Source organism: Borostomias antarcticus (assembly GCF_949987555.1).
Source record: "Borostomias antarcticus genome assembly, contig: scaffold_155, whole genome shotgun sequence".
Classification (NCBI taxonomy): Eukaryota; Metazoa; Chordata; class Actinopteri; order Stomiiformes; family Stomiidae; genus Borostomias; species Borostomias antarcticus.
The window spans coordinates 186538-249197 of record NW_028176542.1 but is presented as its reverse complement, the minus strand read 5'-3'; the positions used below and the strand labels follow the sequence as shown (position 1 = coordinate 249197).

Genomic DNA, 62660 nt, shown 5'->3' with positions numbered 1-62660 from the left:
TCTGATATGGTCTGTTTCAGTGCTAACAGGGGGGCCAGTTGTCTCGATAAGCATATTACAGGACAGGGCAAAAGATGATTGAGAGTGCATCATCAACACACACACACACACACACACACACACACACACACACACACACACATGCACAAACTTCAGTTTAAAAGGGTTTAAGAGCAGAAAAACATCCCATTAGGGACATCATATTATAAACTCCACTCCATAGTGAGTACAGAAGCCCACTAGGGACAATCCATCTCACACACACGCACGCACACACACACACATGTCTCAGACACTTTCTCTATCCGCCCCTTCGACATACACACACGCACTCCTCACTCCAGACCCAGACAGAGGTCACCGATTGTCACGAGACAAGACAGCCACATGGCCTCTGGTGTGCGTCTAGAGGACGTCTTCCAGCGTCTCCCGTCCAGACGGCAGACAGCCCAGCAGACGTCTAACATGGCCTGCAGCCTGCGAGACGTCTTCCAAATGTCCCCTTCACGCAACCAGAGACTGCTGACAATGCTGCATTGTGGGAATCCATACAGGGACAGATAAGTGGTTGCTCATACAGGGCGGATAAACGTGTGTGCGTGTGTGTGTGTGTGTGTGTGTGTGTGTGTGTGTGTGTTACTCCCCACCCTATTCAGTGAAGGCTGTAATCTCCGCCCCCCTGCTGAGGCGCCGCCTTTCTGCTTGACAGTAATCCCCCCCCTGCCCTGACGCCCCGCCGAGATATTAATTCAAACACTCGCGCGCACACACACACACACACACACACACACACACACACTCTCTCTGTCTACACGGCCTGTGCCACGGGGTACGCAGTTATGGCGGCGCTCGGTGCATCCTTTCCCACGGGCGCAGCTGTTTCCGAGGGGCGTGGCTTCGCCTACTGCCCGTGCCCCCCCCCCCCTCCCACCCCCCCGCCCAAAAAACACCAACAGGACCTCCGAACCCCCCTGGGTTTCCCGTGCGCTTTCCCCGTGACAGGCGGGTGATGACGCCATGCGAGCCGGCGCCATCGGACATCTGCCGGGGCGACTCGTCGCTAATTGGGAGGAGCGGAGGAGAGCGCCTCGCGTCCGGGTGGCGGGGGGAACGGGTGGCGGGACCTGGCGCTTCCCCCGGAGCCCGGAATGTTCCGTGCGCAAACTGTTGCTCCCCCCACAGCTGTCCCAACTATCCACATCTGGCCAAGCACGCAGCCAGGAACGCGCACGCACACACACACACACACACACACACGAGCACGCACACATCCTGAACGTGTGAGAGCGTGGAATGGGATGCCACCATGGGGAAGCACAGCTGGACCCAAGCGAACACATCTGGTCGGCACAGTCTGACTTGACAGGCAGTCTGAACGGCCAATAAGAGAGGGAGGGGGGCGGGGCCTTGCTCAAATACCCCGCTCCCCCCGGTGACAATCCCGATTGTGTGTCCCTCCTCCGCCTCGGCCCCGACCGCTCAGTCAGACGAGGACATCTGACCCGCGGGTGAACCGAGCCACGAGACCGCCTCATCAGCTGATTGGACGGCAGAGCAGCGGGGTGGCGAGCGCCAGGGAAACGGCGTTCCCTCGCGGTTCAGGGCGGGACTGTGGATTCACCCCCCCACCCCCACCTAGGTGTGTGGATTCACCCCCCCACCCCCACGCTGGTGCCTCCCTTCAGTGTTCCTACCGCCCAAATACCCCCTCCACTCTCATATGCTCACTATCTGTCTGGCACACACACACACACATACACACAAGCACGCGCACACACACCCTTTCACTCACACACACATACACACAAGCACGCACACACACATACATACCCTCTCTCACTCACACACACACACACACACATACACACAAGCACGTACACACACATACATACCCTCTCTCACTCACACACACACACAAGCACGTACACACACATACATACCCTCTCTCACTCACACACACACACACACACACACACACATACACACAAGCACGCACACACACATACATACCCTCTCTCACTCACACACACACACACACATACACACACAAGCACGCACACACACATACATACCCTCTCTCACTCACACACAAACACACACACACACAATATGCACAAAGATAAACTAATATTCTCGCCCTCACACACACACACACATTTCTTCGGCCCCGGCACCTTCATAGAGGGCCTCCTGGCCCGCGTGTCGCCAGATGGGCGATGTTTCCTAAACGAGCCGTTCCCCGTTCCCCGTCCTCCCCGGGGTTCGTTAGCTCGGCCCGGGCAGCGCCGCCCCCCTCGCTCCCCCGACCGCGTCTGGCACAATGGGCCCACGGGAGCCAGCCAATGGGGGGGGGGGGCGCGGGGTGGGCGAGCGAGGGGGGGGGTCTCCATCCAAACCCCCCCCCCCCCCCCCCGTCCCAATGTGCACCAATTAGGCGAAGGGACAGAGGAATTGCTTAATTGGAGGAAAATAGCTCGTTATCCCGGCCTCTCTGCCCGGTCCCCCAGGGCCCCGAGAGCCTTTGGCTTGGCCCCCGAGAAGCGCTGAAGCTCTGAAGCTCATATCGCATAGGAATAGGCCAAGATCACGCCGGTGAGCCTACGGTAATGAGAATGAAGAAGTCTTAGTTCTTATGTGGAGCCTTGCCTATGTCACATTCGTGCTGGGAGAGAAAGCGCCTGAGGGCTGTGAGGTCTGTGTGCGTGTCGAGCTGCAGGGAACGGCTTTGCAGGAGGACTGTGGCTGACTTTGAACAAGAATAGGCTACAGAACATTAGCTGCTCTTGTAGCCTTTCAGCCTGAATCCCAGATCTCTCCATATTATCAGACATAGGCTACATTCATCAAGATAGCAATCTGATTTACATACAACGACAACAGCCATGCCATTTCTGAAACGGTCAGAAGGATTTGAAACTTGACAGTTAGAGAAACAGTCGTTACGGATCGGGGGAAATGACACGGTGTCTGCGTGAACGCTGGAGCACGTACGCCACGGCGTGAATATGACAGCCGAGGTCCAAGTCTGGGACCGGCGGGGGCCAGTGAGGGCGCACCGGACTAAATAGGTCAGTCTTCACTGTCCTGGTTGAACCCGGGGCCCCAGATCTCACTGACGTCCACGGACACCCCGGGAGCGCGTTAACCACAGATCAAAACAGGATCTGCCAAATGATGTAACGCCTACATGTCATGAGTGAAACCCGACACACACCCGGGTGAGAGGGAGAGGGATATGGGAGATCTCGGCTCGGGCTTACCTTCGGAGAAATGCCGTGGATATGGCCGAGATGTCTCCCACTTATTCCGTCTTCGGGAAACTTTCCGCTCACTCTTTTAGTGCGTAAAACCCAAGATGACAGCTGGATCTGGAGATTTACGCGTTGTCTTCGGTTGGAAAGGCAAAACGGAGCTAATAAAGGCGTCTTGATCAGATATTAGGCTGTGTCGAGGGAGGTGGTCGCTCCCCAGACCATTGTCGGTATGAATTCTAAACACATGAAAATGAAAACATGAACTTATGCAAATTGCCTTTTTTAAAGAATCCCCTTATGAGGAATAGTCGAGATAAAATAGTGTTGATGTTAGTTCCCGGGGAATGAGATCATTCCACCACCAGAAACCCGTTAAAAAGTGTAAACACCCCAAACTGGATCCGCAGTCTTCTCTACTTCGATGTTGATTCTTAAGACCGCTGGTTGTGTCAAAATAAACACTCAAATTGTTTTCTCTGATTCAAAGTGCATCGCTTAATGGCAACGCTGGTCAAGTGCGGTTTCCAATGGGTGGTCGTCCTGCAGGGTAGGAGGGGAGCGCCGGGCAGAGCAGGGAGATGGGGGGTCTCCTTCTCCGCTCCTTTTCCAGATGCAGACTCCCCGCGGTGACAGACAGCGGTGTTGTCCTCTCCTTCTCTTCACTGACTCTCTCTCGCCCGTGAGCCGTCAAGGAGACGTGAGTGGTACGGTGGTCTCTCCCCGCGTCCGTCTGAGAGAGAGCAGCCAGCACACCCGGACCCGAGCCAGCCCGTGTCTCCCTCTCCTTGCGCGCAGCGGACTAGACTCTGCCAGCTCAGCGCATGCTTGCTGCTCCGCCCCTAGCATACTACACCATGGGCAGTCCTCTCTCCTCCAAACAAGCCTACTCTCACACTCGGGAGAAGTCTTAGAAATATTAATATGCTTAATACTATTGTACTTGCGTTTTACTGTAAGCCCGGTCTCATAAAAGGCGCAACAATTGCGCAATTACTCCAGCATTAGAAAGATTACCCCCATGCGCACTCAACTTGAACATGACAGAAATGGTTTGAGTCATTTGCAGGAACTTCGTCCACTCAGGCCCTCGTAGGCCACCATAGACAGGGAAGAGAAAAGGCTAAATCCCAAATCATCAGGTATCCTAGCTGTTGATTGAAATACAGCCTATAGACTATAGCCTACGTATTGCCTCTTAACGTTTTCTATCATCTGGATTGAATATCTGGTATGAATCATCTTTTTTTTCACCAAGTCAATATAATTGATGGCCTGGGGGGAGGGGGGGGGCAGCCAGAGACAGTCAGCCAGCTAAGCATTGTACCATGTGTTTCATCATACCACCACTAGAGGGCGTTTAGGGCAGACATTGGCAATCCCTATGCAAGGAGCCTATTCTATACAGGCATGTATACTAGCTTCTCCCTCTTCTATACAGGCATGTATACTAGCTTCTCCCTCTTCTATACAGGCATGTATACTAGCTTCTCCCTCTTCTATACAGGCATGTATACTAGCTTCTCCCTCTTCTATACAGGCATGTATACTAGCTTCTCCCTCTTCTATACAGGTATGTATACTAGCTTCTCCCTCTTCTATACAGGTATGTATACTAGCTTCTCCCTCTTCTATACAGGCATGTATACTAGCTTCTCCCTCTTCTATACAGGTATGTATACTAGCTTCTCCCTCTTCTATACAGGCATGTATACTAGCTTATCCCTCTTCTATACAGGCATGTATACTAGCTTCTCCCTCTTCTATACAGGCATGTATACTAGCTTCTCCCTCTTCTATACAGGTATGTATACTAGCTTCTCCCTCTTCTATACAGGCATGTATACTAGCTTCTCCCTCTTCTATACAGGTATGTATACTAGCTTCTCCCTCTTCTATACAGGCATGTATACTAGCTTCTCCCTCTTCTATACAGGTATGTATACTAGCTTCTCCCTGTTCTATACAGGCATGTATACTAGCTTCTCCCTCTTCTATACAGGTATGTATACTAGCTTCTCCCTGTTCTATACAGGCATGTATACTAGCTTCTCCCTCTTCTATACAGGCATGTATACTAGCTTCTCCCTCTTCTATACAGGCATGTATACTAGCTTCTCCCTCTTCTATACAGGCATGTATACTAGCTTCTCCCTCTTCTATACAGGCATGTATACTAGCTTCTCCCTCTTCTATACAGGCATGTATACTAGCTTCTCCCTCTTCTATACAGGCATGTATACTAGCTTCTCCCTCTTCTATACAGGCATGTATACTAGCTTCTCCCTCTTCTATACAGGCATGTATACTAGCTTCTCCCTCTTCTTTACAGGTATGTATACTAGCTTCTCCCTCTTCTATACAGGCATGTATACTAGCTTCTCCCTCTTCTATACAGGCATGTATACTAGCTTCTCCCTCTTCTATACAGGCATGTATACTAGCTTCTCCCTCTTCTATACAGGCATGTAAACTAGCTTCTCCCTCTTCTATACAGGCATGTATACTAGCTTCTCCCTCTTCTATACAGGCATGTATACTAGCTTCTCCCTCTTCTATACAGGTATGTATACTAGCTTCTCCCTCTTCTATACAGGCATGTATACTAGCTTCTCCCTCTACCCATAATGCTCTGCTCGGGCCCCGCCTCACGGTCAAGGGCGTAACTTGAATAGTTCAATAGATTATTAAAAGCTAATCTGCATCTAAATCTGTGTTTGATTTCCATTACGCCTCCTACAGGTTGCCTTAGCGCCCATATCACTCGTCTGAGTGACCACCTGTAGCTGCTCTCTCCTGGTAGGTCTCTCTCTCTCTCTGGGTCTGTATAGCTCCTCTCTCCCGGCAGGTCTCTCTCTCTCTGAGTCTGTATAGCTGCTCTCTCCCGGCAGGTCTCTCTCTCTCTCTGGGTCTGTATAGCTGCTCTCTCCCGGCAGGTCTCTCTCTCTCTGGGTCTGTACAGCTGCTCTCTCCCGGCAGGTCTCTCTCTCTCTGGGTCTGTATAGCTCCTCTCTCCCGGCAGGTCTCTCTCTCTCTGGGTCTGTATAGCTCCTCTCTCCCGGCAGGTCTCTCTCTCTCTGGGTCTGTATAGCTCCTCTCTCCCTGCAGGGTCTCTCTCTCTCTGGGTCTGTATAGCTCCTCTCTCCCGGCAGGTCTCTCTCTCTGGGTCTGTATAGCTCCTCTCTCCCGGCAGGTCTCTCTCTCTCTGGGTCTGTATAGCTCCTCTCTCCCGGCAGGTCTCTCTCTCTCTGGGTCTGTATAGCTCCTCTCTCCCGGCAGGTCTCTCTCTCTCTGGGTCTGTATAGCTGCTCTCTCCCGGCAGGTCTCTCTCTCTATGGGTCTGTATAGCTGAGGTGATCGTGGTTTATGGGTTGGTTTGCGTTTCCACTGCGTAAACCTCGGCTAGGTTTGGTTGTGGTTGTAAACCTGGCCGGGAGGGGTCTTACTTTAGGGGGAAAAGAAAGCCAATAACATGATAGGAAATCAATGGCCATTTATTATCATGGTATGTTTGGGTGGGGGGGGGGGCATATGAACCTGTGCTAGTCACTGAGGGTACCCCCCCCCCCCCCTCTGGTAATGTAGGCCCTTGGTTGTCCCCAATCCTGACCCTGAAGAATGATCAAACACATTTTAGCACAGCGCCACCAGCTTCAAGTGAACTCACGTTGATATTAGTCATCAAACAGGCTAATTGTACCTGTGCCCCGTTCAGAACAAAAATATGACAATAACAATTACAATTCATGTGATGTGGATCATGTAGACAATTACAGGAATGTTTAGGCAAAGATGAGGTGCAAAAAAATAGATTAAAAAATTAAATTGTATATAGGCTAGCCTTTATATATATATATATATATATATATATATATATATATATATATATATTAATATAGCCTATTATGTAGGCAGAGTTGAGGTGCATAAAATAGATTATCTATATACCCAGATAGAACTGACGAGTTTTGTTTGCTGGTGCGAGGTGCACACACACACACACACACACACACACACACACACACACACACACACACACACACATATATATATATGTTCATGACTAAACGCTCGAGGGCAGTCATTTCCGGATAGGCAGAGCCTCGAGGCAAGACTGCACTGTTGCCATAGAGATGTTAACAGACTGTCTCGCTCCAGACTGACTGGTCTCTAATGAGCTCATTGAACCAGCCCGCTAGTCTACATCTGTCTCTCTACAGACTGACTGGTCTCTGAGCTCATAGAAACAGACCCGCTAGTCTACATCAGTCTCTCTACAGACTGACTGGTCTCTAATGAGCTCATAGAAACAGACCCGCTAGTCTACATCTGTCTCGCTACTGACTGACTGGTCACTAATGAGCCCGCTAGTCTACATCTGTCTCTCTACAGACTGACTGGTCTCTAATGAGCTCATAGAAACAGACCCGCTAGTCTACATCTGTCTCGCTACTGACTGACTGGTCACTAATGAGCCCGCTAGTCTACATCTGTCTCTCTACAGACTGACTGGTCTCTAATGAGCTCATAGAAACAGCCCGCTAGTCTACATCTGTCTCGCTACTGACTGACTGGTCACTAATGAGCCCGCTAGTCTACATCTGTCTCTCTCCAGACTGACTGGTCTCTAATGAGCTCATAGAAACAGACCCGCTAGTCTACATCTGTCTCTCTCCAGACTGACTGGTCTCTAATGAGCTCATAGAAACAGACCCGCTAGTCTACATCTGTCTCTCTACAGACTGACTGGTCTCTAATGAGCTCATAGAACCAGCCCGCTAGTCTACATCTGTCTCTCTCCAGACTGACTGGTCTCTAATGAGCTCATAGAAACAGACCCGCTAGTCTACATCTGTCTCGCTACAGACTGACTGGTCTCTAATGAGCTCATAGAACCAGACCCGCTAGTCTACATCTGTCTCTCTACAGACTGACTGGTCTCTAATGAGCTCATAGAACCAGCCCGCTAGTCTACATCTGTCTCGCTACTGACTGACTGGTCTCTAATGAGCTCATAGAAACAGACCCGCTAGTCTACATCTGTCTCTCTACAGACTGACTGGTCTCTAATGAGCTCATAGAAACAGACCCGCTAGTCTACATCTGTCTCTCTCCAGACTGACTGGTCTCTAATGAGCTCATAGAACCAGACCCGCTAGTCTACATCTGTCTCGCTACAGACTGACTGGTCTCTAATGAGCTCATAGAAACAGACCCGCTAGTCTACATCTGTCTCTCTACAGACTGACTGGTCTCTAATGAGCTCATAGAACCAGACCCGCTAGTCTACATCTGTCTCGCTCCAGACTGACTGGTCTCTAATGAGCTCATAGAAACAGACCTGCTAGTCTACATCTGTCTCTCTCCAGACTGACTGGTCTCTAATGAGCTCATAGAACCAGCCCGCTAGTCTACATCTGTCTCTCTACAGACTGACTGGTCTCTAATGAGCTCATAGAACCAGACCCGCTAGTCTACATCTGTCTCTCTACAGACTGACTGGTCTCTAATGAGCTCATAGAACCAGCCCGCTAGTCTACATCTGTCTCGCTACTGACTGACTGGTCACTAATGAGCCCGCTAGTCTACATCTGTCTCTCTCCAGACTGACTGGTCTCTAATGAGCTCATAGAAACAGACCCGCTAGTCTACATCTGTCTCTCTACAGACTGACTGGTCTCTAATGAGCTCATAGAAACAGACCCGCTTGTCTACATCTGTCTCTCTCCAGACTGACTGGTCTCTAATGAGCTCATAGAACCAGACCCGCTAGTCTACATCTGTCTCGCTACAGACTGACTGGTCTCTAATGAGCTCATAGAAACAGACCCGCTAGTCTACATCTGTCTCTCTACAGACTGACTGGTCTCTAATGAGCTCATAGAACCAGACCCGCTAGTCTACATCTGTCTCGCTCCAGACTGACTGGTCTCTAATGAGCTCATAGAAACAGACCTGCTAGTCTACATCTGTCTCTCTCCAGACTGACTGGTCTCTAATGAGCTCATAGAACCAGCCCGCTAGTCTACATCTGTCTCTCTACAGACTGACTGGTCTCTAATGAGCTCATAGAACCAGACCCGCTAGTCTACATCTGTCTCTCTACAGACTGACTGGTCTCTAATGAGCTCATAGAACCAGCCCGCTAGTCTACATCTGTCTCGCTACTGACTGACTGGTCTCTAATGAGCTCATAGAAACAGACCCGCTAGTCTACATCTGTCTCTCTCCAGACTGACTGGTCTCTAATGAGCTCATAGAAACAGACCCGCTAGTCTACATCTGTCTCTCTACAGACTGACTGGTCTCTAATGAGCTCATAGAAACAGACCCGCTAGTCTACATCTGTCTCTCTCCAGACTGACTGGTCTCTAATGAGCTCATAGAACCAGACCCGCTAGTCTACATCTGTCTCGCTACAGACTGACTGGTCTCTAATGAGCTCATAGAAACAGACCCGCTAGTCTACATCTGTCTCGCTCCAGACTGACTGGTCTCTAATGAGCTCATAGAACCAGACCCGCTAGTCTACATCTGTCTCTCTCCAGACTGACTGGTCTCTAATGAGCTCATAGAACCAGACCCGCTAGTCTACATCTGTCTCTCTCCAGACTGACTGGTCTCTAATGAGCTCATAGAACCAGACCCGCTAGTCTACATCTGTCTCCCTCCAGACTGACTGGTCTCTAATGAGCTCATAGAAACAGACCCGCTAGTCTACATCTGTCTCTCTCCAGACTGACTGGTCTCTAATGAGCTCATAGAACCAGCCCGCTAGTCTACATCTGTCTCTCTCCAGACTGACTGGTCTCTAATGAGCTCATTGAACCAGACCCGCTAGTCTACATCTGTCTCTCTACTGACTGACTGGTCTCTAATGAGCTCATAGAACCAGCCCGCTAGTCTACATCTGTCTCTCTACTGACTGACTGGTCTCTAATGAGCTCATAGAGATGTTAACAGACTGTCTCGCTCCAGACTGACTGGTCTCTAATGAGCTCATAGAGATGTTAACAGACTGTCTCGCTGCAGACTGACTGGTCTCTAATGAGCTCATAGAGATGTTAACAGACTGTCTCGCTGCAGACTGACTGGTCTCTAATGAGCTCATAGAGATGTTAACAGACTGTCTCTCTACAGACTGACTGGTCTCTAATGAGCTCATATAGATGTTAACAGACTGTCTCTCTACAGACTGACTGGTCTCTAATGAGCTCATAGAGATGTTAACAGACTGTCTCTCTACAGACTGACTGGTCTCTAATGAGCTCATAGAGATGTTAACAGACTGTCTCGCTCCAGACTGACTGGTCACTAATGAGCTCATAGAGATGTTAACAGACTGTCTCTCTACAGACTGACTGGTCTCTAATGAGCTCATAGAGATGTTAACAGACTGTCTCGCTCCAGACTGACTGGTCACTAATGAGCTCATAGAGATGTTAACAGACTGTCTCTCTACAGACTGACTGGTCTCTAATGAGCTCATAGAGATGTTAACAGACTGTCTCGCTCCAGACTGACTGGTCACTAATGAGCTCATAGAGATGTTAACAGACTGTCTCGCTCCAGACTGACTGGTCACTAATGAGCTCATAGAGATGTTAACAGACTGTCTCTCTACAGACTGACTGGTCTCTAATGAGCTCATAGAGATGTTAACAGACTGTCTCGCTCCAGACTGACTGGTCACTAATGAGCTCATAGAGATGTTAACAGACTGTCTCGCTCCAGACTGACTGGTCTCTAATGAGCTCATAGAGATGTTAACAGACTGTCTCGCTCCAGACTGACTGGTCACTAATGAGCTCATAGAGATGTTAACAGACTGTCTCGCTCCAGACTGACTGGTCACTAATGAGCTCATAGAGATGTTAACAGACTGTCTCGCTCCAGACTGACTGGTCACTAATGAGCTCATAGAGATGTTAACAGACTGTCTCTCTACAGACTGACTGGTCTCTAATGAGCTCATAGAGATGTTAACAGACTGTCTCTCTCCAGACTGACTGGTCACTAATGAGCTCATTGAGATGTTAACAGACTGTCTCGCTCCAGACTGACTGGTCTCTAATGAGCTCATTGAGATGTTAACAGACTGTCTCGCTGCAGACTGACTGGTCACTAATGAGCTCATAGAGATGTTAACAGACTGTCTCGCTCCAGACTGACTGGTCTCTAATGAGCTCATAGAGATGTTAACAGACTGTCTCGCTCCAGACTGACTGGTCTCTAATGAGCTCATAGAGATGTTAACAGACTGTCTCGCTACAGACTGACTGGTCACTAATGAGCTCATAGAGATGTTAACAGACTGTCTCTCTACAGACTGACTGGTCTCTAATGAGCTCATAGAGATGTTAACAGACTGTCTCGCTACAGACTGACTGGTCACTAATGAGCTCATAGAGATGTTAACAGACTGTCTCGCTCCAGACTGACTGGTCTCTAATGAGCTCATAGAGATGTTAACAGACTGTCTCGCTACAGACTGACTGGTCACTAATGAGCTCATAGAGATGTTAACAGACTGTCTCTCTACAGACTGACTGGTCTATAATGAGCTCATAGAGATGTTAACAGACTGTCTCTCTACAGACTGACTGGTCTCTAATGAGCTCATAGAGATGTTAACAGACTGTCTCGCTACAGACTGACTGGTCACTAATGAGCTCATAGAGATGTTAACAGACTGTCTCTCTACAGACTGACTGGTCTCTAATGAGCTCATAGAGATGTTAACAGACTGTCTCTCTACAGACTGACTGGTCTCTAATGAGCTCATAGAGATGTTAACAGACTGTCTCTCTACAGACTGACTGGTCTCTAATGAGCTCGCTAGTCTACATCTGTCTCGCGACCATATGTTTGCACGCTCATTTCCGGGCGCACGAGGCAGTAGCGCCGCTCCCATTTTGTGGCTCGTGCTCCTCGGCTGCTCGCACCAACAAGGCAGGGGTGGGATTAGGTAACTCCTCCTCCTCCTCCTCCTCCCTCTCCCGAGCACACACCAACCCAAAATGGTGAACACGTTCAGTTGTTCCAACGTTAGACCGCCTCGATCATTTGCTCCCCGCACCACCACCACCCTCCTCCTCCTCCTCCTCCTCCTCCTCCTCCTCCTCCTCCTCCTCCTCCTCCTCCTCCTCCTCCTCCTCCTCCTCCTCCTCCTCCTCCTCCTCCTCCTCCTCCTCCTCCTCCTCCTCCTCCTCTGTTGTTGTAAGCCGTGCCAACCCGTCAGCTGATCCCTCTCGAGAGGAGAGCACGCCCCACACAGACGGACACACGTCTCGAGCATGATTTATTAATGATTTATTAATGATTTATTAATGCGATATACACGATATAAACAACTAATTACTACTTCTGTTATATCAAAGCCTTTTCTTCAGCAAAGAAAAATAGCATAGCCTAGGCTATCATTGTCAGTAAATGTCATCATTTGTAATCAAGGTTTTTGTTATAAATAGACTAGGTCAATGTTATAGATATTTGAGACTATTATTAAATGCACGGCTCGCGCCCGGTTCCTTTATGTGTGCATGTTGAAATAGTCCTTTATGTGTGCATGTTGAAATAGTCCTTTATGTGTGCATGTTGAAATAGTCCTTTATGTGTGCATGTTGAAATAGTCCTTTATGTGTGCATGTTGAAATAGTCCTTTATGTGTGCATGTTGAAATAGTCCTTTGTTTACATGCAGTCCCTCTCCCCGCGGAAGGAGGCTCTGGGTAGTGATGTGTGATTCCTACCAGCTGTTTCCCGCCTTGAAACACATCCGATCAGCTGCAAATACACACATACACGTCCATGCAGAAGAGAGGGAGGGAGAGAGAGAGAGAGAGAGACACACACACACACACAACCAGGGAACCCCGTCAGCTGGAAGTGGAGTAACATTACAACTCTGAGCACAGAGACACACACACCAGGAAGCTTTTTTATTTTTTAATCATGAAAATATAGCACCGTTTGATTCAAGGGATTTTTTTCAGAACTGTACCCGATTTCTTCTTTATTATAACGAGGAATCGGGGATCTCAAGTGGAGGGAAGCATGGAGTATTTCATGGTTCCAGCACAGAAGGTGCCCTCCTTGCAACATTTTAGGAAAACGGAGAAAGAAGTGATTGGTGGTCTGTGTAGGTGTGTATGCACTTTTCCCCCCTTTCTCTATCCTAATGGCTCGGTTACGCACTTAGTGTTTGATTTGATGTGTGGGTCTGTTATTGTGCACAGGACTGAGTCCCAGCAGCCCGTTATCGTGAAGGCACGTTTTATATTACAAATCGCACGGAGACTATTGAGTGAAAACTAGCTTTATTCCTTCAATACTTTTTCTATTTCTTAGTAAAATCGAGCGTATTTGCACCCAGCAAACACAAACCACGTGGTTCTGCGCGCACCACGCTGCTGCTCCAAGAACAGATGGTCGTGTTTGGTTGTTTCGCAAATTATTACGGTATTTCTAAAGTTAAGTGATAAAACAGCAGCAGGGAAGCTATTGTGTGCATGTTTAAGGAAAGCACATGAGTTTAAAATGACGGGATCAAACCCTGGAGGGCAGATTGCTCGGTTTCCAGAGAGAGCGGGTGAAGTTATTGTGGGCAGTGCGGCCATGCTTGCTTCTGCTCATGTGAAGGGGTCTGGCGTCGTCCTGCCCGTAGCACCACATATCCTATTCAATTCTGCTCACAAAGTCGGTTTTGTTCGTTCAGTCGTCGCCATTCGACAAAGTCGCAGGTTATTTTTTGACAAATATCGATGTGCAACTTTGCCGTGAACACTGCGTCTTTTCTCCGCCGCTGTGCCGCGCTGCCGCATGGAGACGCGGAGGGGACGGAAAGTACATTGTTGTAATGGCGGAGTGTGTGTTTGAGAGTGCGGTCCGTGTGGGGGGTGGTTGAATGTGTAGAACCAGGTAGAACCAGGTAGAACTGACGAGTTTTGTTTGCTGGTGCGAGGTTTTCCGCAATGGAATTGAGAAATGAGTGTTTTTAATAAGGGGGTGTGTATGCCGCCGAAGGCCTGTCAATGCGTCTTTAATATTTTCTGGAGAGGGAGGCGGAGGTATCCTTGCGCGGGTAGAGTGGGAAATGTAGTTCTTTTTTTCGTACAGCGTAAAAACCATGTGGGTGCCCTAACTGGTCACATGATGCAAAATAATAATTACAGTAGACACATTCATAATAATTTTTTGCAATTATTATTATTGTTATAATTATTTTATTATTATTTTTATTTATTATCCATGTGACTCCAAAGTTAAACTCGTTTGCTAGTCGACCTGGTTTTTTAAATTAAATTTACTTTATTTTAATTTTTATATATTTGACTGAAATTTTTTAATTTGAGTATTTTGTGTTGAATGAATTGAAAGTCATTGGAAGCAGTCATACTGTCACCTCCCCTGACTCAGTCTGTCACGCGTCGGTCGTTGTGTGTGTGGCTGCTGTAGTGGGTCCCGGGCGTGATTTGGCAGTAGCTGCGTGTGTTGGAAGGTGCTGTGGATGTGAAGAAGCAGCCGACACGCAGCCCAGCTCTTCTGCCCGGCTCTTCTGCCCGGCTCTTCTGCCCAGCTCTCCTGCCCAGCTCTCCTGCCCAGCTCTTCTGCCCAGCTCTTCTGCCCAGCCGTGTCTGACCGCACAATAGCTCCCTGTGTTTGATCTGAGTCAGGGCTGATAAGAGCCTCCCAGAGAGCTTAGAGATGCCCTGATAGATGCATGGTAGGATGTTATAGGGGTCCCCATAGTAGGATGTTATAGGGGTCCCCCATGGTAGGATGTTATAGGGGCCCCCCATGGTAGGATGTTATAGGGGCCCCCATGGTAGGATGTTATAGGGGCCCCCATGGTAGGATGTTATAGGGGTCCCCATGGTAGGATGTTATAGGGGTCCCCCATGGTAGGATGTTATAGGGGTCCCCCATGGTAGGATGTTATAGGGGTCCCCCATGGTAGGATGTTATAGGGGTCCCCATGGTAGGATGTTATAGGGGTCCCCCATGGTAGGATGTTATAGCTGAGGGCCCCCCATGGTAGGATGTTATAGGGGTCCCCCATGGTAGGATGTTATAGCTGAGGGTCCCCCATGGTAGGATGTTATAGCTGAGGGTCCACCGCCCCCCCCCCCCCCCTTACAGGACCAGGGCTACCCTTTGGGAACCAGAATGGAGGGCTCCTCTGACCTCTCTCTCCGTGCCCGTCTGCCCCCCCCCAGTCTTGCGAACATCCCGCTGACCCCCGAGACGGCGCGCGACCAGGAGCGGCGGATCCGGCGGGAGATCGCCAACAGCAACGAGCGGCGGCGCATGCAGAGCATCAACGCCGGCTTCCTGTCCCTGAAGACGCTCATCCCCCACAGCGACGGAGAGAAGCTGAGCAAGGTGGGTCGGGCGGAGGTAGAGGCCGCCTAACACGGGTCCACCGGGCCGGAACCAGAACCACCAGAACCAGTAGCGACGTCCTATCCTCTCGCCTCGGGCTCGTTCTCCATCTTAGATCTGTTTAGTTTCACCACCAGTGGTCGTGGTCGGCCCCAGGGTCTGGTTGCGCATTTGGGATGGGAAGCTAGAACGCCCCCCTCTCATCTAAACGTCTGTTCTTCTAGAGCTAGAACGCCCCCCCCTCATCTAAACGTCTGTTCTTCTAGAGCTAGAACGCCCCCCTCTCATCTAAACGTCTGTTCTTCTAGAGCTAGAACGCCCCCCTCTCATCTAAACGTCTATTCTTCTAGAGCTAGAACGCCCCCCTCTCATCTAAACGTCTGTTCTTCTAGAGCTAGAACGCCCCCCTCTCATCTAAACGTCTGTTCTTCTAGAACGCCCCCCTGTCATCTAAACGTCTGTTCTTCTAGAGCTAGAACGCCCCCCTCTCATCTAAACGTCTGTTCTTCTAGAGCTAGAACGCCCCCCTCTCATCTAAACCTCTATTCTTCTAGAGCTAGAACGCCCCCCTCTCATCTAAACGTCTGTTCTAGAGCTAGAACGCCCCCCTCTCATCTAAACCTCTATTCTTCTAGAACGCCCCCCTCTCATCTAAACCTCTATTCTTCTAGAGCTAGAACGCCCCCCTCTCATCTAAACCTCTATTCTTCTAGAGCTAGAACGCCCCCCTCTCATCTAAACGTCTGTTCTTCTAGGGCTAGAACGCCCCCCTCTCATCTAAACCTCTATTCTTCTAGAGCTAGAACGCCCCCCTCTCATCTAAACGTCTGTTCTTCTAGAGCTAGAACGCCCCCCTCTCATCTAAACCTCTATTCTTCTAGACGCCCCCCTCTCATCTAAACCTCTATTCTTCTAGAACGCCCCCCTCTCATCTAAACCTCTATTCTTCTAGAGCTAGAACGCCCCCCTCTCATCTAAACGTCTGTTCTTCTAGAGCTAGAACGCCCCCCTCTCATCTAAACATCTATTCTTCTAGAGCTAGAACGCCCCCCTCTCATCTAAACCTCTGTTCTTCTAGAGCTAGAACGCCCCCCTCTCATCTAAACCTCTATTCTTCTAGACGCCCCCCTCTCATCTAAACATCTATTCTTCTAGAACGCCCCCCTCTCATCTAAACCTCTATTCTTCTAGAGCTAGAACGCCCCCCTCTCATCTAAACCTCTATTCTTCTAGAACGCCCCCCTCTCATCTAAACCTCTATTCTTCTAGAGCTAGAACGCCCCCCTCTCATCTAAACCTCTATTCTTCTAGAACGCCCCCTCTCATCTAAGCCTCTATTCTTCTAGAGCTAGAACGCCCCCCTCTCATCTAAACCTCTATTCTTCTAGAGCTAGAACGCCCCCCTCTCATCTAAACATATGTTCTTCTAGAACGCCCTCCTTCTCATCTAAACGTCTGTTCTTCTAGAGCTAGAACGCCCCCCTCTCATCTAAACCTCTATTCTTCTAGAGCTAAAACGCCCCCCTCTCATCTAAACCTCTATTCTTCTAGAGCTAGAACGCCCCCCTCTCAGCTAAACGTCTATTCTTCTAGAGCTAAAACGCCCCCCTCTCATCTAAACCTCTATTCTTCTAGAGCTAGAACGCCCCCCTCTCATCTAAACCTCTATTCTTCTAGAGCTAGAACGCCCCCCTCTCATCTAAACATCTATTCTTCTAGAACGCCCCCCTCTCATCTAAAACTCTATTCTTCTAGAGCTAGAACGCCCCCCTCTCATCTAAACCTCTATTCTTCTAGAGCTAGAACGCCCCCCTCTCATCTAAACCTCTATTCTTCTAGAGCTAGAACGCCCCCCTCTCATCTAAACCTCTATTCTTCTAGAGCTAGAACGCCCCCCTCTCATCTAAACCTCTATTCTTCTAGAACGCCCCCCTCTCATCTAAACCTCTATTCTTCTAGAGCTAGAACGCCCCCCTCTCATCTAAGCCTCTATTCTTCTAGAGCTAGAACGCCCCCCTCTCATCTAAACGTCTGTTCTTCTAGAGCTAGAACGCCCCCCTCTCATCTAAACATATGTTCTTCTAGAACGCCCTCCCTCTCATCTAAACGTCTATTCTTCTAGAGCTAGAACGCCCCCCTCTCATCTAAACCTCTATTCTTCTAGAGCTAGAACGCCCCCCTCTCATCTAAACCTCTATTCTTCTAGAGCTAGAACGCCCCCCTCTCATCTAAACCTCTATTCTTCTAGAGCTAGAACGCCCCCCTCTCATCTAAACCTCTGTTCTTCTAGAGCTAGAACGCCCCCGTCATCTAAACCTCTATTCTTCTAGAGCTAGAACGCCCCCCTCTCATCTAAACCTCTATTCTTCTAGAGCTAGAACGCCCCCCTCTCATCTAAACCTCTATTCTTCTAGAACGCCCCCCTCTCATCTAAACCTCTATTCTTCTAGAGCTAGAACGCCCCCCTCTCATCTAAACCTCTATTCTTCTAGAACGCCCCCCTCTCATCTAAACCTCTATTCTTCTAGAGCTAGAACGCCCCCCTCTCATCTAAACGTCTGTTCTTCTAGAGCTAGAACGCCCCCCTCTCATCTAAACCTCTATTCTTCTAGAACGCCCCCCTCTCATCTAAACGTCTGTTCTTCTAGAGCTAGAACGCCCCCTTCTCATCTAAACCTCTATTCTTCTAGAGCTAGAACGCCCCCCTCTCATCTAAACCTCTGTTCTTCTAGAGCTAGAACGCCCCCCTCTCATCTAAACCTCTATTCTTCTAGAACGCCCCCCTCTCATCTAAACCTCTATTCTTCTAGAACGCCCCCCTCTCATCTAAACCTCTGTTCTTCTAGACGCCCCCCTCTCATCTAAACCTCTATTCTTCTAGAACGCCCCCCTCTCATCTAAACCTCTATTCTTCTAGAGCTAGAACGCCCCCCTCTCATCTAAACGTCTGTTCTTCTAGAACGCCCCCCTCTCATCTAAACGTCTATTCTTCTAAAGCTAGAACGCCCCCCTCTCATCTAAACCTCTGTTCTTCTAGAGCTAGAACGCCCCCCTCTCATCTAAACCTCTGTTCTTCTAGAGCTAGAACGCCCCCCTCTCATCTAAACTTCTATCCTTCTAGAGCTAGAACGCCCCCCTCTCATCTAAACCTCTATCCTTCTAGAACGCCCCCCTCTCATCTAAACCTCTATTCTTCTAGAGCTAGAACGCCCCCCTCTCATCTAAACCTCTATTCTTCTAGAACGCCCCCCTCTCATCTAAACCTCTATTCTTCTAGAGCTAGAACGCCCCCCTCTCATCTACACATCTATTCTTCTAGAACGCCCCCCTCTCATCTAAACCTCTATTCTTCTAGAACGCCCCCCTCTCATCTAAACCTCTATTCTTCTAGAACGCCCCCCTCTCATCTAAACCTCTATTCTTCTAGAGCTAGAACGCCCCCCTCTCATCTAAACCTCTATTCTTCTAGAGCTAGAACGCCCCCCTCTCATCTAAACCTCTATTCTTCTAGAGCTAGAACGCCCCCCTCTCATCTAAACCTCTATTCTTCGGCCCTCTTCCTGTCTTCCTCCAGGCGGCCATCTTGCAGCAGACGGCAGAGTACATCTTCTCCCTGGAGCAGGAGAAGACCCGGCTACTGCAGCAGAACAACCAGCTCAAACGCTTCATCCAGGTGAGCGGCACTAGAACCCAACCGAGGGACTCGACCCCAGCAGGGGGACTGGAACAACAGACCACCAGGCCCAACTGAGGGACTCGACCCCAGCAGGGGGACTGGAACAACAGACCACCAGGCCCAACTGAGGGACTCGACCCCAGCAGGGGGACTGGAACAACAGACCACCAGGCCCAACTGAGGGACTCGACCCCAGCAGGGGGACTGGAACTACAGACCACCAGGCCCAACTCGGCTCATATCTATATATCAATAAACTAGGATGATTTACTGACATCAGTATCTCAACTAGACAGACCGTTCTGGGGTCGAACCCACGTGGTCGAGAGAAACGTGTTAACCGACCGTTAATCCATCGCCCCCCCCCCCCTCCCTCCCTCCCTCCCCAGGAGTTCAGCGGCTCCTCCCCGAAGAGGAGGCGTGCGGAGGAGAAGGACGAAGGCATCGGCTCCCCGGACATCCTGGAGGAGGAGAAGGGCGAGGAGCTGCGCAGGGAGATGGTGGAGCTGAGGCAGCAGCTGGAGAAGGAGCGCTCTGTCAGGATGGTGCTGGAGGAACAGGTGGGAGGAGCCACACACACACACACACACACACATACACACACACACACACACTCAAAACTGTACTACACTGGGAAAGCACCAACTTGTCGCCCTTTAAAAACTATTCGCTAAGTGACTAGGGAAGAAGTAACATTGACACCAGTTAGATGGCTATTTTGAAATAAAACTCTGAGCTGTTAATAACACAGCTGTTCGTAGGATAACTGAATGGGGTCAATGAGAGAAGTATGATGTCACCTTGATGCTTTTACATCTTTGACACCTTGTCTAACCTTTTGGGCAATTACCCGTGGTATGCATTCTGTCGTAGCATGTCCGTAGAATGTTCTCTCTCTTATGATGCTTTTTTAGCCTCTCTTACTCTGAAATGTAATTTATTGTAGTGTATTGCTTTATAAATGTTCTTAGCCGGTAGACAAACATACTCCAGGAGCTTGCTCGATCGCCTTGTTGAGAGGGGTCAGGGAAGAATTTTTACAGCTCACTTATCTGGCCCCCGGGTGATTACTGTTTTTTTGCTTCCCTCTGGAATATGTAGAGAGTGGGTCGTATGCCCACCTCCCTTGTTCTCTGTAAAGCGCATTGTGTTGCCTCTGGGTATGAAATGCGCTATACAAATAAAGCTTTGATTGATTGATTGATTGAATTTGAACAGAAGAACTTGCACACAGGGGCAATTGCGCAATCACAAAACCCCATCAGCAAGCAGCCACTTGAATAACGAGGAACCCGAGCCACCGGGGTCGTGGCGTCCTAGCGGGGAGTTCCGCCCCTAAACCCTCCCTCTGTCGTATCCGCGCCAGATCCGCTCCCTGGACGCCCACCTGTACCCCGACGAGCAGGAGCAGCGGCCTCACACACACCCGCCGGGCGCCATGCACAACACACTCCACCCGCTGGACACAGACAGCACCCCTGCTCGCAGCCCGCAGGTGAGACACACACACACACACACACACTTGTACACGCATTATTGTATGCACACCAGGGTTTCCGTTAGCCGGTAATTACCGGTTTTTGTCCGTAAAAATCCGTTGAAGTCCGATATATTAAAATCTCTCCAGTCATAATGTCCGGACACAATAATTCCCCCTAATTGTATTAGGCCTACAATAGGCTAAAATTAAATTTCCATATATTATGATTCCTTTTGAATATAAAAAATCAAATAGGCCAATTCATTTTGTTCCGTTAATGTGTCGGCTACTGTCTATGCGATGAAAAAACAGCCGTAAGATAAACCTGTCTATAGGCTAGCGGGCCACCATAGATAAACCTGCCTATAGGCTAGTGGGCCACCATAGATAAACCTGCCTATAGGCTAGTGGGCCACCATAGATAAACCTGTCTATAGGCTAGCAGGCCACCATAGATAAACCTGCCTATAGGCTAGTGGGCCACCATAGATAAACCTGTCTATAGGCTAGCAGGCCACCATAGATAAACCTGCCTATAGGCTAGCAGGCCACCATAGATAAACCTGCCTATAGGCTAGCAGGCCACCATAGATAAACCTGTCTATAGGCTAGTGGGCCACCATAGATAAACCTGCCTATAGGCTAGTGGGCCACCATAGATAAACCTGCCTATAGGCTAGCAGGCCACCATAGATAAACCTGCCTATAGGCTAGTGGGCCACCATAGATAAACCTGCCTATAGGCTAGCAGGCCACCATAGATAAACCTGCCTATAGGCTAGTGGGCCACCATAGATAAACCTGCCTATAGGCTAGTGGGCCACCATAGATAAACCTGTCTATAGGCTAGCAGGCCACCATAGATAAACCTGCCTATAGGCTAGCAGGCCACCATAGATAAACCTGCCTATAGGCTAGTGGGCCACCATAGATAAACCTGCCTATAGGCTAGCGGGCCACTATAGATAAACCTGCCTATAGGCTAGCAGGCCACCATAGATAAACCTGCCTATAGGCTAGTGGGCCACCATAGATAAACCTGTCTATAGGCTAGTGGGCCACCATAGATAAACCTGTCTATAGGCTAGCGGGCCCATAGATAAACCTGCCTATAGGCTAGCAGGCCACCATAGATAAACCTGCCTATAGGCTAGTGGGCCACCATAGATAAACCTGTCTATAGGCTAGTGGGCCACCATAGATAAACCTGTCTATAGGCTAGCGGGCCACCATAGATAAACCTGTCTATAGGCTAGTGGGCCACCATAGATAAACCTGCCTATAGGCTAGCAGGCCACCATAGATAAACCTGCCTATAGGCTAGCGGGCCACCATAGATAAACCTGCCTATAGGCTAGCAGGCCACCATAGATAAACCTGCCTATAGGCTAGCAGGCCACCATAGATAAACCTGCCTATAGGCTAGTGGGCCACCATAGATAAACCTGTCTATAGGCTAGCGGGCCACCATAGATAAACCTGCCTATAGGCTAGTGAGCCACCATAGATAAACCTGCCTATAGGCTAGTGGGCCACCATAGATAAACCTGCCTATAGGCTAGTGAGCCACCATAGATAAACCTGCCTATAGGCTAGTGAGCCACCATAGATAAACCTGTCTATAGGCTAGCAGGCCACCATAGATAAACCTGTCTATAGGCTAGCGGGCCACCATAGATAAACCTGTCTATAGGCTAGCGGGCCACCATAGATAAACCTGCCTATAGGCTAGTGAGCCACCATAGATAAACCTGCCTATAGGCTAGCAGGCCACCATAGCAAGCGAGAGGGAGCCTGATCGAGGTACGGAGCTTAAGGCGAAAATGCATAGGCCTATTAATATTGAATGGAAATTAGCCTATGCACGTTGTAAGTTCTTCCACTTTATTTAAGTAGGCTATATTTATTTTTATTTTTATTTGTTTTATTTTTATTTTTATTTGTTCTATTTTAGCCTATCTGATAAAAGGCCAAAATTAGGCTAGGCCTAGCCTATGAATTCCAATCAGCGCAGCCGTAGGCCTTAAATTAAAATGTTACGAGAAGCCTTCATGTTGCCTGACCTCTTGCACTTTTAAATACAAATGTTCTATATCTAGACATGCATTGTGGCATTTCTTTATTTAGCCCAGCCCGCCTATCAGTTGTTTCTCAACAGTTGTGTCCTCCTCATCCTCATAGCCTACTGCCATGTCCGTGGTTATAACGACGCTGTTTTATTGATAAAAAGGGTAGGCTAAAACTGGAAAGAGAAATTAGTAAACACACATTACTGTCGCGAATCCCAAACCAATTAGCCTACATCCTCAAATCCGATTCATGCGATTGAAATAAACATTCATGTTCTAGCCTACAGTCGCAATTCAAAGGTGACTATTTTTGTGGCTGTGGAATTACATATAGGCCTAGCGCACGGAATCATGACAGCCTATCACACATTTAATCATACGGATGCGAAATAAGACAATAAATGGCATATATAAGCTACCCAACGGCCAATCACCGCGACAAACACCTATAATAGGCCTAATATTATATTATACCGGATATTATATTATACCGGAATTTCTAAGTCTAATCTTCCCAGACACATTGACCGGTACCGATCTTCTCTGACGGAAACCCTGATGCACACATACGTGTAACAGAATATATCCGTTAGGTTTAGTGTCGGCACCGTTGGTGACACATTTATGGTGTTGAGCTCGTAGATCACTTTCCGCTCTGCTGCAGTCTTGACAGCCTGGGAGAGTTCTGTGCCACACACACACACACACACACACACACACACACACACACACACACACACAGGTCTATCCCTGGTTGTTACTGAATATGATGCCAAATCAATAGTCCCCAAGCTCCCTGCCTCACACACACACACACACACACACACACACACACACACACACACACACAGCACATCAGCTGTCTTGTGTCACAGGGGCTCGGTGAATAGAAGCATTGGGAGAAGCATTTTTCTGTGTGTCTCTGAAACGGTCACGTACCAGTAAAGACTGGTCTCTACTCTGAAACAGTCACGTACCAGTAAAGACTGGTCTCTACTCTGAAACAGTCACGTACCAGTAAAGACTGGTCTCTACTCTGAAACAGTCACGTACCAGTAAAGACTGGTCTCTACTCTGAAACGGTCACGTACCAGTAAAGACTGGTCTCTACTCTGAAACAGTCACGTACCAGTAAAGACTGGTCTCTACTCTGAAACGGTCACGTACCAGTAAAGACTGGTCTCTACTCTGAAACGGTCACGTACCAGTAAAGACTGGTTTCTACTCAGAAGACCACAATGATCGAAACGTTAATTTAATTTAACCGTTGGGAACAGTCTATTTCCTGTGTGCGGACTCTACACTTTTTCTCATTAGCTAGATAAATCTCATCTTCAGGGCTCTAAGGTGCGACCATTTTACTCACATTTGCGACTAAAATAGTTTTGTGCGATCAGAAAAAATATATTTAGGAGCACACTGTGCGAGTACTGTTTACAACTATTTCACTCGCATTTTTTGCCTAAAATAAGTCCTTGGATCAAACAAAGTTTCGCGCACCCGTATACTACTACTACAACTACAAGTCCCACAACTTTTTTAGTTTTATTTTTTATTACAAGTCCCACAACTGCAACCTGCAACGCACAGAACTCTTGTGATGACATCACAGCTGCCCTCACTCAAAAACGACTGTGCAGACGCCGAATGCCCGTCAGTAACGTTAACAAAATGAGGAAAATGAAGCCCATTCAATCGTATTTTGCCCGGCAAAGTGGAACCAAGGAGAGAGAGGAATTAGGTGAGGCCCGGGGGGAATCGAATCAACTGTCACTCAAAAATCTTTGTTTACACAAAGTTCTATTGATTGGATTAGATTCAACATTGCACCGTAGCCTACCAGTAACTTAGGATCCACATCAAAACGCAATGAAATGCCGTTGACATCGTAAAAAGCTTCTTTTTTCCCTGAAATGCGTGTCGTAACAATCCAATGACATGTACCTTTGCATCTACATTAAACTAAGCTTTTCCACGGATTTTACAATTTTTGAATGATTATTTGCGAAGATATTGTGCTTTCTTCCCACGTTTTTTCACGGCACCAGCAGCTATGTTTCATATCCCTGCCTAAGTTCGCAAAGCATTGTGTGAGTTTCATCTACCCCTCGGTTTCAAGTCAGCATCTGAAAACCCTCGTTTTGGAGGGCTGTTTGAACGTCCACTAGTCCTCGATATGCTCCCTATCCCTAGAAGCTAAAAGGAATGGGACACACAGGACACACTACCCTACGCGTGAACGCGCTAAATGTAGGGGTAGGGCCCAAAGGCTAGGGCTAAGGGGGGGTATTGGGATTGGGCCATAGTCTTCATTAGGACCAATGCACATGATAAAGTGTGTAGGAATAGTATAGTCTTCAATAGGACCAATGCACCTGATAAAGTGTGTAGGAATAGTATAGTCTTCATTAGGACCAATGCACCTGATGAGTGTGTGGGAATAGTATAGTCTTCATTAGGACCAAGGCACCTGATAAAGTGTGTAGGAATAGTATAGTCTTCATTAGGATCAAAGCACCTGATGAAGTGTGTGGGAATAGTATAGTCTTCATTAGGACCAAGGCACATGATGAGTGTGTGGGAATAGTATAGTCTTCATTAGGACCAAGGCACATGATGAAGTGTGTGGGAATAGTATAGTCTTCATTAGGATCAAAGCACCTGATGAAGTGTGTGGGAATAGTATAGTCTTCATTAGGACCAAGGCACATGATGAGTGTGTGGGAATAGTATAGTCTTCATTAGGATCAAAGCACCTGATGAAGTGTGTGGGAATAGTATAGTCTTCATTAGGACCAATGCACCTGATGAAGTGTGTGGGAATAGTATAGTCTTCATTAGGACCAATGCAACTGATGAAGTGTGTGGGAATAGTATAGCAGGAGAGGACGAGAGCTCCTATGGTGAGCAGGTTAGTATTGTATTGTTTATTGTTGTTGGCCGTAGGCCTAATGTGTGTGTTGCTAATAAAAACAGCGGTTTGCGTGTGCAGCATGTCTACAGACAGAATGCATGTGTTCGAGGGTGCTCTTCGATGAGTAGTGTATCGACTAAACGAGCTGTTGTGGAAGAAAGCCTTCACTCGTTGTGGCTTTAGGTATAAAGCTATCTTTATTTCACGCGCAGCGTGGAGAGACGATGCAGTGTAACAGACCGGAGTCGACGCAGAATCTCTGAAGAGTTCCTCCCCTTCAGATTGCATTCGTACAGTATCACAAGCTGTGTACGTTCTCGGATGAAAGCGACTTCTAGACAGCTGTGAAACTGCTGAGTAGGCAGTCGAGAGGGTGGCGAGGAGGAAGTCTCACCCAGACCACGTTCCTCAGGTCAGGATGTGAGCGATACGCTGAGTAACAGATGGAAAATGCCCACAGTACCTGTTTTCAACTCCGCTTGCGCGTCCACCAGGCGTCTCCGCTGGGCTTTTTGGAGCGTGGGCTGCGCTCGACCTCGTAGGTCCTCAGAAATCAGCACGCCGCCAAACGCACATCTTTACACTTCTGCACTATACATTTGCGTTTGTCATTTGCCCAAATGTCCTGTCGCCGTAGATATGCGCGATGTGTGTGTGCGCGTGTGTGTGTGACCTTCTCGTCTGCGTCTCCCCCCCCCCTCCCAGGTGCTGACCCCCGCCACGCCCCCCGCCCCCACCCACCACGCCACCGTCATCGTCCCCGCGCCGCCCCCGCCGCCGCGCCACGTCAACGTGGTGACCATGGGCCCGTCCTCCATCGTCAGCGCGGCGTCCACGTCACGACAGAACCTGGACACCATCGTGCAGGTGAGGAGAACGAGCCGAGAAACCCCCGGAAGAAGAAGCAGCTCTCCAGACCGTGAACGCCGGTCCTCACTTCACATTCCCCACGTCGCACTCTGCTTTCTAAAGTACTAGCTGAAGAAAAGCCGAGATTAAACCCATTTGGATTTGCAGTAATGAACTCCTGTGTTTTGAGCACGGCATTCACCGACTTTGGACAGTTCCACGCTTGACCACCGGAGGCCGCTGTTGTCACTCGTAGTAAATCCCTTTCCTCCTCTCTCTCTCTCTCTCTCTCTCTCTCTCTCTCTCTCTCTCTCTCTCTCTCTCTCTCTCTCTCTCTCCCTCTCCCTCTCCCTCTCTCTCTCTCTCTCTCTCTCTCTCTCTCTCTCTCTCTCTCTCTCCCTCCCTCTCTCTCTCTCGTCCTCTCTCTCTCTTTCTCTCTCTCCCTCTCCATCTCTCTCTCTCTCTCTCTCTCTCTCTCTCTCTCTCCCTCCCTCCCTCCCTCCAGGCCATCCAGCACATAGAGGGCACCCAGCAGGAGACCGCCGGCGGGGAGGAGGAGCCGAGGAGGGCGGTGATCGTCACCCCGGGGCACGTCCCTTCGGACGCCGACGACTCCGACACGGCGTCCGACAGCGAGGAGGCCGAGGACTGCTCACTGCCCTGAGACCCCACCACACACACACACACACACACACACTCTCACACACACACACACACACCAAGAAGAGGGGGCACCCATACCAACACACAGCACTTGTGATTATGTGGACGGTATTAGGATGATGGAGACAGAATGACAAATCACACACACACACACACACACACACACACACACACACTGTGCTATGGTTGGCTGGCCTAACAGGTTTCTCTTAGAATTCTCATCCACAGTCTCATCTCTCTTTCCCGCTGTCTATTTCTTGCTTTCTGCCCTCCGTCACCTTTCCCTCACACACACACACACGCACACACACACACACACACACACACACACACACCAGAGCTCCTCTCCCCCTCCTCTACAAACCTCTCTCTTTTAGCCCTTTCTCTGCCCACACCATCTTCTCCCGGAGGCTCTGTGGGCGGCCGAGCACTGTGAGAACACCTGCCTCTCTCTGTCCAGGGTTCCATACCTTTGGCTTCTTCAGAACGACTCGAAATGTTGTCTTTTGCTCTTCAGAGTCAAGACTGTCACAGGGTTTTTGGGGTGTGTCTTTGGGGCGTGGGGGGGAGGGGGGGCAGATCTAGACTGACCTGCCTCTGGTCCGTCAAGCTGACCAGGCCGCTCGGGGGACCGACGCTGAACTGGCCCTGGGGGGGGGAGCGGAGGACGAGTGCACTTAAACCCCTCCTCTCTCTCTCCGTACTCACACTATCACACTAGTTGTACTGGGCTGGGTCCTAGTACACACACACTTTGTTGCGTTTCTCCCCCGCCACCCACGAAAAGCTAAAATGGCTGCCTTACTAGTATCTAAACGTCGTGACCCCCCTCTCTGAGTGGACGTTTTAGCACCTGGCTTGTTGAATAAGCTAATCCTTAAAACGAGTTGTCCCATCGTCTCTCGTTTAAAGGGCTCGTTTGAGCCGTTTCTTCATGAAGAATTGTCACCTGCTTAAGGGTGGGGACTCTCACCAGCGAGCGTCCCCTAATTATGGGTACGTCCGTCACCATTGAGTATAGACCCGGCGAGCTCGCTTCGAACGCACCGCGGGGGCGTCACGATCGACGTGCGCTTCGCAGGAAACCCGTTAAGGAAGAGGGCAGGCACTTTCAAAAAAAATACCTGGTAGGTGATTGGATGAACAATCTGTCCCATGAATCACCGTCCGTCACGGCGCCGTCGTCACGCCTGAACCACGGGCCGAGCTGCCAGTAGCTCCTCCCACTGCGAGAGGACCAGGATGTGAGTTTGCGATGGGGGCGTTCTCACCAAGCTAGCGGGGGCACTCTCGCTCTATGCATTCTCATTCTCGATCGCCCCTTTTTTTCTCCTGTCTTTCGTGCTCATGTCTTTTTTTCCCCACGTAGACCAGATTTGCATGTGACCTTTTCTGTGGTCGTCCACACCCGCGTTCAGAGGGACACACAGAATCATCCACACCCGCGTTCAGAGGGACACACAGAATCATCCACACCCGTGTTCAGAGGGACACAGTCATCCACACCCGTGTTCAGAGGGACACACAGAATCATCCACACCCGTGTTCAGAGGGACACACAGAATCATCCACACCCGTGTTCAGAGGGACACACAGACTCATCCACACCCGTGTTCAGAGGGACACAGAGAATCATCCACACCCGTGTTCAGAGGGACACAGACTCATCCACACCCGTGTTCAGAGGGACACACAGAATCATCCACACCCGCGTTCAGAGGGACACACGGACAGGGGAGCAGGTAGGCTGCAGCTCGCCTTAACCCAGCCCCCGAGGCACAGTGAGGCCAGCCTTAACACAGCCCCCGAGGTCCAGGGAGGCACAGTGAGGCCAGCCTTAACACAGCCCCCCGAGGTCCAGGGAGGCACAGTGAGGCCAGCCTTAACACAGCCCCCCGAGGTCCAGGGAGGCACAGTGAGGCCAGCCTTAACACAGCCCCCCGAGGTCCAGGGAGGCACAGTGAGGCCAGCCTTAACACAGCCCCCGAGGTCCAGGGAGGCACAGTGAGGCCAGCCTTAACCCAGCCCCCCGAGGTCCAGGGAGGCACAGTGAGGCCAGCCTTAACCCAGCCCCCGAGGCACAGTGAGGCCAGCCTTAACCCAGCCCTGGCGTCGGACAGACCAGAGCACTGAGCTAGGATTGAACACCTCCCTCAACCCTGTTCAAATCCCCCCTCCCACTTTAGACCACGCCCACTCCCGTTGTCCTGTAGACACTCTGTCTACCCAGTCAAGTGGATAGACCATAAACACATTCCAGAACAATCTATCCTCTTTTTTGCGCAGGTTTACCGGCCCGTTCTATGAGGAAACCAGCCCTATTGGGTCCTGGAGATTTTTTTTCCCATGGTACTGCCACAAAACTAAGGAATCTTTGTTCCAATACAAGTTTGACGGCAAACTCAATAACGTCTTCGAACTTTGTCCCACTCTGTCCCTTTCTAATTCTTTTGTTTTTTTTGTTTTTTTTTACTGCTGGACAGATAACTACTTGTTCATGTGAACGCGCCTCCTGTCCTTCCTGACGCCATCAGTGGACGGACACTGTGAGCTCAGGACGGCACTAAAGAGACAATACACGTTTGTTGGGACCTCTACACCCTTACCCCAGGGGTGGGGCCAGGGTCTGGCCGACCAATGAGAGTGGCCGTTCTCAAGGCGTGCCCCCTCAGTTAGGATGTGGGTGGGGTCTGAAAAGACATGGTTGATGTCCGGTGAGGCCTTCTGCCCGGTAGAAACCTGGATTCAAACAGGGTCGTGCCTCTGCAGGCGGACATATCAGACTGTCGGGTGTGGGGACGGGTGGGGGTGGGGGGGGGCGTAATTGGGGTTACGAAGCACTTACTGTACAATATGGGAGCGTCCCTCTTATTTTATTTTAGTAAAAGGGACGTCTCGGAGGCTGAAGCTCTTGAACGCTGTGAGACAAAACCGCACAGCTGTGTGTCCTCCTGTCCAACCCCCAACACGCCCTGTCCTCATGTCCAACCCCCAACACGCCCTGTCCTCATGTCCAACACGCCCTGTCCTCATGTCCAGCACGCCCTGTCCTCATGTCCAGCACGCCCTGTCCGATGTCTGTATCCCATCTCTCTCTCTCTCTGTCCTTCACCTCCATCTCTCCCCCCCTCTTCCCCTGCTCTTCTGTATCTGTTGTTGATTTAGTTTGATTTGTTTCTTTGTATTGGACGTCGTCAGTCCACGTGGTCGTCGAGAAGCTATTATATTTTGTTTTTTTTTTAAGAAGAAAAATACTTGTGTGGGGGGATAAAGAGGCTTGTGCCTTTGTAAAGACAGAATAATAAAAGTTTGTACTTTGTTTTTTACAATCTGTCTCTGTCTTCTGTATTCTGTGAGCACTTCTCACTCTTATGCCTCTTTTCAGGTACAAAGCTATCGCTGAAAATAACAAAAGGTATAAATACAATATTTTAGCTAGACTGTCTAAAATGCATTTTGCACAGGCAATGAAATGTGAGAATTATTGGTTAAAATCAGGTATAATGACAGTGGTGTCAGGTCCTCTTCCTGACTGGGTCCTGTTGGTCCCTCTGACGAGTGGTTCAGTTTGTGCACAAGTGTCCGTCTGTGATTGGTGGAGGAGTCCGAGCCCCCCCCACTCTCTCTGGGTCAGAGCTAAATTAAGATCACCCGCCAGACTATGATTGGAGCTCCCTCTCTCTCTCTCTCTCCCTCTCCCTCTCTCTCTCTCCTCCTCTCCCTCTCCCTCTCTCTCCCTCTCTCTCTCTCTCTATCTCCCTCTCTCTCTCTCTCTCTCTCTCCCTCTCTCTCTCTCCCTGACTTGTACACTTGTTTGCTCGTGTCTCTTGTTCACACCCTCACACGCTCGGTATGCGGTCACCATTCTGCTATACTGGAATGACGGGAGCGCCCCATGTCTGTGACGCTAGCGACACTGACCATGTTTTGACCAGTGCACTATCCACGCTGGCCAGGAGATCACTGGCAGTTCTGGGGCACAAACTCAAGAGGAGAGCCCACTTTAATGGAGGATTTTCCTCAACCTCCCATCATTTCCTGTCACCTGCTAAGCTAACGAAGAGCTCAAGTTTACAAACTAGCAACCATTTGACTTAAGTCCACTGGCGTCCAGTAACTAGGAGCTACGTGCTATTAAATGCATTTCTCAGCTCAATTGTTCTTTAGAATGAATGTCGGTCATCAACCTCAAGTGGAAATGTTTTCCTGTGGGGGGTTATGGGAAGAAGGACACGGCTCCTTCAAGTAGGATTCTGGGATAGCATCACATCACAGAGGCACAGAATGTCCAACTAGGGGGAACAAGAACCTGGTGTTCAGCTTAGCAAATCCACAGATAAAGGCTAAATTAATTTCGGTGGAAGCTAGCCTAGCTTAGCTCAGCCTAGCGCAAGAGGCTGTCCTCCATGTGGGTCAGAGGTCATGGCCTGTGGAGTTATTTATGGAGGAACTAAGGAGAGAAACTCGAGAGAACCTCTCGCACGTTGCTAGAAGACACTACAAGGACGGGAGGCATGTAGCCGTCCCACTAGACTAGACACTCACGGCTCACCCCAACCAAAGAACACATTAAGAAGGAAACATCAGATGTGATAATCCACATTCTATCTTGAGCTGCTGCTGCTGCTGCTGTCCAAAGTGAAGCTATTAAGTTTCCTTGGCAGTGCTGCTCGCAGCGTAGCCTCACGTGTGACATGTCTACCTAGACACATGCTTCTCACCTGCTGGACACCTGTGAATCCCAAAGCTGGCAGCTGGTAGCCGACCTGATTGACTGCCACAGACCGAGTCCCTCCTGGACTGGCATCTCTTTGTCCCATAGTGGTGTCACAGCATGGGGGGGACACTGATGTCGTAAGTGTCTACAGTATGGCATGTGTCTACAGTATCAGTCTGATGAGAAAGGAAATAGGCAGCACTCCAAATTTGTTAGTTTGCTGTATTTGTCACACGTGTTGCAAATAAAGCAAAGTAATGCATTTGGAGTGTTATTTATTTCCCTTTAAACAAGGGTAAGTTCTGGTTCTTGATTCTGATTGGCTGGAAGCCGTGTTAAAATACTTTGTAACACACACCTGGGACCGCATATCATTCCATTTTCAGTATTAACGCGCCTCCCATTTGATCCAATGCATTGTAGTTGTTGTTGTTGTTGCTTGGCAACCCTGTTGTTAGGGGAACTATTTTGCTCGGCGGAATTGAGGGAATGATGCTTCGTTTTGAATAAATGTTAATATTTTACATTGCTGTGTGTCTATTATACACTAATAGCTGTAGTAACCGTTGTATAAAAGCAATAAACCACGAGAGGCCGTGTGTTATAGTGATTTTATAACAGCTAGGAGGGTTTTACTCCGCTTCGCGTCGTGCCTAACAACGCCCCTTAGCTGTTATAAAATCACTATAACACATGGCCTCGTGGTTTATTGCTTAATTTCACCATCTACATACCTTTACTAGGATTAAGCACCCAGTCATGTAAAGACTGTTAAAGACTGAGTTGAGCGATGGCTTACAGTAGGCCTATGAGTCTACCATACATTGCATGTGTCCAACATACAGACAGTGACAAATGAAAAGAATGTATAAAAATGCTGAGTAAGGCCCAGTTGATTTTGGATCAAGATGGCGATAGGAAAAGATGTAAGTGACTTTGAAAGGGTTTAGGATGACAGGAGCCTCCGTCACGCAGACCGCTCAACTCTGAGTGTTTTAATAGGAACAGGGTCTAAACTGACATCTGCATTGAGATCTATGGGGGAGATATCAGTAAATGGCTCGTGGTCGAAAGTGCTCCAGCGGAGTGGAGGTGGAGGTAGAGGTAGAGGTGGAGCTGGAGGTGGAGGTGGAGGTAGAGGTGGAGGTGGAGGTAGAGCTGGAGGTGGAGCTGGAGGTGGAGGTAGAGCTGGAGGTAGAGGTAGAGGTGGAGGTAGAGGTAGAGCTGGAGGTGGAGGGGCAGGTGGAGGTAGAGGTAGAGGTGGAGGTAGAGGTGGAGGTAGAGCTGGAGGTGGAGGTGGAGGTAGAGCTGGAGGTGGAGGTGGAGGTAGAGGTGGAGGTGGAGGTGGAGGTAGAGGTGGAGGTAGAGGTGGAGGTAGAGGTAGAGGTAGAGGTGGAGGTGGAGGTAGAGCTGGAGGTGGAGGTAGAGCTGGAGGTGGAGGTAGAGCTGGAGGTGGAGGTGGAGGTAGAGCTGGAGGTAGAGGTGGAGGTGGAGGTAGAGGTAGAGGTAGAGGTAGAGCTGGAGGTGGAGGTGGAGGTAGAGGTGGAGGTGGAGGTGGAGGTAGAGGTGGAGGTAGAGCTGGAGGTGGAGGTGGAGGTGGAGCTGGAGGTGGAGCTGGAGGTGGAGGCGGAGGCGGAGGTAGAGGTGGAGGTAGAGCTGGAGGTGGAGGTGGAGGTGGAGGTGGAGGTAGAGGTGGAGGTGGAGGTGGAGGTAGAGGTAGAGGTAGAGGTGGAGGTGGAGGTAGAGGTAGAGGTGGAGGTGGAGGTAGAGCTGGAGGTGGAGGTAGAGCTGCAGGTGGAGGTGGAGGTAGAGCTGGAGGTAGAGGTGGAGGTAGAGGTGGAGGTAGAGGTAGAGGTAGAGGTGGAGCTGGCGGTGGAGGTGGAGGTGGAGGTAGAGCTGGAGGTGGAGGTGGAGGTGGAGGTGGAGGTAGAGGTAGAGGTGGAGGTAGAGGTGGAGGTGGAGGTGGGGGTGGAGGCGGAGCTGGAGGTAGAGGTGGAGGTAGAGGTGGAGGTAGAGGTGGAGGTGGAGGTAGAGGTGGAGCTGGAGGTAGAGGTGGAGGTGGAGGTAGAGCTGGAGGTGGAGGTAGAGGTAGAGGTGGAGGTGGAGGTGGAGGTAGAGGTAGAGGTGGAGCTGGAGGTGGAGGTGGAGCTGGAGGTGGAGGTGGAGGTGGAGGTGGAGGTGGAGGTAGAGCTGGAGGTGGAGGTGGAGGTGGAGGTGGAGGTAGAGGTGGAGGTGGAGGTGGAGGTAGAGGTGGAGCTGGAGGTGGAGCTGGAGGTGGAGGTGGAGGTGGAGGAAGAGCTGGAGGTGGAGGTAGAGGTAGAGCTGGAGGTGGAGGTGGAGGTAGAGGTAGAGGTGGAGGTGGAGGTAGAGGTGGAGGTGGAGGTGGAGGTGGAGGTAGAGGTGGAGGTGGAGGTAGAGGTGGAGGTGGAGGTAGAGGTAGAGGTGGAGGTAGAGCTGGAGGTGGAGGTGGAGGTGGAGGTGGAGGTGGAGGTAGAGCTGGAGGTGGAGGTGGAGGTGGAGGTGGAGGTAGAGGTAGAGGTGGAGGTGGAGGTGGAGGTGGAGGTGGAGGTAGAGGTAGAGGTAGAGGTGGAGGTGGAGGTAGAGGTAGAGGTAGAGGTGGAGGTGGAGGTAGAGGTAGAGGTGGAGGTGGAGGTAGAGCTGGAGGTGGAGGCGGAGCTGGAGGTAGAGGTGGAGGTAGAGCTGGAGGTGGAGGTGGAGGTGGAGGTAGAGCTGGAGGTAGAGGTGGAGGTAGAGCTGGAGGTGGAGGTAGAGCTGGAGGTGGAGGTGGAGGTGGAGGTGGAGGTGGAGGTAGAGCTGGAGGTGGAGGTGGAGGTAGAGCTGGAGGTGGAGGTGGAGGTGGAGGTGGAGGTGGAGGTGGAGGTGGAGGTGGAGGTGGAGGTAGAGGTGGAGGTAGAGCTGGAGGTGGAGGTGGAGGTAGAGGTAGAGGTAGAGGTAGAGGTAGAGGTGGAGGTGGAGGTAGAGGTGGAGGTAGAGCTGGATTCGATGACCGCGATGCTCGTGCGTTTGTGTGATATGTAAGGAAAGACAGGAGGGCAGCTCTTCCTCAGGAGACTGAGCTGTCAATGCAGGACGTGGTCAGACTGGGTTGCCGTGCATGAATCCCTCTGCCAAGACAAATGAACCTTTGAGAGCTCAGTGATCTACAGAGATGTAGAAACAAGTGCTATGGTCACCTGAGTCCTCCCTCACCATGTTCTTGGTAGAAACAAGTGCTATGGTCACCTGAATCCTCCCTCACCATGTTCTTGACAAGTGCATGTGTGGTGTACACCCAGAGAACGGTCCACACCTGAACGCTTGACCCCCACAGTGAGGGGTCCGGGGGCTCTGTTATTCTGTGGGGGGGCTTCTTCCTGGCGTGGTTTGGGTCCACTTGTACCCTAGAGGGAAGGGTCAGTGCAAATCAAAACAAAGTTCTTCTGAGTGATCACCTTCATCCTATGACGAAATATTTCTATCCGGATGGGAGTGGTCAGGTACTCATGAAGGCCCTAAACCTTACTAAGACGCTCGCTTTCTCCTTGTATTGGTCACCCATCTGTACATAGTGATGATGAATTATGGGCTGATAGATACATGAACCGCATAGAAGAAGGGGGTTGGGCGACCATCTTGGAATGGTCAAACACAGTCAGGCGAGCCCATTTTGAGAAGAAACCCCAAAAGGAAATCCTTCATGTATACTACAGGCCCATGTCTGGTTATGTATACTACAGGCCCATGTCTGGTGATGTATACTAGTCTGGTGATGTATACTACAGGCCCATGTCTGGTGATGTATACTACAGGCCCATGTCTGGTGATGTATACTAGTCTGGTGATGTGTACTACAGGCCCATGTCTGGTGATGTATACTAGTCTGGTGATGTGTACTACAGGCCCATGTCTGGTGATGTGTACTACAGGCCCATGTCTGGTGATGTATACTAGTCTGGTGATGTATACTACAGGGCCATGTCTGGTGATGTATACTAGTCTGGTGATGTATACTACAGGCCCATGTCTTGTGATGTATACTACAGGCCCATGTCTGGTGATGTATACTAGTCTGGTGATGCATACTACACGCCCATGTCTTGTGATGTATACTACAGGCCCATGTCTGGTGATGTATACTACAGGCCCATGTCTGGTGATGTATACTACACGCCCATGTCTGAACCTCTCTTCCCCTAGAAATGCTATTTCCACGTAGGAAAAAAACCTCCTACCCTCATTTTAGGATTAATTTACAGTGACACATTTATTCCCAAGGATTGGGAGATTATTTCTTATCAGAGGGTGTCTGTTTGGCTGTGATAAAGCGGTAATCCATGGAGGGTTGAGCCGTGTGAGGGAGTGTGTGACTCAGTGGTCTACACATCCCAGCGCCCCCCCCCCCCCCCCCCTCTCTATTTCTTCCCATAATTCCTCCTCCTCTCTCGCCCTCTCCACCAACCCAACCATATTTATGATTAATACCCCCCAAAACATGCTGGCCAAAGGGTCTTTAATAACAACCGGCCGAGCGCTCGACATCCCCTCTCGGTGCCGGAGTCGACCTCGTTATGTGCTGGATATTTATTGTGAATCATTCGTGGAGCTAAGGCGATAAAAGTCCTGGTTATTTGCTCGTTGAATACTTCCCTGGCCAGGAACGATTGCTCGTGGCGCTTTCCTTTTTCATTCGATAATGGATGCAGTTCCCTAGTATGATCGGTGAACGGTGATTGTGGTGATTTTGTCTGTTTTCTCAATAAGTGTTGGAATTGATGTGGTTGACTTCATCATAGTCCTGTGGTCTATTGGTGAACTCAGAATCTAAATTGGTTTCACTTTTTTATATCTATATTATTTTATTAACAAGCTACATAAACCATATTATGTTATTATTTGAAATACAGTAAAAACAGGCCTAATTGATCCAGCATATTTGTAGTACGTTGACGTCAGAGCCCAAATGTCTACTCTAAAAGAGACAGCCAGCTGCTAGTGCGCGTAGGGCCCTCAGTGGCATGCTATGACTCTCTGACGCCTCGCCACACACAGACGCTGTCACCCCCCCCCCCCCCCCCCCCCCCGCCCCCCACCAGCCCTCTCTGTGCCCCCGCCCCCTTTCCGCGCACGCCCTTTGACCTTCCTGGGCTCTGTATATATAGCCTGTGTGGCTATCACAGTTCTCCTGGCAGCCATCATGAAGGGTCTAGTCTCAGTCTGCTGCTTCCTCTCCCTGCTCCTGGCCTCAGCAGGTAAGGGGTGTGTGCGTGTGTGTGTGTGTGTGTGTGTGTGTGTGTGTGTGTGTGTGTGTGTGTGTGTGTGTGTGTGTGTGTGCGTGTGTGAGAGAGCTCGTTTGTAGGTGCTGGTCACCAGAAGCTCTGCTTGTTGCTGTACATGTGTTAGTACTGGTCGTTTATGCGTGAGTGACCTGGTCTTAATATCTGAGTAATGATCATAGCTTCACTGTCCCGTTGGTGCTGGTGGATTATACACAAGCTGTTCAACCAAGATGCTTTAATCCTGCAAACAAACTGTTGTGTTACTTTTTGTACTATTTGTACTCAGAGTGGACATTGCTGTCAGTCATATTGGCTTCTAGAAAGCAGGGGGTAGACATGGAGTTTGTGGTGTGATAGGGTACTTGTGTTAGGGTACTTGTGATAGGGTACTTGTGATAGGGTACTTTGTTAGGGTACTTGTGATAGGGTACTTTGTTAGGGTACTTGTGATAGGGTACTTTGTTAGGGTACTTCTGATAGGGTACTTTGTTAGGGTACTTTGTTAGGGTACTTGTGATAGGGTACTTGTGATAGGTTACTTTGTTAGGGTACTTTGTTAGGGTACTTGTGATAGGGTACTTGTGAGAGGGTACTTTGTTAGGGTACTTGTGATGGGGTACTTGTGATGGGGTACTTGTGATAGGGTACTTGTGATAGGGTACTTTGTTAGGGTACTTTGTTAGGGTACTTCTGATAGGGTACTTGTGATAGCATACTAGTGATAGGGTACTTGTGATGGGGTACTTGTGATGGGGTACTTGCGGGCGGTAACGGTCACGCTGACAGCGGCAGGGCTATTTAAGATCAGCTGGCGTTTAAAATTAAAACAGTGACTACCTGGTTCAGGGTGGATGTATTTTAAGGCTTTATCTGAATAACATCCAGAAAGGGGTGACCACTCATCTCTCTCTCTATCTCTCTCTCTCTCTCTCTCTCTCTCTCTCTCTCTCTTTCTCTCTCTCTCTCTTCCTCTCTCTCTCTCTCTCTCTCTCTCTCTTTATTTTTAATATCTGAGCAGTTATTCTGTTATTAGCCTTCCTGAGGCTCTAGGATGCACACTCTCTGTGTGCCTTTAGCACCACAGGCGCCCTGGCCTGCGGACGGTGTGTGTGTGTGTGTGTGTGTGTGTGTGTGTGTGTGTGTGTGTGTGTCAGCTGTCCTATAGCATGGCACCAGCTGATGGAAACTCAGGGGCGGGGGAGAACACCCACATCTCTCTCTCTCTCTCTCTCCATCTCTTGGTCTCTCTATCGTTCTCCCTCTCTCTGCTCTTCTGTGTTCCAAGCTTTTGGCGTTTAGTCATGGCTGGCTGAATTGAATTGTCACCACTATGTCAATCGCTTACGTTGTCATTGTTACGATGAATTTACTTGCTGGCTTCATCGCCGATTGTCGCCTTTGACCGAGGCACCGGTGGCGTAGATATGGATCCCTGTGATCACCTGGACTCACGCTGACCCCTCCCCAGCTCCCTGGTCTCACGGTGACCCTCCCCAGCCCAGCAGAGCGCTCCCTGGTCTCACGCTGACCCTCCCTGGTCTCACGCTGACCCTCCCCAGCTCCCTGGTCTCACGCTGACCCTCCCCAGCCCAGCGGCTCCCTGGTCTCACGCTGACCCTCCCCAGCCCAGCGGAGCGCTCCCTGGTCTCACGCTGACCCTCCCCAGCCCAGCGGAGCGCCCCCTGGTCTCCGCCCAGGCGTTCTGCGTTACCCTTGTTCCGTCCTTGGGGCGCCTCTCGGCCCGCCTTCATATCCCAGCCTGCCGTCAGGTGTCTAAGATTGGAAGGCGTCCCGTAACCCGACACCATCCACTATAGATCCCTCAGACACCCCCCCCCCCCCACCCACCCGTGCTACCCTTTAGACACACAGCACAGCTGCTGTCACCCTGCGCTGTCACAATCACAATTTATTCCCAGCAGTTGGCCTTTTAGGGACATGCATTATGCCGTCAGACGGGGCTGGAGCCAGGACCGGAGCTGGAGCTGAGGCTGGGGCTGGGGCGGAGGCTAGAGGTGGGCCTGGGGTTGAGGCTGGGCCGGGGCTGGGGTTGGGGCTGGGGCTGAGGCTGGAACTGAGGCTGGGTCGGGGCTGGAGGTGGAGGTGGAGGTGGAGGTGGAGGTGGAGGTGGAGGTGGAGGTGGAGCTGGAGGTGGAGGTGGAGGTGGAGGTAGAGGTGGAGGTAGAGGTAGAGGTAGAGGTGGAGGTGGAGGTGGAGCTAGAGGTAGAGGTAGAGGTAGAGGTGGAGCTGGAGGTGGAGGTGGAGGTGGAGGTGGAGGTGGAGGTAGAGCTGGAGGTAGAGGTGGAGGTGGAGCTGGAGGTAGAGGTGGAGGTGGAGGTGGAGGTGGAGGTAGAGCTGGAGGTAGAGGTGGAGGTGGAGGTGGAGCTGGAGCTGGAGGTAGAGGTGGAGGTGGAGGTGGAGGTGGAGGTGGAGGTGGAGGTGGAGGTGGAGGTGGAGGTGGAGCTGGAGCTGGAGGTGGAGGTAGAGCTGGAGGTGGAGGTAGAGGTAGAGGTGGAGGTAGAGCTGGAGGTGGAGGTAGAGGTAGAGGTAGAGGTGGAGGTGGAGGTAGAGGTAGAGGTGGAGGTGGAGGTGGAGGTGGAGGTAGAGGTGGAGGTGGAGGTAGAGGTGGAGGTGGAGGTGGAGGCGGAGGCCGAGGCGGAGGCCGAGGCCGAGGCGGAGCTGGAGGTGGAGGTGGAGGCGGAGCTGGAGGTGGAGGTGGAGGCGGAGCTGGAGGCGGAGCTGGGCATGGGGATAGGATCAGTCCAGCAGCGTGGGAGTCTTCTCTAGTGGCCTGGAGATCACTCAGAGAAAAACACACCACATCAAACCACAGGATTACATTGATGTCTTTTCATTGTTGTTGTTATAAAGCTGGCTGTGTTTTCTAGTATCAATTTTCAGTTCAATTGTGGAGAGCCTAATTAATTATTTGCCACTGACGTGGGGTTTGATCGATCAAATGAAGTGAATGTTGAAGTTGAATAATTAATTTCATGGAGTGCTTAACTGATTTTTTTCTGTTTTATTTTATTGGACAATTCAAGAAGTGACACAGTGGCAGTCCGTCCGAGAAGTGATGTTTACCTCCAAAAGCTTCTGAGATTGAGTTTATAGCTTTTATTGGCCTTCTGATCTGAAGCGTCAGGGAGACCAGTCTACGTAAACAAAAAAAGTGTTTTGTAAAAGGTTTACACTTAAATCACACCATAACCTTAAAGTTATGTATAATGCTCAAAGATTGTAGTGCAGCAAGACCCAGACGATGGGTCCAAGCATATGTACTATTCTAGTGTTATTATAAAAGGTATCGTGTTATAAACATGACATGTTGTGGTTGACTGGGGTGACTGGGGTGGTTGTGTTGACTCAGGCTTGTCACAAGCCCAGTTTTTAATGGAGTTGCTCGGTCTTGAGGTGAAATGTGTGCGAGCCAAGCCAGTTCAGTATCAGTCTTTTACTTCCAGGGCCACATTCCATCAGCCACATTCCATCAGCCACATTCCATCAGCCACATTCCATCAAATAGTCTGATTGCTTCCCTCTATGCTGTCAGGGAGTCCCATTGAAACCCGATCCCATTTCTGCGTGTTTGTTGCGTTATGGACTGCATATTACGACTCTGAACAGAAGAAGTTGTCTTCAGGGCTGGCTGTAATGTGGGGGGTCCAAAGAAACATTTCCCGTGGACAATGAGGTTTCTCTGAAGTTTGGGAATGGGAGCGTGGAGTCCTGGAGGAGAGACCCCCTCCTCTCTGATGTCAGACTAGTATGGCGAGGGGCGTTCCTGCTCTGCTGCTAGTGCACGGGGACACCCCACCCCACCCCTCTGCTACGAGAGGACGCCCCCCCCCCCCCCCCCCGCCTTCCCCCGGCCCCAAGGTCACGCGCTGCGTTCCCCTCCCTGGATCAACGGGGACAGGATGGCGGAATGGCGGCCGTCAGATCAACACCCCCCCGGCGTAAAGCGCCTCGCCCTGCGGGTCCTCGTCCTGATGGCGGTGACCGTGCCGATCCCGGCAGCCCTTCGGACGACTTTGCTGCCCAAAGCCGTGTCACCAAGGGCTGTGACATTGACCAGCGGGCATTTAATCCACTAAGATGCGTCACTAAACCCCCCCCGTCCTTTCAAACGACTCGTCTTGGACTGATCAGGTTGTAGAAGTGCTTTAACTAACGTATGTAAGCACACTGTATTGAGCCGAGGCAGAGTATGTTCATTGGAATGAGTGTGTGTGCTGTAAGCTCCCTCATGTGCAGAATAGACCTGGCAGCCTACAGTGGATGGGATGTGGTGGGCACCACACACACACACACACACACACACACACACACACACACACACACACACACACAGAGGCCTGGGGGATGTCTCTGTCGGACTGACTAACACCGGACAGCCTTAAAATAGGAGACAGCAGTGCTCCGACCCCTCCTCTTTCCATGCCATGACCATTGTAGGGCTATTTCTGGCCACGGGAGGAACCAGATGCCACCTGTTGCCATCCCAGCCCCCCGTGCCCCCCGCGCCCCCCTCCCCGGATCACTACCCACCCACCTGGACACTCCTGACAAAGTCAATAGTAGAAACGCACCGATACTAAGCGCTCTATGACGCCCACGTCTATGATGACCCTGCGTATCCATGACATGGCCGCCCCGCAAAAAAAAACAAGTCATGCCAGCCTTGTGACAACGCTAGTAGTTTCGGGGAGCGTGCCACTCCCTCTTTTGAGGACTTTCTGAGAGGTGACCCAACACGTCATTATCTGTATCTGTTCAACCAACAACATTATTAGGCGTCAATGTTCTTAGATACGTTTTGCTCAAGAGCAGCCTAAAAAATCTTTGACTCACTGTGGTGTGCGAACAGCTGAATGGGATGGAAACTCAGGTAAAATAAAACGGAAGAAAATCTAAAAGACATGTCAGATCAGAGGATGCTGAGCGCTAGCAGACGAGGGAACCTGTCAATGTTTGGGATAAGAGATTTGGCTACAGAGAACATCAGAGAGGACGTCTTCAGGTTCTTTGCATTGCTCACACCTGAAGATAAGGAGAAAATGGGCTTTCTTGTCCACGTAAATGGTAAATGGACTGCACTTATATAGCGCTTTTCCACCTTAGCGGCACTCAAAGCGCTTTACAATGGCCTCTCATTCACCCATTCACACACACATTCACACACCAATGGCGGCAGCTGCCATGCAAGGTGCTAACCTGCTCATTGGGAGCAATTTGGGGTTAGGTGTCTTGCTCAAGGACACTTCGACATGTGGACAGTCGGAGCTGGGATTCGAACCACTGACCCTTCGATCATTGAACAACCCGCTCTACCGCCCCTTATGTAGTTGGAGAGCTCGGTGTAAAGGCAGCCCGGCCTGTCATTGTGCAATTGTCAATTCAATCAGTTATCAATTCAATCAGTTATCAATTCAATCAGTTATCAATTCAATCAGTGATCAATTCAATCACACAGAGACTAAATCAGGAAGATTTCTCATGATCTCGTGAGCAGGATCCTGAAAGTGAAAGTCTAGGGAGATCTGACACACACAGACGAGCTCTGGCCACTGGAGGAAGCAGCCAGACAGGAAAACTGGCTGTTTTTTGTGGTCCAGATGCTTCTATTCAGGGGTGTAGTGGAGGGGAAACCCAAGTAAACTCAGCTTACCCACCTCTTTAAAGGACAATGCTCGTTTTTGACAACCTGGACCTTATTTACGACATATTATAAGACGTTTGACTCACCGAGATCACTTTGGTGTAGTTCGGAGGCATGTAGAAGAAATTTAAAATCCAGCGCGAGCCAGTATATCCATGTAATGGCGGTGGTCGGGGCACTTAGAATGCAGTTTCTAAAAATCTATTTTCTGCCGCGAAACGATTGTTTTCATCAATCTGTCTTGATGAATCGCTAGTTGTGCTTACATCACCGCCACCGACCACCGCATTACATGCCTCCGAACTACACCAAAGTGATCTTGGTGAGTCAAACGTCTTATATTATGTCGTAAATAAGGTCCAGGTTGTCAAAAACGAGCATTGTCCTTTAAAACGAGGCTGAGTTTACCCACCTCATTTTTGATCAACTATATTTCAGTGAGGGGAAACTAGGTGGGTTAACTGGACAGCACTCTCCCACCTCTGTGTTGACCACTACACCCCTGCTTATATTGATGGAAAAAGGTGACCCTTAAAGGTATACTCACAATGTCCTGTCAACAGGTCACAGTGGTACTAACTGCTAATTGGTTTAAATATGCAATTGTACGATGGTACTTATAGTTAAAGGAGTAGTAAAGGGAAAAATCATGTTTAGCTCTGTTTTAAGGTTACTTATGATCATATACAATGGTTCAGATCAAAAAGTTTTTGAGACCAAAGCGACCGTATTTATATCTGTGATTAGCTCTGCTGTGGAAACCCCCCGGCCTCCAGTAAAGGTCTCTAGAGCGCCCCCTGTGGGCCAGGGTAAATCCTCAGGGTTGTATACTGTACTGTATATTGTACATACACACATGCACAGGCAAACACACACACACACATGCATACAGTATGTATACGGTAGTAGTGATTCATGGTACGTTAGAACGTTTGCGCTGTGAAATGATTGCTTTTGGCCTGTGAAGTGTTGGTGCTCTTATCTGACCCCCCCTGGACCTCACACAGGAACTCTGACCCCCCCTGGACCTCACACAGGAACTCTGACCCCCCCTGGACCTCACACGGGAACTCTGACCCCCCCTGGACCTCACACGGGAACTCTGACCCCCCCTGGACCTCACACGGGAACTCTGACCACCCCTGGACCTCACACAGGAACTCTGACCCCCCCTGGACCTCACACAGGAACTCTGACCCCCCCTGGACCTCACACGGGAACTCTGACCCCCCCTGGACCTCACACAGGAACTCTGACCCCCCCTGGACCTCACACAGGAACTCTGACGCCCCCTGGACCTCACACAGGAACTCTGACCCCCCCTGGACCTCACACAGGAACTCTGACCCCCCCTGGACCTCACACAGGAACTCTGACCCCCACTGGACCTCACACGGGAACTCTGACCCCCCCTGGACCTCACACGGGAACTCTGACCCCCGCTGGACCTCACACGGGAACTCTGACCCCCGCTGGACCTCACACGGGAACTCTGACCCCCCCTGGACCTCACACGTGAACTCTGACCCCTCCTGGACCTCACACGTGAACTCTGACCCCCCCTTGACCTCACACGGGAACTCTGACCCCCCCTGGACCTCACACAGGAACTCTGACCGCCCCTGGACCTCACTCTGACCCCCCCTGGACCTCACTCTGACCCCCCCTGGACCTCACACAGGAACTCTGACCCCCCCTGGACCTCACTCTGACCCCCCCTGGACCTCACACGGGAACTCTGACCCCCCCTGGACCTCACACAGGAACTCTGACCCCCCCTGGACCTCACACGGGAACTCTGACCCCTCCTGGACCTCACACAGGAACTCTGACCCCCCCTGGACCTCACACGGGAACTCTGACCCCTCCTGGACCTCACACGGGAACTCTGACCCCCCCTGGACCTCACACGGGACCTCTGACCCCCCCTGGACCTCACACGGGAACTCTGACCCCCCCTGGACCTCACACGGGAACTCTGACCCCCCCCTGGACCTCACACGGGAACTCTGACCCCTCCTGGACCTCACACGGGAACTCTGACCCCCACTGGACCTCACACGTGAACTCTGACCCCCCCTGGACCTCACACAGGAACTCTGACCCCTCCTGGACCTCACACGGGAACTCTGACCCCTGCTGGACCTCACACGGGAACTCTGACCCCCCCTGGACCTCACACGTGAACTCTGACCCCCGCTGGACCTCACACGGGAACTCTGACCCCCCCTGGACCTCACACGGGAACTCTGACCCCCGCTGGACCTCACACGGGAACTCTGACCCCCCCTGGACCTCACACGGGAACTCTGACCCCCCCTGGACCTCACACAGGAACTCTGACCCCTCCTGGACCTCACACGGGACCTCTGACCCCCCCTGGACCCCCCCTGGACCTCACACGGGAACTCTGACCCCCCCCTGGACCTCACATGTGAACTCTGACCCCCCCTGGACCTCACACGGGAACTCTGACCCCCGCTGGACCTCACACGGGAACTCTGTGAACCTCAACCCGTTTTTAATAGCACTGATCCTCCATCTATCAAACGGAACGTAGAGAATGACTGAATAGCCACGAAGCCGCTCTCATAATCCGAACGTTTCCATACCTTTGAAGCAGCAAAGCGGTGATCTAATAAGCTATAATTAAGGCGTGACACAAAACTTCCCAGTCCTCTAAGGCCGGAGCAGCGTTTCACCCAAAAGCCGGCAGCTTTAGAGCGGCAGCATTCCGGACTGGATGCGGCGTTGCCACCGGAATGTTTCTCCAAACTGCGCCCCAGTTGCCCGGCAACGGGCTCAACGAGGACACATGGTCCCAGTGACAGATGTCGGGGGTTCATATCTCCTCCCTTGGCGCCTCATGGGTTAATTTAGAGTGCTCCGGGGGGGGGGGGGGGGGGGGGGGGGGGGGCTGACGCAAGGCCTGCGGCTCCGCGGTAAGACCAGCTCTCTGATCTCTCTCTGCGGCCCCCGCGGTAAGACAACCTTTCTGATCTCTCTGCCGCTTCGCGAGGGGGACGTGGACAGAAGACAGAGGGTGTTCGTCAACAAGTCCTCGGCTTCTCGAGAGGCTAATGTCAAAAGAACATGGGAGGGGCTGAACGATGGGTCCAGTACAGACACTGTTCTTCTTTAGCAGTGCTGCATGTCTGAGTCATGGACATTAAGTCCTGGGCCCCCACAAATCACGCTTTGGGTCCCATATTATTCTAGAGGCGGCCCTGGTTTAAAGTCGCACTGAAACGGACGTTTGAGATCATCTAACTTCCGTAGTTTGACGTGTTTCCGACGCAAACAAGCTATGAGGGTGGGACGTATGTTTAGAGGAATTTGATTGGAACATTGACAAGTGGGCGGGTTTTAAGAACTTGAGACAGATTCGATAGAAGGATAGCGTTGATTGACGGGTGGAAGTCGTGAGATTATTGGCCTAAAATCTAAGGTACCTGTTGTCGTCATTGCACGTGACCTACCGTTTTACAGGAAGTAAGAAATTATATACTTTGATATAAGATTACAACAAAAGTAGAATTTTGTCCAAGCCCAAGCTGTATCGGATGAAGGCTAACGGCCCCGTTGGGCGTGTCCCCTGCTAGCTCTAGCGATGCACCTCTGTCTCACCCCGTCCCAGACCAGCTGACCTACTTCACTAGCCGTATGGAGGGGTTTTAAAAGTCTCTGGGCCAATTACTGTAATCAAATCTGCAATGGCTGGGTTCCAAAGGGCTCTCTCTCTCTCTCTCTCTCTCTCTCTCTCTCTCTCTCTATCTTTACCTTCCAGTTCATTCTGACAGGAAGACCCCCTAGGGTGAGCTTCGCAGCGCAAAATGACATAACCCAGGTGGGCGATGATCGCTAGGATGAGCGGTTAAGGCCAAGCTATCATCAGCCAATCCTATACAGAGTAAATACAATTCATTCTTGACATCGCTTGTCTTGTTCCTGCCTCTCAGTCGCCCGTACTACCCCCATACAGGCCTCTTGCCAAAAAGTTTTGTTCACTCCCACCTCTTGTCCTCCCTGCTAACCTTTGCTTGTTCTTGTTCTTCGCGTTACGCAGGCGTGGCGTATTTTTAGCAGGTTGACTCGGCTAGCACCGGGCCCGCTGTGCCGTGCCCGACCCGGGGGCGGGGGCCAGGGGGGCGTCGGCCTCCCCCTCGCGCTCCGCAGCCAGCATACCCTTCGCCCGCGCGGCGCTGAAAGGAGCATCTGTCAAGTGATCTCTACGCGCCAGGGAGAGAGGATGTGGCATTATTTATATCTTCCGGCGTAGGGTTTTTTTCATCGGGTCTTGAGGATAATGTGTGTAGGTGAAAGAGAGAGAGAGAGAGAGAGAGACAGACAGACAGACAGACAGACAGACAGACAGACAGACAGACAGACAGACAGACAGACAGACAGACAGACAGACAGACAGATGAGGCTCTCTGTTGAGATGTAGCCTATTAATTCTCCCTGTTCCTCTGACTGGGCTACAATGTGTTATTGATTGATTGCTGATGTCTGAGGCATTAGGTTATTGAAAGTATGCACAGGGTTTTAAGTGCAAAATGAAATATCAATTCTTAAGCCTCTATGGTAGCCTACAGACAATCTTATTCACAAATTAGCGTAGATCTTGGCGTTTAAAAGAAATCCTATACATTAGGCCCATGTAAAACCAATACTTTGTAAACAAATAAGCCTGGCCACTACTTTGCATTGCTTTTCCTGGTGTGATGCAGCATCCGTTAAACACTTGGACAATTCAAGTCACAGAGCCCAGCAGGCTCTAACGCTAAGCCTGTGGACAGAGTCCAAAGCACGCTGCTGCTAGAGGCCTTGTCCTTCAGGCTGGACACTGTCCGGGTGGGGACAGTCCTCACCAGGTTGAGGCCACTAAGATTTGCCAGGGAGGAGAGGAGTGGCGGTTAGCTAGGAGCGTTTTGGCACCTGGACTTTGGCGCTCTGAGGGACTGAGGTATTGAATGCCAGTGGGGAGCTCGCTGACTCTCATCCATGCCGGAACTTTCTAGAATCATCCACTTCTGAAAGCTTGGTAGTCGTGGATATATTTACGTAGGCTTTCCTCTAGTAATCTACATGATTAACGAAGACTTACCGATTTAACGAGTTACCGTATGCTATAACAACGAAAAGGGCTTTTAGCATTATAACCCTGAGTCTTTTTATATGGAATTGTTTCACTTATTGAAAAAGTATAAGGACGCATGAAAGTGACTCTGTGTTCTCTGAGGATACATTGTCTTCTACCTGTTCAGTGTGATTGTATTTGGGTGTGGAGATTTGTGTTGTTGCTCGCTTGAAAGCAACATGTTAAAGGACAATGCTCGTTTTTGACAACCTGGACCTTATTTACGACATATTATAAGACGTTTGACTCACCGAGATCACTTTGGTGTAATTCGGAGGCATGTAGAAGAAATTTAAAATCCAGCGCGAGCCAGTATATCCATGTAATGGCGGTGGTCGGGGCACTTAGAATGCAGTTTCTAAAAATCTATTTTCTGCCGCGAAACAGTTGTTTTCATCAATCTGTCTTGATGAATCGCTAGTTGTGCTTACATAGAGCGTAGGCCTGTTGTGGTTTTCACATGCCATGATCTTTAGAAACGTCTTTCGAAACGAAATAGCTTCCTCACTTGCTCCAGCACGCTGTGCGCATGCGTGCTGGAGCAAGTGAGGAAGCTATTTCTTGTCTAAAGACGTTTCTAAAGATCATATTACAGAGGCATGTGAAATACCACAACAGGCCTATGCTCTCTATGTAAGCACAACTAGTGATTGTAAACTAGAAATTTCTTCTACATGCCTCCGAACTACACCAAAGTGATCTCGGTGAGTCAAACGTCTTATAATATGTCGTAAATAAGGTCCAGGTTGTCAAAAACGAGCATTGTCCTTTAACGGAAGAACAGGCTGTCTGTGCTGTTTCAAGGAAAAGGGTTTTAGGTAGACGACAGATGACAGCTCAAGTTGCCGGAGAGTCGTCCATGGCTTGACCCCTCAACGTCTAGCCTATATAGGCCTTCGGTAATGAGAGCCCACCGCTGATCTGGAAACAGCGCGCTCCTACATTCTAACAACATTGGTGTGAGGGAACTCAAATGATAATTTAGTATTCTAGTTTTGACAGCCTGGTTTGACAAGCAGAAGTATTTCAGCTTGTAACCAAGCTGTATGTTAGGGAAGTCGTATCTAGAGGATCATTTGTGAAAATAGAAAGAAAGAAATGGGGAAAAAGAAAAGAAACCATTCCATTTATATTGATATACTTTTCATATATGTGAAATATGTGAAATCTATATAATGTTCACTGGACGGAAGGTACCCAGAAAGTTCCAGAAAATGTCTCAACATGCCCAGCAGGTGTGTAAAGTGACCTGACATGAATTACAACCCCTGGTCAAAGGTCTTCAGAGTCGCTCCGGTTTTGACCTGAACCGTCTCGCGCAGCCCCGCCGGACCCCATCGCTCACCGCGTGACCGGCCGCCGTGACGTCGCCAGCAGCCCGGCATGACCTCGGCGGCGGGGGCGGGCCTCCTGCGTCACCAGCTGGGAGGAGCCATGATAATCACGCCCCCCCCCCCCCCCCAGATCTGGCCACACACCGCCGGCTTTATACCTCCGGGCCAGCGGCTTTGGGGAGTATCGCCAAGTCTTTGTCGCCGAACATTTGGTGTTGTCACCATCAGTAAGGAGGAGCACAGAGGGGTGTGTGTGTGAACCGGGTTCACGACAGGTGTGACTGCGCCAAAACACGCATCAACACTCAGACTGTGCGCCTGTTAATACGCTCCGGCAAAGAGTTGCAAAAAAACCTGATTAGGCGGAAGTATCGCAACCGGGAACCACATATCAGGTCGGACACGAAGGCGGGACCCCCCCACCCGCGCCCACATCCCACCCCCTCTAGCGTGCGAGCATGAGTCGGGGAGATATGATAGCTGCCCCTAAATATAGCCTCCTGTGTGGGAGTGAGCTGTGAAAGCGGACCTGGGTAGCTTAGCTATAGCTAGCCTAGCCCCCCCCCCCCCCGTACGGTGGCCTGCCTAGTCATGTAGGCCTTTGTCTTTGGCTCCGAGCAAAGACACGTCTAAAAGACGTCTTTTAGATGTCTTTTTTGTCTTTTTCTGACGTCCAAAGACATCCAATTAGGAGCCAGAATGAAAGTTTCTTTTCGACGTTCAGATATTGAACCCGTTCTGCACGTCCACAGACGTCTTAGAGGGGTCCGAGCCAGACGTGTGAATATTGAGGGGTCCAGCAGACGAACACACGGGGTTCAGGACCGACGGACGTTATTAAGACGTGATCTGAACGTCTCTCTGACGTTGCGTGTTTGCTGGGTTGGCTCTGCCGGTGCTGTCGGGGCTGTTATGAAAGGGGGGGGGGGGGGGGTTCCCCAGTTCCCCAAGCTGCGCTCTCCATCCTTTCTATTGTCAAGTAACCATGGCTACATCAAACAAAGCCCCTTGTTGTATTTTTAGCATATACTGTCTAAAATAAGAGCTGATTGTACTGTTGCTGTGCTGTGGTCTAAGACTCACACACACACACACACACACACACACACACACACACACACACACAGGGCTAACTTGGGATGGAGTTGTCTGTCCTGAGCGATGGACATTCTGTACATACAGACAGAGAGAGAGAGTTTTGGGCTGCGGCATCTGATTGTTTACGGTGATAAATGTCTCAGACCTCATGTACAGTCTGGAGAGGTGGTGAAGGAGGACACTTCTATATTTACCTCTGAGGGACGCTTCTACTGGTCAGCCAACTGGGGGCTGTGTCTCTCTATGTCTCTCTATGTCTCTCTGTGTCTCTAGGCTATGTCTGGGGGCTATGTCTCTCTATGTCTCTCTGTGTCTCTAGGCTATGCCTGGGGGCTGTGTCTCTCTATGTCTCTCTATGTCTCTCTGTGTCTCTCTCTGTCTGGGGGCTATGTCTCTCTATGTCTCTCTGTGTCTCTAGGCTATGTCTGGGGGCTATGTCTCTCTATGTCTCTCTGTGTCTCTAGGCTATGTCTGGGAGCTATGTCTCTCTATGTCTCTCTGTGTCTCTAGGCTATGCCTGGGGGCTATGTCTCTCTATGTCTCTCTATGTCTCTCTATGTCTCTCTGTGTCTCTAGGCTGTGTCTCTCTCTGTCTGGGGACTATGTCTCTCTATGTCTCTCTGTGTCTCTAGGCTATGCCTGGGGGCTATGTCTCTCTATGTCTCTCTGTGTCTCTAGGCTATGTCTCTCTCTGTCTGGGGACTATGTCTCTCTATGTCTCTCTGTGTCTCTAGGCTATGTCTCTCTATGTCTCTCTGTGTCTCTAGGCTATGTCTGGGGGCTATGTCTCTCTGTCTCTCTATGTCTCTCTATGTCTCTCTGTGTCTCTAGGCTATGTCTGGGAGCTATGTCTCTCTTTGTCTCTCTGTGTCTCTAGGCTATGTCTGGGAGCTATGTCTCTCTTTGTCTCTCTGTGTCTCTAGGCTATGTCTGGGGGCTATGTCTCTCTATGTCTCTCTATGTCTCTCTATGTCTCTCTGTGTCTCTAGGCTATGTCTCTCTGTGTCTGGGGGCTATGTCTCTCTATGTCTCTCTATGTCTCTCTGTGTCTCTCTATGTCTCTCTGTGTCTCTAGGCTATGTCTCTCTATGTCTCTCTGTGTCTCTCTATGTCTCTCTATGTCTCTCTGTGTCTCTCTATGTCTCTCTGTGTCTCTAGGCTGTGTCTCTCTATGTCTCTCTATGTCTCTCTGTGTCTCTCTGTGTCTCTCTATGTCTCTCTATGTCTCTCTATGTCTCTATGTCTCTCTGTGTCTCTAGGCCGGACAGACAGGCTGGCAGATATAGAGGCTGCAGACTGACCACAGAATCACCCACAGAATGGATGATGCACCACCACAGACATCATGAATGGATGATGCACCACCACAGACATCATGAATGGATGATGCACCACCACAGACATCATGAATGGATGATGCACCACCACAGACGTCATGAATGGATGATGCACCACCACAGACATCACGTTGGGTCCTACGTTCTAGATGAAACAGTGTTCCTACGTTCTAGATGAAACAGCGTTCCTGCGTTCTAGATGAAACAGCGTTCCTACGTTCTAGATGAAACAGTGTTCCTACACTCTAGACAATGGGTTCCCTCCTTTCTCTCTCAATAAAGTTTCAAACAGCATTTTTACTTGACACTCATCCCTGTGTGTGTCCACCATCCCTGTATCCTCATCCGTGTGCACTCATCCGTGTGCACTCATCCCTGTGTCCTCATCCCTGTGTACTGTATCCATGCCTGTGCACTGTGAAACACGGTAGCTCAGGTCCGACTTGATTGATTGATATCACCCTATAAGATTGATTGATTTTATTTATTTTTAAGACAGGGACAAGGTACAGTAGACATTTACCCTATAGAATAGGGAGAGATGCACTGTACAAGGTTTTAGCTAAAACAGCTAATTTCCACCCGCAGTCCCTGGGCAAATAAATATACAGTCTTAAAATAGTGGGGCAAATAGTACACAGTAGGAGAGTTACATACATAGAAGGAATACATTCACTCATCCCTATACCCTCATCCCAACCTCCCCAGACCCTTAAAAAACAAACCCTAAGTACAGCCCCCATACATATGTGCCACTTACACACACACACACATACACACACACACACTTGACTAAGTAGCTAATTAGCCACAGAGACACTTGAAGGTTTGATGGAACATTTACAGTCAGCTCTGTGTGTGTGTTCGCTCTCCAAGCATCACAGTCAAGGCTTTATGGGAGGCTGTAAATGACTGTTCTCTCTACATCTTGGTCTCTCTCTCTCTCTCTCTCTCTCTCTCTATTCATTGATCTCTACTGCTCCAGGCTGTTAGAGGGCTTAGTGTGGGATTTATATCTGTGGTTCTTGGCACCTTTGGCTGCAGGTGCAAATCATGTTCACGGTTTGAAGGGAATGAGTTTCGCGGAATGAGTGCGTTTGTGATAGAGAGAGATTGAGTGTGTGTGTGTGTGTGTGCGTGTGCGTGTGCGTGTGCGTGTGCGTGTGCGTGTGTGTGTGTGTGTGTGTGTGTGACGGCGGCAGCATTAGGAATCTGTTGTTCTGTTTCTCACAGAGGAAGAAGAGGATGTCCTGAGTTCCATCGTACGAGACCGATCTCACATCGACGAGACGCTCCGGCTCGCCACCGCCGATAACTCGGGGGATTATGCAGGTAGGTGTGTGTGTGTGTGTGGGTGTGTGTGTGTGTGTGTGTGACTCAAGTATAGAGTATATAAGACCATACAGGACCTCAAAATACATCATACGAAGAAAATGTTTTGGTTAAAAAAATGAGGAAAGACAATTTCTTCACGCCTTCATAATCCATTCTGAGGCTGACCTCCAGGGTTAGGGTCGCACACTCTCTCTTTTTCCCTGCTCCTTCCCACCATTTTCTCCTCTCTCTCTCTCTCTCTCTCTCTCTCCCTCCCTCCCCCTCTCCCTGCCACCCCCTTCTCTATCGCTCTCTCTTTCTCTCTCTTTCTCTCTCTCTCTCTCTCTCTCTCTCCATCTCTCCCTCCCTCCCCCTCTCTCTGCCCCCCCCCCCCTTCTCTATCGCTCTCTCTCTATCTCTCTTTCCTTCTGTCTTCCAGCTGCTCTTCAGAGGTTGAGGAAGATCTACCACTCCTCCATCCGGCCCATGGAACAGGCCTACAAGTACAACGAACTGAGGCAGCACGAGATATCAGGTAGGCCTCGCCTCCGCCCGCCGCCGCTGTCCGGCGTCGCTCCGGGTCGTCAGTGTGACGTGGGTTATCTGTTTGGGTTGCCTTGGTGACGTAGTGTTGTTTTGTCTGCACCCTCACGCCGTCGTTCAGTGAATGCAGGAAGTGGATTTTTTCGGACTCTTGTGGAATCACTTATCAGGTGTTACGTAATCATACAGGACGACATCACATCGTAGGAATCTGACAGAAATATTTGAATGGGATGAGGGCAAGAGTTCCTCAGCAGACTAAGTAGGTCCATCGCAAACCCTTCTCATAGTTATATACACAAACATAAACTTGAATTCAACACCCCTGGACCCCCCCCCTAAACCCACTCTGGGGACAATAAAGATTTATTGATTAGAATTTAATTTAATTTATTTGAAACTAAAAAAACTAAAAAGCATGGCATTCTTACATTTGGTTCCAAAAAGCTCCCCTTTCTTCTGTCATTCATGTTCAGCATGTTTTTTTGTTTGTTTTTGGAATCCTTTATTCAAGCCTTTTTCTGCTTTTGTAAAAATGTTTATAACTTGAAGAAATCTTCAAGTTGACCTTGATTGACCTTGATTGAAGCTAGGCTGCGTTCCGAATCGCATACTACCCTACTATATAGTACGCCAAAACAGGATGTAGTATGCCCCAATACATAGTATGCCACATGCGGTATGGCAAAAATACCAGGATGTCCTACTACATCCGGTCGTATTTTGCAGTATGCGAGCCAGCAGGCTTTTCTGGCTATTCTGACCCACAATCCTGTGCGAAATGTGCGTCACATGTTCGAGTCGTGACAGCTGTAGACGAATGTCGCGTTATGGACAGCGACGCATGTGGGCAAATTTCAAGGCGCAATGTTATGACAAGGTAGTATGTCCCAATTGGATACCTACTGCTTGCAAAGTACGTACTTTCTAAGGGCAGCCGTAGTAGGTACTGGTAGTAAGTAGTAGAAGTATGCGATTCTGAACGCAGCCCTGCTCTGTCTCCAACCTACATAGTGGAACAAAGCTCGCCCTCTTGTGGCTTGGCATGGTCGTTTACCCACACACTCACCCCAATAACCAGAGGCTTTACTTTTAAACATCAAGGCTACACAAAGACATCTCCCATCCCTCTCTTCTCATTCCCTGAAGTCAGTGAATGTGACTAATATGTCCCAACACCCCAGCATCGCTCCTTCCTTCCCTCCCTCCTACGCTCCTCCACTCCCTCGTCCCCTAGCTAGTCAGCTCACACGGAGATCTGGAGATCACGGCCTACTCTTCGCAAAAAAAACATAAAAAGTCTTCCCACATGTTGTCTCTCCCTTTCTCCCTCTGTTTCTGTCATCCAGCATCTCTCCCTCCGTTTCACCATCACCTCCCTCGGTCTGTCTCTCTGTCTACCATCATCACACCATCATTGTTCTTTCTTCACTCTCTCTCTTTGTTCTATCACCATTGTCTCTCTCTCTCTCTCTCTCTCTCTCTCTCTGTTTCTATCACCCATCATCTCGTTGTATCTTTCTCTCTGTTTCTACCCATCACCTCTCTCTCCCCCCCCCCCCATGCCACTACACCTGACTGCCCTTCTCTACTCTCTCCCCCCTCTTCTCACCCCCTCCTACCCCCCCCCCCCCCCGTCTAACAGCCGGACGAACCCTGGGGGACACCAACGCAGGTGGGTATGACAGGAGGCAGCCCTCTGCATGGCCCTGGCTGAGGTGCCCCCCCCCCCCTCACAGACCCCCCCCCCCACCTCTGTCATAGGTATCCCCAGACTAGTCTCACATAGCCAGACCTATCTCCACACTTTGTTGAGAGACATAGTCTAGAGACATAGAGAGACATAGAGAGACAGGTCTTACTGGACATATTACCATTCTGCAATAGGGGGGGAGGGGGGACGCAGTATTTCTTTAAACCAATCACAGTCGTCTTGGGCGGAGCCATCCCCGGACGCAGCGACGGTGCTCTTGCAAAATAGTCCGGATCGAATCTGATTGGTGCCGAGAGAATCTCTCGGCCCGAATCAGATTAATTTGCGTCGCCGGTCTCGCCACTGATTGGGCAGTGTGACAACGAATGACAGGGTTTATTACCAAAACCTACATTCGTTGAGTTAGACTACCCCCAGACATACCATCCAGTCATCATCATCTTGGACCTGATTGGTTGATTCTAGACGTCTGGAACATCCAAATTATATTTCATCATCACTCGTGTGACATGACTATCATTCATTCCCCTTCCCAACGATATTGACGGTAAATTAAGCTGTGCATTATATCATTCTAGTGATTGAGGAGACGAATATATTGCTACACTGTCAATTGGGTAGTGCTGCTAAATGGAATGAAGATAAAATGATGATTCCCCAAAACAATTGATAACTTTATATTACTTTGATTAACTATTAATTCACTAATTCTGAATTAATCAATGAGAGAGGAGAGCCCATACATTTGCATATTGATTGATATTTAATAGATAGTTCAACATTTTCTGATTAATGGACCAGCAGGGCTCTGGATGACCGGAAAGGCAAGTTACATGAAAATGTTGAACTATCCCTTTAAGTCATCAACCATCTAAATAGGACAGGTTTTGGTTACAGCGCTCGGACATATTTTCCATTACTGTGGAAAGTGTGTGGGATGGGGTTAAGAGAAGAGGGGACATGTTGGTGGCCCAGGGCGCTGGGAAGAGGGGTTGGTTGGTTTCCTGTGTTCTACATCTCCGGTTCTGACACACAACATGATTTTTGCATTTTCATCCATGCTTTTGTAATCGTGGGTGACATGTACAATTCCCTGGTTTCATGCCCCCCCCCCCCCCGCCCCCCCTCCCCCCCACCCCCGACCGAACAAACGCTTTTTTATCCGTCAACATCTTGCCCTCTGAAATGTTTTTCTTTTTACTGCCTCTGATTGGAGTTAGTTGTTCTGTAAAGGACCGACCCAATATTAGGCTGAGCCCCACCACCCCGGCACCGCGACCACTCACACTCACGCCTCAGCTCGCTATCAAAGCCTCGCTTTTGTGTCCCTGCTTGTTATTTCCCTGAGGGGTCTTGCTGCCTGGCTTGACTGTGTTCATCTGAGCCTGGCTTTTAGTTCGAGTCCCCACACACTGCCCTCGGGTTGGCTTTTAGTTTGGGTCCCCACACACTGCCCTGGGGTGGGCGGCCTCTCCCTGCGTTGTTGTGCACATTTCTATGAAACCCCGGCCGTCTGCGCAGCCGGCTGCCTCAGCAGATAGAACATAGAGCACAGCGCCGATGTGTGAGAGAGGCCGGTGTGGGAGAGAGGCCGGTGTGGGAGAGAGGCCGGTGTGGGAGAGAGGCCGATGTGTGAGAGAGGCCGGTGTGGGAGAGAGGCCGGTGTGGGAGAGAGGCCGGTGTGTGAGAGAGGCCGGTGTGTGAGAGAGGCCGGTGTGGGAGAGAGGCCGGTGTGGGAGAGAGGCCGATGTGTGAGAGAGGCCGGTGTGTGAGAGAGGCCGGTGTGTGAGAGAGGCCGGTGTGTGAGAGAGGCCGGTGTGTGAGAGAGGCCGGTGTGTGAGAGAGGCCGGTGTGTGAGAGAGGCCGGTGTGTGAGAGAGGCCGGTGTGTGAGAGAGACCAGCGCTGTGGTGATTTGCTGCTTGCTGTCTTGGACCTGCAGAGCACGTGCGCTGATGTCGGCCTTCCGCCGGTCCTGTGCGGTCTTGGCGATTCTGCACCCACACCTGACCCATGCCGGTCCAGGAGAACCAGGGTGTTCTCACTCACCAGACCAGGCCAGACCAGGCCAGACCAGGCCAGGCCAGACCAGGCCAGCGCATGCCGTTCCGTCAGTGTGGTCAGGATACTGTAGAACAACTCAAGTTGACTAAAGAAGTTCCATGGTTTCTGTGGCTACGATATGGAGCCATTCTCATTGAAGGAATGTGAAACAGTTGAAATGTCAGTGTAATTCCAGTCTGATTTCTGAAATGTCTGGATTTCTGGAAAGTTTGAGGTGAACTTGAGAGGTTCTACGCCACCTTGGCCTTCCTCTGTCTTCTGAGAGAGTGCGTCTGTGGTTTTAACCAGAACCCCCATGTCTTCACCCTGCAGATGGAGAGATCACCTCCAAGCCACTGGTTCTGTTCCTGGGACCGTGGAGCGTGGGCAAGTCCTCCATGATCAACTATCTACTGGGCCTTCAAGACACCCCCTACCAGCTGTATACAGGTAGGCCCGGCCAGCTCTCCTCAATACTGGCTTCCTTTCTCTTCTTCTACCCACTCGTCTCCCTTCTCTGCCTACACAGTGCATTCACACTCCTCGGTTCTTCGTCTCATCTCTGCCACCTCTCTCTGCATAACCTTTCTCCCCTCTCTCCTCATCTGTCCATCATCTTGTTCTTTTGCTTTTCCCGCTGTTTTCCATTTCCAATTCTCTCTCATCCCTTTTCTCTATCCCTCTCATCCCTCTCTTCTCTCATCCCTCTCTTCTCTCCATCCCTCTCATCCCTCTTCTCTCCTCGTCCCTCATCCCTCTCTTCTCTCTTTTCTCTTCGTCCCTCTCATCCCTCTCTTCTCTCATCCCTCTCTTCTCTCTTTTCTCTTCGTCCCTCTCTTCTCTCATCCCTCTCTTCTCTCTTTTCTCTTCGTCCCTCTCTTCTCTCATCCCTCTCTTCTCTCTTTTCTCTCCGTCCCTCTCATCCCTCTCTTCTCCCTTTTCTCTTTGTCCCTCTCATCCCTCTCTTCTCTCATCCCTCTCATCCCCCTCTTCTCTCATTCCTCTCTTATCTCCGTTCCTCTCATCCCTCCTCTCTCCATCTCTCTCTCTCTCTCTGTCCCCCCCCCAGGTGCTGAGCCTACCACCTCTGAGTTCACCGTGATCATGCACGGCGAGAAGATCCGCTCCGTGGAGGGCATCGTCATGGCGGCCGACAGCTCGCGCTCCTTCTCTCCCCTGGAGAAGTTTGGCCAGAACTTCCTGGAGAAGCTGATTGGCATTGAGATGCCTCACAAGCTCCTGGAGAGAGTCACCTTCGTCGACACGCCCGGCATCATCGAGAACCGCAAGCAGCAAGAGAGAGGTAGAGCACTGGTCAACAGCAGTAGAGATGGCTTCAGCATCAGCACCGGTTCTACATAGTAATGTAGTAGAACATAGCAGGTTCCTTTTTGTTCTAGCGGTTAGATGTTAAAGTTCCCATGCGGAAGGTTGGCTGTTCGATAAGACTGGCCTGAGGAAAATTTGTCTGTATTTCTGACCCCAGAAATCATCATAGTGCAAAGCCAGCATTGGACTTCATGCATCCATTCCATCCTGTCCCTAAGGTGCTGAATGAGTGAATGAATGAATGAATGAATGAATGAATGAATGAATGAATGAATGAATGAATGAATGAAGACCAGGAGCTAACGTCTTTGTACTCTTCACCTTCACAGGTTACCCCTTCAACGACGTGTGCCAGTGGTTCATCGATCGTGCTGACCTGATCTTTGTGGTGTTCGACCCCACCAAGCTGGACGTGGGCCTGGAGTTGGAGATGCTGTTCAGGCAGCTGAAGGGCCGCGAGTCCCAGATCCGCATCATCCTCAACAAGGCCGACAACCTGGCGACCCAGGACCTGATGAGGGTGTACGGCGCCCTCTTCTGGAGTCTGGCGCCCCTCATCAACGTGACCGAGCCCCCCCGGGTCTACGTCAGCTCCTTCTGGCCCTACGACTACGCCGCCGACACCAGCCGCGAGCTCTTCAAGCGCGAGGAGATCTCCCTCCTTGAGGACCTCAACCAGGTGATCGAGAACCGTCTAGAGAACAAGATCGCCTTCATCCGCCAGCACGGCATCCGCGTGCGCATCCACGGCCTGCTGGTGGACCGCTACGTCCAGACCTTCAAGGACCAGATGAGCTTCTTCAGCGACCCGGACCTGGTCTTCAAGGAGATCGTGGACGATCCAGACAAGTTCTTCATCTTCAAGTCCATCCTGGCCAAGACCAACGTCAGCAAGTTCGACCTCCCCAACCGCGACGCGTACCGCGACTTCTTCGGCGTCAACCCGGTGAGCGGCTTCAAGGCCCTGTCCGCCCAGTGCTCATACATGGGCGGCTGCCTGCTGGACAAGATCGAGAAGGCCATCACCAACGAGCTGCCCGGCCTCCTCAGCAGCATCACCTCAGGGAAGAACCCCGGCCTCAACTCCTGCGAGGTCACCGGCTGCGGAGAGAAGCCTAAGAACCGCTACCGGAAAAACTGACACGCAAAAAAAGAGAGAGAATTAGAGAAGGGAGGAGTGGGGAGGATAGAGGAGGGAGAGGAGGAGCGATGTTGATATAGGTTGAAAACAAAGAGGAGAAAAGGGGTCCGATGCTGTTCGACCCTGCTCTTGTCAGAAAGCCTGTATTGTCGTTGTTTGAGGACTCGGTGGGGAAGTTGTTGTTTTGTTGTTGTTGTTTTGTTGTTGTTGTTGTTTGTTTTCTCAGGAGATGTGGGTGGTGTCTTTAGGGGTTTGGGGAACGAGGGAGATGGAGGGCGGGATGGGTTGTGTGACGATGAATGAATGAATGATGAGAGCTAAAGGTTATAGCTGCCGGAGAGGCATAAAGATTACAGATCAGTTAGGTCGTGGAAAAGTGCCCTCCTCTCTCCTTTGTACAACCACAATGGACGGTGTGATTTTGGGGGAAATATAAGAATATAAGAAAAGGAAAAAACGTACAATTGTATAAAAATGGAAAACCCTGAGACTGAAAACAGTCGCCAACCACCCAACCAGCTCCCGTGTATGTGAATAAATTGGGAAATTGGAAACGTTGCCAATTTGTTTTGTAAGATCCTATTTGAAATACATTTCAGCAGGTCAATTCCATGTGCTTCAGAAGACTGTTTTTTTTTTGTGGTGCTATACTTTTCACCGACATTTGAGCCTAAGAAGGTGTTAGAAGCTAGGCCTTTGGGTTTGACACTGTCTAAATAAACATTAACACTGCATGTTTAGATCAGATGGTATTTAACAGAGAATATTTAAGGTGCATGTATTTACTTCCCCATATTTACCTTTCTGTCAAATGCCCTTAAATCACTGAGAACTCAACCAACCCTTTGGGGTAGTACACTGTATCGGTCACACATGGCCATTCTAGTAGCCATCTTTGTTTTATGTAGGCCTAGTTCTGGCTCTCGGTTGTTGACAGCCAGTGATATGAGCGCCGTAAAGCAGAGGTCCAGGGTCAGGGGTCAAGGGGTCGTGACCCTCCACTAAGGGGGCGGGGGTTTACTTTCTGCTTCATTTCTTAACTATGCTTACGATGTTGTTTGAGATACATTCGGCATTTTTGTCTGGCAGGAGTTCAGTACTACCGTGTTCCACGTTTTCTTTTCTTCTATTGATAAGCTTGCCAGCTGTTTGAGCTGAACGACCAACAGGATACAGTACCTAAGTGCTACATGTTACATGGGGGATGGAGAACTTTCCAAGATGTGATGCAGTAATAAAGAGAATAAGGTGTTTAATCCGGCCCTGTCTGTCTCCATGTGATTGACCCGCAGGTGAGAAACCAGAGAGGGTTTCTCTCTTGATTGATTGATTGATTTTATTTATTTTTAAGACAGGGACAAGGTACAGTAGACATTTACCCTATAGAATAGGGAGAGATGCACTGTACAAGGTTATAGCTAAACAGCTAATTTCCACCCGCATTTTTCTTTTAAAAATCCAAACTTTAGATCCGCTTTTTTTTTTTTACATTGAACCACAGGTAACCACAGTAATGGCGCACTGAACCACTGAAGAACATGAGAATAGATTTCCAAAGGCATGTGTTTTGTGATTCCATCACAGCAGACGTTGAACCCTGCTCTGTGAGGAGAGGGAGTAGAAACATGGAGAGAGGGTTGCCTCTCTGCTTGAGAGAGAAAGACGGAGAGGAGGAAGGGAGGGAATGGACCCATGAATTGACCCCTGAACTCTGTGAGTTGTTTTTTTTTTTTTGTGTGTGGGGGGGGGGGGATTCCAGGCCCCCTCCCATGCTGAGCAGATGATCAGATCTCACAATGCCTGGATAAGTGTTGAACATCTCAGAGTGGTTATACTTTGCTATACTGTAGCAATCTGGTGTGTTGCGACGTGGATAGCATCTACAGTGTAGGCGACCTGGAACACCATCTCTTAACGGTTCACCCGCCAGGTGGGTTAGACTACTGCATCATGGGATGTGTAGTGCATGGCTCACTTAGCCTTGTGAGACCATCCTGTTCTAGCGATCTCACTTTCAGTTCTGTGGAGTGAAAGTGAACGTGAGCTCGCTAGATCAGGAGGGTATTCCGAGGCTCTGGCTCACTCATATCAACTGAGTGTCTTTTCATCCCATCCCCAGTCTCTTTCCATCTCTCCCCCCCTTATTAACCATGACTTCTTCATCCTTTGACTCCCAGTTGATCAACCTGTAACTCATTGATCAATAAACACATTTGAAAATGAAAGGAAGTCTATTGCGCAGTAGCCACCCAGCTGAGTTCACTAGAGCAGGTAAGCAGCCTCCCTGAGTTGATGTAGTCAGCGCCTTTCTCTCTCTATGTATTTGAGTGCTTGGCAAATTTGCTTTGGGCATGTGTACATACACATGTAGTAACGTACCATGTCCACCAGGTAGTGCTGTGTAGGTACTTATACATGCACGAAGGCACGGAATGACCCCAAATATTTAGTGTATCCATTTGTTATAGAGATGTTGTAGAGTTGGAGGTCAACATTAGCCCACAGATATGTCAAGAGTATTGTGTCCCTGCACCCCCTGAATAAATTCACTTTGATTTTGGGTCAAATAATAGCAGCACTAATATTATTTCCATAATAATCACCTATTATTTCCATAATGTACAGGATCTCAAATCCTGAAACATCTTATTTGGAATGGAGAATATGTGTCAGCAAAATAGTTACTCTGAGTGCAAATTACTTTGTGACTTTGATGTACATTTCAAAGG

At 50.0% G+C, this 62660-nt stretch overlaps 2 protein-coding genes across 2 annotated transcripts; both read left to right on the top strand.

The window, feature by feature from the left end:
* Nucleotides 1-15366: 15366 nt before the first annotated feature.
* tfap4 (transcription factor AP-4 (activating enhancer binding protein 4)) lies at nucleotides 15367-27812 on the top strand. The gene is made up of 6 exons (XM_084462350.1): nucleotides 15367-15634; nucleotides 19209-19307; nucleotides 19700-19870; nucleotides 20677-20805; nucleotides 26479-26640; nucleotides 27128-27812. The coding sequence occupies exons 1-6, from the start codon at nucleotides 15419-15421 to the stop codon at nucleotides 27284-27286; spliced, it is 936 nt and encodes a 311-aa protein (XP_084318476.1). The 5' UTR covers nucleotides 15367-15418; the 3' UTR covers nucleotides 27287-27812.
* A 9384-nt stretch (nucleotides 27813-37196) lies between these two features.
* srl (sarcalumenin) lies at nucleotides 37197-59931 on the top strand (the record flags this gene model as incomplete). The annotated part of the gene is made up of 6 exons (XM_084462349.1): nucleotides 37197-37251; nucleotides 53083-53181; nucleotides 53603-53698; nucleotides 57795-57911; nucleotides 58531-58764; nucleotides 59120-59931. The coding sequence occupies 6 exons, from the start codon at nucleotides 37197-37199 to the stop codon at nucleotides 59929-59931; spliced, it is 1413 nt and encodes a 470-aa protein (XP_084318475.1).
* Nucleotides 59932-62660: the final 2729 nt, after the last annotated feature.

Bases quoted from the DNA above. Each gene is read 5' to 3' on its own strand.
- tfap4 (XM_084462350.1), top strand. From the start codon at position 15,419: ATGGAGGGCTCCTCTGACCTCTCTCTCCGTGCCCGTCTGCCCCCCCCC. The intron at 15,635-19,208 runs GTGGGTCGGGCG...GTCTTCCTCCAG, and splicing joins ACGGAGAGAAGCTGAGCAAG to GCGGCCATCTTGCAGCAGAC. The intron at 20,806-26,478 runs GTGAGACACACA...CCCCCCTCCCAG, and splicing joins CCCCTGCTCGCAGCCCGCAG to GTGCTGACCCCCGCCACGCC.